At 40.2% G+C, this 72,089-nt stretch overlaps 1 protein-coding gene across 1 annotated transcript; it reads right to left on the bottom strand.

Moving 5' to 3' along the window:
• Positions 1-16,964: 16,964 nt before the first annotated feature.
• On the bottom strand, positions 16,965-58,937 carry LOC124718833 (putative GTP-binding protein 6). Its single transcript, XM_047244456.1, has 6 exons — positions 58,208-58,937; positions 50,841-51,002; positions 46,551-46,712; positions 30,296-30,391; positions 20,658-20,891; positions 16,965-18,121 (listed from the first exon to the last, which is right to left on the bottom strand). The coding sequence occupies exons 1-6, from the start codon at positions 58,931-58,933 to the stop codon at positions 17,819-17,821; spliced, it is 1,683 nt and encodes a 560-aa protein (XP_047100412.1). The 5' UTR covers positions 58,934-58,937; the 3' UTR covers positions 16,965-17,818.
• Between the last annotated feature and the right edge of the window lie 13,152 nt (positions 58,938-72,089).

Genomic DNA, 72,089 nt, shown 5'->3' with positions numbered 1-72,089 from the left:
ATTCCAAAACTGGTCTTATCCAATATTTTTTACAAAATGAGTGAAGCCTACTCCGATTTTCTTCAGAACCCGGTGCATTGACTGATTAGTCTATATTCACTCAAAAGTTGTTCTTTACTCAGGGTGTATACGTGGACAAGGAAAAAAAATTCCCGGATTTCCTGGTTAAAAATACACTTTCTCCCGGGTGAAAATACACTTTTTCCGTGTTAAGTGACAATATACTCTTTCTCGGCACTGTAAAACTCATCAATTCTTAGAATGTTTATGTTTTTACATACCGACGTTTTGAAAGACCTTTGATGTGCAGCAACGTGTACGCTGCAAACTACTGTATTACGAAGGCATAAAGTTGAATCCTACCAAACACCGCATGTCACTTTCCGAAGCATTGAACTCGAGATTGCGAGGCACTTTTGTAAGCCAGTCATAGCTCATTGTCACGTGATCTCGCCAGCTGATGACAGCATAGGACATGTGATGTAGTCGGCCAATAGTAAGATCACTCTTAAGTAGCGTGAACACACAAATAAGAAAAGTTAATGGTTTAAATTAATATACATAGCATTCACTTATAATATTGGTCTCTAAGAGTAATAAGCTGGAAGAGAAGCTAAGCTTCCACATATAATGTTGATCTTTTTGCATGTGTTACATTTTAAGATACATCACATAAATGTGCCAGTAAAATTTTTAATAACGACGTAAATGTTTGATCTTGTGGGCTCGAAAATCTTCTAAATGTTCGTCCTCAAAGAGCTGATTTTTAAATGAGAGTCAAACGTTTTGTGATTTAAGTAATTCATCGTACATTCTCGCACATAGTTCATATTGCGTAAAAGGAAATTTGGTTTGAATATGACGCAGGAAGCCCATATGTTCATACTTGTGAAACATTAATAGATCTTACATCAGAGGATACTTCAAGAGCATCGGAATTTCGTGAACCATGTTAAAATGCATAATTCGGCTTAAAATGCACATTCATATGTCCAGATTCGTATGAGAATTTTCTTGAAGTACCAGTACTGTATTATATCATGTTTGGTTCTTTATTACAGCATAATGCCATACGTGCACTTGAAACGCAGCGAACAGTTGAAACTAGCCAATAGTGTGAAATTAAACACTTCGTTTCAAATAAAACAGAAAAGATTAATGAAAGCCAAATCTCTTTAGCAAACAGACAAAATAACTTCATTGTTCTGCAAGGCGATTAATGCTTGACTGTCAGGAAGGTGGAAATAAAATCTAAAACTAAAAACATATTTTTGCCTTCCGTAATCATGCGAAACTATTTTAACTCATTTGATAACTCCCGGCCACAAAAATCCGTTTGTTATCTTTTAACGTGAGAGCAATAAACTAAGAGGAAACAACAAAATCACTGAACATAAACACAGGTCACGTGGAGATGATCCATCTCCCTACCACAACTCAGACGTTTCTGGACATCAGTGCCAGATTTACTATATTTCCGAACCGTGGCAATATTAAGTAGTGGCGCCCAGCAATACTTCTGTAACCAGAAGCGAAAGAAGGTACTACTCATATGCGACTCAACTATGTATGCGGAAGAGCCCGCCCGCCACTGCTGAAACGAATCTAATTTAAACAGTTGTCGCATCACAGTCATTGGAGGCAATTTGTTGTTAGGAAGCATTGCATAGTCTTCCTAAAGCCTTTGACACACTTTGCTGTTGGCAGACGCTTGTATGAACACTGTGTTTTGTTGTTCTGTACGGCGCATTTCCTTAGCAACTTAAGCAATAGCGGGATACAGTAATATCCTTTGTTGGAGTATTGGTTCTTACCAGTCAAAATCACAAAAGTTTAGCTGAAAACTAAAGCAATGAAAATTTCCCGGAATTGTAAAAAAATTCCCAGGTTTTTCCTGGATCTCCCGGTTGTCCCGGGTCGTATACACCCTGTTACTGTAGAAGTCATTAGCTAAAAATCGGTCATCATTCCACAACTTGCCTTATTTACTCCAAGTGTCGTTCCAATAGTCACCTTATCCTACCAGCCAATGAAATTCTTCATATTCCAGTCAAAAGAAATGCACAATATTTTTCCCACGTTTTTACAGCTGTCGTCAGTAAAGTCTGATGACGTGTGCAGTTTTGTGACAAAATAGGATTACGATGGGAGAATAAATTACCCCAGCTCCAAAAGGCAAAGCAAGATACCTAAAAGTGATCCTGCTTTATGGAAGAAAACCAAGGAAAAATATAAAAGGTAAGAAAGACGTCAAATTTGTGCAGTGTGTTTACACGACTGGTTTAGGCTCTGGTGTCAATGAACAGTAAACGTGTAAAGGTTAACAAAATGGCGGTGGTGGCTACTGAAAATAAATTTTAGGTGTTCACAAATTTTTAGTAATACAATAGATTGTTTGCGCAGATAATTTTTTTTTATTTATGGAGACGAGCAGATTCAAAACTCTCAGGGCTTTATCATCTGTAGTAGATCGCCCCAACATTTACTCCATACAAATTTTTTGATTCAGATAAACCTCAAAGTGTGAAATAGCATTTTCTGCAACAGTTATGACGACAGTCTGAACAAATTTATACAGCTACAACCACTGAGAATAATAATTGTAGTAATAATGGTAGTAAAAATAATTATTGGCATATTTGAGGAGTGTGCTACCAGCTAGCGGGATTTATGTCAATCAAATGGGGACTTACATCTTGCAAACGTCTGTTGTAATGTGCTGCCACCAAGTGGCATTGACGTAAAGTCTGTGTTACGTTTAACAGTATTCAAAGAATTTAATAACTACTACATCCACAAGGTGTCAAAACTTTGGGTGTTCACATGCTCTTGTGCTCTTACGCAGCAGCTGCCACTGCAAAACAGGACTGTAACAATATTCTATTCCTCTGATTTAATCAAACACCACGTTAGGCTTTTATTATTGGTGTCCTCTTCATGTCCCATTTACATCAGGAGCTATTTTCAGGCCATTATTTTTATCGTTACAGGCATGGGCCAATGGAACAACCACAATATCCACAATGCAGTCATAATGGACCAACGTACAAATGCAGGAAATTAAGGATGTTAGACATTCAACAGTTCCATAAGAACTTCTACAGCTCTCCCAATAAAATTGAGCACGACACTTTTATACTGAAATATCTGAGAGCAGACGTGCAAAAGAAGGTAGCAGTAGGAAGAGTGTTGCTATTGAGTATTTTGTTAAACTTGCTAATACCGATAAATTTCAATATTTTACATGACAGTAAAGATAGAATTCAGAGAATTGCCAGCAATCACTACCAAACTGGTGAAATTCCTAAAGAGAAAAGAGGGGGTGCTAGAGACAGGCCACAGTACGATGTAAAGACACAATCTGTAAAGTCTTTTATTGAACGTTTGAAGTGCTGTGAAAGTCACTATTGTCAAGGAAAATCGTTGCAAAGAAAATATCTTCCCGGAAACTTAAGCATTGCAAAGTTACACAGGATGTATAATCCAGAGGTTTGTCATGGTATGAGCGTGAAGCGATGGTTCTTTCGCATCATTTTCACAACATATTACAACATCGGTTTTGGTTCACCTGTAAAAGATGCATGTTCTACGTGCACTGAACGTAAGGGAAAAATTGAGCATGCAAAGGATACGTCAGAAAAGAATTTTATGATTATTCAGTTTAGGATTCATAAGTTAAAAAAATTGTCTACTACAGTCGTCAGATATACACCTATAATTTTACAGTTGTGATGGGCCATTCACATACTGAATTGACAGTACAAAATGTTTTCGCATATACGTGGATGGAACATGAATACAAAAAGGGATCATATGAGATATCCTCTGCAATATTTGACAGACTTTCTAAATGTGATTTATCGAACTACTCCAGTTTGCGACTTTGTGCTGATGGCTGTGGAGGACAGAATAGAAACTCTACAGTGATAATGATGTGCTGCTATTTTCTGTCAAAAGTGAGTCCCCCAAATGTGAGGCGTATTGAACTGATATTTCCCATTCCAGGACACTCCTTTCTGCCATCGGACAGAGTCTTTGGACAAATAGAGAAGGACATCAGGACCAGGCCAGTAATTTGCAACCCAAAAGAGTATGAAGATATTTTCGCATCGCATGCTCAGGTTTCTAAATTGGGTGTGGATTGCACAGTGAGAGACTGGAAGAAGGCTGCTGACAATATGATGAAAAAACCAAGTAGCTGGCATTTCAAATTTTCTTCAGCAAAGTGGTTCATTTTGTGTAAAACGTCTGAAGGAAACGTGACAGTACAAGGAGAACCGAATTACAATGTAGACTGTGGTTCAGGAAGGTCTGTGATGAAGAAAGGTAAATGTTTGATGAATATGGATGTTCCACAAGTTGTGTCCTCGGAAGTGCCCTTGAACCCAGCCAAGATTAAGTACATAGAGCATTTGCTACAAAAACATTTTGGATTGGAGTGGAAGGTGAATGAAGAACTGGCTCTCTACAAGAATTTGTTAGCGTCCAATACTGGAGAAACAAATTACTCCCCTGAAGAGACAATCAACGAATATTGTGAAACTCATGAGGATTTGACAGACTTAGTTATTTGAATTCTGTTCTATGAATAATTGTGTAGAATCATTATTGTTTACTATGAACTGTGTTTTTTAAGTTCTAATAAATGAGTATAAACTGAATGCATCAGCACTATCAGAAATGCACAAAAAAAAGTATATTCCTGAGTACATGAACTACGCACTTGCAATGTGCTACAACAAAACTTGTCTAGTCCTGGATATAAAGCAACATAACCAATTTCTCGATGGGAATAATTATATTCCCAATTAACAATGACTTTATTTATTAAAATTATGCTTTCCTACCAGGAAAAAAAAGAGTTCAGTTTCTGTCGGCATTAAGAAGTTTTTAGTTTTTTGTGTCTCCTGTAAAATTTCTCATCATGGATAAGGCAAGTTTTAGAACAGACCGCCTCATATGGACTATGCAAATGCCCGGGTTATTGGTGTAGGGCTGAAAGGAGCACAAAAAGATTTACTGATTGTCCAGGTGTATATGCCAACTTCAGAACATGATGACCAAATTGGGGAGGAAACGTGCAATGTAATAGAGAGAATAAAAATGCTGCAAAACAGTAATGGGAGACTGGAATGCCATTTTGGGAAGAGGGAAACATAGTAGGCAGTCATGGTCTTGAAAAGACAAATGATAAAGGTGAATGGTTAATTGACTTCTGCACTGAGAGGCTACTGATAGTGGCGAATACATGGTTCAAGAACAACAAGAGGAGGCTCTACTCTTGGAAATCACCAGGGAAAGACACACGAATGGAATCAAGAAGGTGCAGATATTAATAGCGACCACAACTGACTTGTGGCAGAAATAGAAAAAGAATGAAAAAACTGAAGAAGGTGACCATGGTGAAGAAGTGGGATCTGGAGAAGATAAGGTCCAACAAAGAACAAATTACAGAAATGCTGTCACTTGAGTTTCTAAACACATTACGAGACAAAGAACCACCCGATAATGTCAACGAGTACTGGAATATGCTGAAAGAAGGAATCATTATAGCAGGACAGCGAAATATAGGATATGTAAAAGGGGAAAGGGCAAAAAAACCATGGGTCACACAAGAAATGATTTCCAAGATGGAGAAAAGAAAATTTAAAAACAAGAACACTGAAGATGGAAGAAAGATGTACCAAAGGTTAAATAATGAACCGCGAAGAGAAACAGAGCAGGCTAGGAATAAATGGCTAAAAGAGGAATGTGAACAGGAAGTGCTAATATGGAAATTTTGAGTAAAGACGAAGAGGAAGTGTACAAAGATCGTGACAATGTCCTCCAGAGATGGGAAGAATATCTAAAAGAGCTACGTGACACAGAACGCAAACCAGAAACTCTGGAACTCTAATCACTCACCAGCGTAAGTGATGACAAGAAAGGACCAACTGTCATAATCGAAGTAGTAAAGTCTGCCATAGCTGCAGTGAAAAATGGCAAAGCAGTGGGTACAGATACGATACCGGGACAAATATTAAAACGCTTGAACCAAGATGGAATAAGAGAAATATTGAGGTTATGTAATAAAATATACGACAGTGGTGAATAGCCTGAGGACTTTCTGAGAACAGTAAGTATTCCATTACCGGAAAAACAAGGAACCAAGAAATGCAGTGAGCACAGGACAATTAGCCTCATTTCACATGCAGCCAAAGTGATGTTAAGAATTATTAATAAGAGACTTGAAAAAGTAATGGAGGAGAATCTCAGCAAGGAGCAGTTTAGCTTTAGACAGAATATGGGCACCAGAGATGCAATAGGGCTCCTACGAATCTTGGGAGAAAGGTTTATTGAAAAAGGAAGAGACCTCTATATGTGCTTCATCGATCTAGAAAAGGCATTTGACAATGTGGCTTTGGACAAGCTGGAGACTATAATGAGGGGAAAGAGAGTGGACTGGAAAACCAGAAGACTTGTAAACTCATTATATCTGAATCAAAAAGCCTCAGTTAACATGAGAGGAGAAAGTACAAACTGGATCAAGGAGTAAGACAAGGATGCTGTCTATCACCTACCCTTTTCAACCTCTACTTGGAAAATATGATTGACCAATGATCATTATACGACAAAGGAGTAGAAATTGGAGGAAGAAGAGTAGAGTGTTTAAGTTTGCTGATGACGTGGTCCTTCTAGCCACAGGGGGAAAAAGAATTACAGGATTTAGTGGACACCATTTAAGCTAACAGAAAAAAATTATGGAAAGAAAATTAACACAAAGAAAACAAAAGTATTGGCACTAGGAGGAAATAAAGAAAAAAATTATGCAGAATGGAGAGATAGTAGAACAGGTGCAAAATTTTAAGTATCTCTGAAGCAGGGTAGACACTGACTGGAAGTGCAGCACAGAAATTAAAACAAGGATAACAATGGCAAAAGAGGCATTTTATACGAACAGGATAATTTTCAGCAGTCTGGACAGAGTAGCGAGGAAAATACTTATAAAATGTTATGCATGGAGTGTTCTTCTGTATGGCACTGAAACGTGGACTTTGAGGAAGAAAGACAGAAAAAGGCAGGAGACTTTTGAGACGTAGACATGGCGAACGATGGAAAGAATAAGTTGGATGGACAGAGTAAAAAATGAAGAGTTACTGAGGAGAGTGGGAGAGAAAAGCAAGTTACTAGATGTAATAAAAAGAAGAAAAAGAAATTGGATTGGGCATATATTAAGAAAGAATGATGGACTGATAAAAACAGTTTTTGAAGGTTATGTAGAAGAGAAAAGGGAGCGAGGAAGGAAGAGATTTCAGATACTTGATGATGTGATGGACGGTACAACATACAGCAGCCTGAAGAAGGAAGCAACGGATCACAGAAAATGGAGAGGCAGAGGACCTGTTAATATAGCAGAAAACTGACGACGAACATGAGACACTTATGGAATGTGGGCTTCATTCCTTTGCAAATCGTTCTCCCTTCCACAACAATGGGCACGAAGGTGGAAAAAAAGCCACTCCTGTGAGACTTGTTAGCTCCCTTTAATGGCTTCTTTGAAGCACTGTTCGCAAGTCAGCTGTGAGGCGTATCCCAATTTCAGTGGAATTAACTTCTCCGTTGGAGTTGTCTTAACGTAAGATATGAGGCTAAACACAGTGCTTCCTGTTGCACTGTTTAGCTTCACAGAAAACCACGCGCAGTACGGTGTTAACTTTGGGTAATGTACGTTTTCAGCTGGAACAGTACAGAATTTTCCCGTTTTGTTCCAGGTATGGTGAAAACCTTTAACCAAACACCAAATGTTCCAATTTTGAACATGGTGCATAATGACTTATATTGTTCAATCTTCCAGTACCAAATTCTACGATGCAGATTATGTTTTACATGCTAGAGCACACATCTGATGGCACTTGAGACAGTGTGAGATGGATGAGATGTCAGATGCAGAAGTGCATTGTGTGCAGTCTATTAACAAAGAATCAATGAGGCCTGCCTAGTTCTGCTCGGCTGAAGTCAGTCAACTTTGGTTTGCTCAGGTTTTGTGTCTGTCGCTGTCAACCTCAGTGATCCAACACTGTGCTGCTTTCCAAATATGTCCAAGGCAACATGCAAGGCCGCCTACAATAAATCACATCTTAAGGCAGATATCGACAGTTGACAATATGGCGGGTATCGTGGTGGAAAACAAACCAGTGTGCTTGTGTTTTCGTAATGTGTGTGTAACATTGTATACGTGACATTCAAGAGATTATTAGCTAAAGCATTTATTACTACCTATTATTTCTGCTATATGCTGTGAATGTCGTCACAAGTGCTACACTAGTATTTATTTTCTAGATTCTCTAGTAAGTTCATCATAATTTTAAGTGTAAACTGTTCTTGCAATGGGTCGTAGCTGTTGTGTGCCAGGATGTAAATCCAATTACGGCAAAACATACGATACTTCAACATTTAAGTTTCTCAAAGAAACAGCATTGAGGAACAAATGGATGAAACGAATTCATAGAGATAATTTTGATGCTATTTTGTCTAAAACTGACACGGCGAGACCATGGCTATGTACAATTAATGTAGGTTAATTCTTACAAAGAAGAAGACAGCGACCTAGCTGGGAAGTTAGAAGACATTTACATTAACCACCTAGAACACACATTTTCCAAAACAAACACTCAAATCAACAGCAAAATCATCTACTATAGAAGGTATGTAGATGATACAATTATTCTTTTTGATGGCACTAATGAAGAAATTGGCACATTAGCAACCAAGCTGAGCAGCATGCACAATAACATCAAATTCACTGTTGAACATGAATCCAATAACAACATCAATCTCTTAGATTTAAAAATTTCCAGCAAAAACCAGAAACATCACTTTGAAATTTACAGAAAGCAAACAGCCACAGATGGGTGCATCAACAGCTCACCTTGGCATCCAAACCAACATAAGATGGCATACTTCAGGTCCATGCTTAATCGCCTGCATAAAATTCCACTGGAACCAGTTGAACAACAAAGAAACCAATATCATCAAAGCCATACCTCTAAACAATGGATATAACCCACACATGATTGATAAATTATCACAAAAAATCCAAAAAACATCAAACAACAAAGCCCCACACCAGACACCTATGCAGTCAACACAAAAGTCTGCAGAAAGCAACAGAAAATATGTCTCACTGCCTTTTCTAGGGAGCATATCCCATAAAATAAGTAATCTTTTCAAAAATACAAACATAAATATAAGCTTCCACACAAACCATAAACTTCAGCAGCTAACCATTCATAACATACAGAATAACAACCCCTCATACAAAAGATCAGGTATATATAAACTCAGATGCCAAAATTCCCCCCCCCCCCCCTCCTATATTGGACAGACTGGGAGAAACTTTGAGATTCGATTTAAAGAACATTTAGATGCCATACGTCTGAACAATCCTTCAAAATCTGCATTTGCAATGCACACAACTCTCAGTAAACATGAAGTAAAAAAAAAAAAAATTTGAACACCACATCCAAATATTGCATCATGTTGAGAAAGGTAGCCTCATGAATGTGCTTGAAGAGATAGGAATATATACACATAAAAGCAAATCACCACATCATATTCTCAATGAAGAGACAGAGCTAGCCAATGCAACCTTTCTGCAAAACTTCACTCACCCATTATCCAGTTTAGAACATAAATAAACACTACTCCTTTTAACAACAACATGCAATCAATAATCCAAATAAAGTATTACATCATAATATGGCTGCCTGCTCACTCACACGTTACTGCAACTGTAAATCTGATTTAAAAATAAAAGTGGCGTGCCATACTACATTAATATAATAACTACTGTCACATTATTCATGCATCTCATGTGTATGTTGTCACCTGTTTATTGCATTGTATTTACACAATACCATATAAGTAACATTCATACAACTGGCCACCACATTTTCCCAATTTATTTGTAATTAATATTCACTGAATATGGTATGCTCACAATGTAACGTTTATTCTTTGTAATATAAATACTTTTAATGCTACCTTGATTCCTCAGGAAAAAAAAACTTTACTACAACTATACTGGATTCAAAATTTCAGTGCGCCATAGATGTTAATATAATTGTTACAGTCATATTATTCATTTTATCTCACCTCTCTGTTGCTCCTTGTATATAGCACAGTATTTACATAATACCACATAAGTAGCATTCACACAAGCTGGTTACTACATCTGTCAACTTCATCTGTAATATTATATGCTCATAATGTAAGGTTTATCTTTGTGTTTTAATTTTCATCATGTTATGTCATTCTTTAAAAACAGTCATACTGTGAAATCAAAGCAATCTGTATATTGTAATGTCTCTGAAAGAGAACATCTCTGACACTGCTGTATTTGTAAATCTGCAATCTTTGTTATAACTTCACATGTGGCAAATTCTTTTTGGTGTGTGTGTGTGTGTGTGTGTGTGTGTGTGTGTGTGTGTGTGTGTGTGTGTGTGTGTGGTGCTTTGCACAATACGGTAATGTACAAATTACATAAGTGCTGGATACAATCCTGCAACTTCGCAACAAAATCGCACAGAATTTTCGACGTAAGTACCATAACCCCTTAATCTCACATATTTATTTATTCTGTATTTCATCATTTGGAGGTTAGTTATTTTCACATAGAGCACTTCTAACAATGTTTTCTACTGTAGGGCACCAACACACCAAGAATATTTCGCCACAGTGGAAGAATATCAATCGAAAACTGACGATTATGTGAAGTGTATCTTGCAAATCGTGTGAACAGCCGTCTGATGATGAACTTGCCAGTTCGAAACCGGTTAAGGCGCTATTTACCTAAATAGATAGCAGTATTAATAGTGGCTGGTTGCTATCTTCTTCTTTGTAAGAATTAACCTACATTAGGTAATTTTGAAGTGAACAATAAAACTGTGGTACGCATTAAACATTTTGAACCAAGTTTGTGGTTAGGGTAGATATTTTTCCTGTGGGAAAGCAGTGAACCTATACGTGTGCCACGAGAAATAGCAATACTAACAAATGACGCAATTCCAACTATCATTCCTAATCAACCTTCTTAACACACAGTTCCAGCTCCTAAGGAAAGGAAGAATACTGAAGAACATGTTTAACAGCTACTGGAACATGATGAATGTAGTTTCAGTAATTGGTGAGAAAACGATAATATACCTGACTTTCAGCATTTTAAAAGCGAAGTCCAGAAAAGGAATGTTTATCCATTTACACTTTTAGTAAACGATGACTATGTGTCTTATTAAATTAAAGGATGATTCATTCAGTGATGTGCCATTAGTTTCAGTGTGCTGCGAGATATCAAGTACCTTGGAAGTAAAAGTGTTTCACAAAAATGTGTGTTTGCCATAAGAAACCGTGAAATGGATATTAAAGTCTGAGAAGCAAGAGAACTTAAAATGTGACAAATGGACAAAATTTGACAATCTGGTGAGTCACCTAAATGGTTTCACAGATAGCTCTATTGGTACCATAGCGGCATATCGGTTGCAGTCAGACTTAGTGGCATATCGGTTGCAGCCAGACTTAGCTTTTCGAAGCGAGATTCTGCTGTGACCAGGCCACTGCTGTGAGGCTCCTTCTTCGGGTTGTAGCTACAGGGAGAGTGATGTGCAATACATGGGCCTACCCTTCTTAGCCTCTCCTACCCTCTCCTCTCCTGCGGTATTCCCCCCTTCACGGGATCCCGCTGATTTCACCGAGTGGAAGACCGCACCGGGGCCTAGGGCAGGGGGGGGGGGGGGGGGGGTTACCAGCCCCCCTTGCACTATCCCCTTGGTTTCAGTTGGGGGCAGCATTCAAGAAAGCATGAGTGGTGGCCTTTTCGCTGACGGTACCACTCAAACTTCCCCAGCACCTGCCCTGCCAAACAGCAGTGTCTAAGATTCTGTTCCTGTTGCAGAACTCTTTGGCTGCAGTGAGTGCCACTGCAGTTTCACCACGAAAAACGGCCTCGAGGTCCACCGCCACCGCCAACAACACCCAGTGGCCGCCAATGCCGAGATTGTCATAGAGAGGCACCGTGCGAGGTGGACAGAAGAACAGGTCCTGTCACTCCCCAAAGCAGAGGCTGAACTGTTCCTCGAGAGGGAGCGGAGAGGTCACTGCCGTCAGTGGGGCTGACCGATGCCGCCATCTGGAAGCACCTGGCGGGGCTACCTGCCTCTGCCCGGCGATTCTTGCCCCTTGATCGTATCGTCGGTCTGGGGCCGGGGACGCAGCCCGACATCATCTCGGCACGCTCCCGGATGCCCTTCCGTCGGTCGGGTCCAGAGAGGAGAAGGAGAAGAAGCAGAAACCACGCAAGGCACCTCAGCGGCCACCTGCAGGGATGCCACAGCAGAGATGCAAACAGTGCCAATGGGAATAGGCAAAGACACAGGATGCCTTCCAACGGTCGCGCACACGCCGCATGCGTGGCCTCATGGATGGCACCTTGCTGCAGCTGCCACCCGACATCCGCTGTCTGCTGGACTTCTGGGCGGACCTCTTCACAGAAAAGCCCACCGCCACCGCGGGCTTCATTCGTGACCGCCTACTGCCGCACTCCGAGCCTGTCGCTTTCGAGCACCTGTGGGGGGCAGTCACCAGTGAGGAGGTTGCGGCTGCCTCGCCGCACAGAGGCTCGCCAGCGGGTCCTGACGGCCTCACTCCCATCGAGCTGCGGCACCTGCCTTCTGGCGAGGGCCCTTCCCGAGTGCCTCCTTCGTGCGCGCACGTCCCTCCTCCCCGAAACGGATGCACCGACATCCCCCGATGACTTTCGCCCCGTCACCGTTTGCTCAGTGTTGGCGCGAACGTCTCACACTGTTCTCGCCTCGCGCCTGTTGCGTGTGTGTGCTGTGGACGAATGTTGGTGGGCATTCGTCCCTCAGGACGGGATGTCGGAGATCACCTTCCTCTTCTCCTGCCACTCTGTCTTTGTCGCATCGATCGACGTTTCTAAAGTGTTCGACTCGGTGGATCGTGTCGCCCTCCACCCTGTGCTGCTGAGGATGGTCTACCGGATGGGTGCAACATCAACGCCTGGAAGTGTTTCACCCTCGCCTTGGTCGCATATGGCCAGGAGAAGAAGGTGAAGGTGGACAGCGACATCACCTTCGAGGCTGGCAACACTATCGTGTTGGCCCTACGATTGGGTGAGACCTTCCGGTACCTAGGGCTGCAGTTCTCCACCTCGGGTCGCTGCATCTTCAACCCTCGAGGCAACTGCAGGAACCGATGGCTGTCATCTCCCGAGCTCCACTCCCTTATACTCTCTTATAAGGCAGGAAAGATACTTGGTGGTGCTGAGAATACTCCAGATAATACAAGACCAGGAACAATGCAGGTTTTCATGGCATCATCTTTACATTCTGATTATAAGGAAGAAACGTCACTCTTTCCTGTAAAAAATGTTCATTCTGATATACTACTGAAAATGACAATCGACATATTAAAGATAATGCATGAGCTTGGATATGATGTAATATATCTGGTAACAGAGAATCATAGCACCAATAGGAAAATGTATGTGCTTATGTGTGGTGGCTTTACAGCCATGTATTACAAATCCAACTGCTCCAACCAAATCTCTCTTCTGTCTGACAGTGTGCACTTGCTAAAGTGTATCAGAAATAACAGGTTGAATGGAAAAATGAATCATTCATAATGCCAAATATTGAGGACACATCTGCTTTCATTATTGCCTTTCTACACATTGATGAAGGGAATGCTGCATGTGAATATAATATCAGTGAAGCAAAATTTTCAGATTTGAGGAACCTGTTTCATTCTGAGAAAAATGAACTGTTGAAATTTGCCTCAAAGCTACTGAGAAAAGGCAGTATATCCAACTTCTATTACGAGACACAGTGTTTCACTTGCACTCAGTGTTTTTGATTCTAAAAATGTGGCAGCACTAGAAATTTTGGAAAGTCAAGGGATTGATATTTCTGATGGCACTATTCAGTTTTTAAAAGTATTCATTAAACTGTGGACAGTTTCTAATGTGCAGCATCGCATCCCATGAAAGGTAAATACACATCAGATGCTAATGCTAGCCCAATCACTGGACCCACTTACTTTACACTTCTGTTTCTCGGAAATTTGAAAACATATGTTGATATCTGGCATGCATTTCATACTCACAGAAAACCAATCAATCAAACATATACTGCTTTCTCTCGTACACTTGCAACAACAGTTCGATTATGCAGATATATTTCTAACACATACAACTGGTCCTACATTCTTACAGGAAAATTACACACTGATGCTTTAGAAGCAAGATTTGGAGCTTATAAGTGGCTGCACATGTAATGTTTCAGTCGAGCAAATCTTGGAATCTGAGAGGAAACTCAAAGTAATAAATCTACTGAAACTCAGATCTACTAAACATGGTGAATTTAGTTTAAATGATTGTGCAGCAATAGTAAATTACAGCACAAAACATGAAACATATGAAAATTTAGATAAATTAGAACTTGCTCTAGAGCAACTACCAAACATTCCCGTGATGGATGAAGATTTGAAAGTCTTGGTTTGTATTGCTAGCTGCACTAGCAAAACAGTACTTGAAAAGCTGAGAAAAGGTGGGAAATGTTCAGACTGTGAAGAAATGTTACAGACCGAGGATGAAATTTTGTTGCAGTGTGAAACCAAAGAACTCCTTTCCTGAAACTTCCTGGCAGATTAAAACTGTGTGCCCGACCGAGACTCGAACTCGGGACCTTTGCCTTTCACGGGCAAGTGCTCTACCATCTGAGCTACCGAAGCACGACTCACGCCCGGTACTCACAGCTTTACTTCTGCCGGTACCTCGTCTCCTACCTTCCAAACTTTACAGAAGCTCTCCTGCGAACCTTGCAGAACTAGCACTCCAGAAAGAAAGGATATTGCGGAGACATGGCTTAGCCACAGCCTGGGGGATGTTTCCAGAATGAGATTTTCACTCTGCAGCGGAGCGTGCGCTGATATGAAACTTCCTGGCAGATTAAAACTGTGTGCCCGACCAAGACTCGAACTCGGGACCTTTGCCTTTCGCGGGCAAGTGCTCTACCATCTGAGCTACCGAAGCACGACTCACGCCCGGAAGTTTCATATCAGCGCACACTCCGCTGCAGAGTGAAAATCTCATTCTGGAACTCCTTTCCTATTTCAACCAACTGAATCGTGGAGATTAAAATGTGCTTTTCCCATTATGATTTCCTTATCTTGTAATATATATAAACGTTTTCAAGTTCTGGTTAGCAGCACATATGAATCAGAATTTCTCAAACTTGAAAATCGAAGAGATGCAGTACCCGCCTTAGGAACTGAATTGTGTGAAAATGCCATTAGTAACCTAGTGATGTGTGCAAATGTCTTATTCCTTTAAAGACAATGAGCTGTGAAAATGAGCTTACAATCGTCGCAGATGAAAATTTCCCTGCTTGCTTCCAAGACCTCCAGAAATGGTGGCACAGCCAAGGGGACTACTTCAACATGAGCTGGGATCATTGCCTGGTAAGTCGAATTTTCTGTTTAAAAAAAAAATTGGTCCTGAACTTTCCAGACAAAGGGAATATAATGCCCAAAGAGCACATAAAATCTGCCTTTAAAAATTCATCATTTAACCAAAGCAATGTGTAACATCTGCCTTAAAATTCACCATAAAAACAAGAGAGAGAGACCAGGAAGTCACGGACTATGTTTAATAAGAGTCTGAAAACCTTGCTTGACCAAGTCTTTCACACTATACCTGAATTTTTGTTCCATATGTGTGGCAAGAAACACGAAATTGATTGCAGAAACGGCTTTTGTAATAGCAATAAACAGTATTTGCTTTCCTTCTCAAAGGCTATGCTAAACTGTCGTCTCTGCAAATGAGAGCATATGTAGACAGTGAACCATCGATAGCAAAGTCGGCTGTACAACTGGGGCGAGTGCTAGGGAGTCTCTCTAGACTAGACCTGCCGTGTGGCGACACTCGGTCTGCAATCACTGATAGTGGCGACACGCGGGTCCGACGTATACTAACGGTCCGCAGCCGATTTAAAGGCTACCACCTAGCAAGCGTGGTGTCTGGCGGTGACAGCACAGAAGCCAAAGATAAAAACTGGCATAAAGATTACTTACGGAAGGAAGGGTTATCTGCTGAAGTACTTGCAAATAAAGGTTCCATCTCCTCTACTGAACTGAAATCAGCATCCCTGGAGGGAAGGCAACATTCTTTTCTTGAAATACCACTGAGAAAATGGGGAAAAATCTTGTGTGTTTATATCACCTGCAACTATGGAAATTCTGTGCTTTAGTCAGAGAGAGAGGGAGGGAGAGAGAGAGAAGAGAGAGAGAGAGAGAGAGAGAGAGAGAGAGAGAGAGAGAGAGAGAGAGAGAGAGAGAGAGAGTGTGTGTGTGTGTGTGTGTGTGTGTGTGTCTTTTGTATTGGGCTTTTTAAAAGCATTATATAAAATTACTGAAAGTCCAATACAAATTAAACTATGTGATTGAAAATAATGACATATCACCAGACAGATAACTTGCTCAAGATGCATTATGGATGTCGTTCCACCTAGACAAACACTTGAATATGGCAGTTCTGCTCAAACGAGCTTATTCTGAATCAATGTCATCAACCCAAGACAAATAAAACAATTTGCAGCTAAGCTTGTGTCAGTTGAAAGAAAATGTCATTTTTTTCATTCGTGCTCTAATCATAGGTGACTGTACACAATACTCTACTAACAAGGGTGTAATAAATATTAATTTTTGTGGGTCCTAACAGGTTAAATCTGAAACAATTCTGAATAGTGTTTACACAAACTATGGAAACTGAAATTTAGAGTCGGGGGGAAGGACAGAGAGCAGTCATTTGGGTGTCTAAAAGAAATCAAAGTGAAGCAAAGCCCTTAATGCAACATGCACTGATGCTCGAGACCACTGGTTCAATGTGGTGAGAAAAAAGGGGTACACTGCTGTGTCACACGTGGCGCAAAACATTAATGTGCACTTTGGGGACAAAAAGTATTTTCTGAATCTCCAACACTTTTTGCCAAATACAAATTGCATTTATTCAAGTCACACAGAGATGTATTCTCAACATCAATACATCATTACTAGCAACTGAAGATTGATAATTCAACAACATTAATAGTGTGGCATACCTGAAGGTATTTCAAATATTCAAAAGTACCTGCAAACAAACCTAGTGTGTCTACAACAGCAACATTTACTGAAGTTACACTACAACAGTTACAATCATTGCAACATGGTGTTTCAGTGCAAAATCAGGAAACTGAACGTGATACTAACCACATAACAAATGCTACAAATTGCATCTCAACAAAAATACGAAAGAGCACGACAAGAGTATGGAAGACTGCCAAAAACGTCAGCTTCATAGTCAAAATGACACACTCAAAAAGTAATTCTCATCGCAATTGTCACATTTGTGTGTTACCAGTGTCAAACTACGTGCTCTGAACTCGTTGCCAAGTTGCCTATTGTAAGAGTAAAGCTTGTTATAAACATACCTTAATACAATTCAAGCAATGTTTGACAAATATTAGTGTCACGACAGAAACAATCCAAATCATTTTCGCACCCAGTACAAAATATAACTTTTCAAAGTGTACAATACATGCAACAATTTTAACTTAGTAACAGCTACTTATCTATTTTGCAACATTGCACGTGACGGGTACAATTTCAAAAAAACAACCCACCATATAGTACATTTATAATAAATACAAAAGATACTACGGCAAATGTCAGGTGTCACATTTTGGTACCTGCAGCACAGCAGTCTCTCACACACCGGTCGCTCGAAGCACTACGACCTCCCGCGCAGGAACCTCCGCTTGAACTGGCCGAGCTGCTTGTCGGAGATGACGACCTTGACGTAGACGTACTGCTCGTCCTGCGGGTCGACACTCACACCGACGACGGCTGCCTCCTTGTACAGCCAGCGAGACTCCTCCCCTCCTGAGGGCACGCGGACGGCCATCGACGTCCTGCCCGTCGCGCGCAGAACCGCTCCCTCTATCTTCTCGCGGAGGGCGTCCAGCCCGATACTGCGTGTGGCGGAAACTGGCAACCAGTCACTCTGGTGCGCACTGGCCACTTCTGCGGGCAACTGGTGACAGGACGAACCGGGTAACTAATCGTATATTGGTAAGATACTGAAATGGCAGTGGAAAATCCTGGTAGGACACAAGCAATTTAAAAAGGGAGGAAAACACCTCACCAAATCAAAAAAGCACAGAGCCACCAAAATCCATGTGAAGAACACCAATAACTATGGTTTGATTAAAATTATTTGACAACTGACACATAACATGTCGGACATGCCTTCCTCCCATCACAGCACACAATTCACGCCCAAACTGTTCACTGTTACCATAGTGCCATAGCAAATTGTCAGTTCATTTCTAATTCCTCATCTGGCTTCCTTCCTTAATGTGTTTCGAGTCCTGAATCCTAGGTCTGGGTCTTATTTCAAGTTTCAGCAGACACGCTACTCACACCAAAAATAACACACACATAATGATGGCAACTAAATATACAGGTATCATACACAGTACTAGCCAAACACTACTGGATCCCTTAGTACAAAATGTGGTTCAGCTTCACATTTTCAGTTACCACCAACACAGAGGTTAGCCTACAGTAGATAAGCTTCATAAGAAATTGAACCAGCCTGAGCTTTTTGAAGGAAACAAATCATCGTTATGACTGGTAGTATACACCGTAATAGGAAGTGATGCTGCACATTAGGTAAGGTAGATACCTGACATGTAAAAAGTTGTGGGTATGAGTCTTGTCAAGCGATATAATTTTTTTATTTATCTATCTTCATCGAAATTGCTGATCTCGTCATCTTCAACTGACTAGTTTAAATGTATTCATTTTTTTTATTTTTAACCTTTTGTTATTTCATTTTCATCATCATAATGACTTTTTTATTTGCTCTCTTTTTTTCTTCTTGTTTCATCTATAACCTGTGACCAAGTGCCAACGAAGACTGCCCATCGATTCGTATCGTGTCAGCTCGCATAGTCACTGTGAAGCTAGATCAGACAACTAATGAAAAAAGGATAAGTCGCAGTTTGCTTTTAGTGCTGTAACTGAAATTTTTGTGTCTTGAATTTGCTCGTAGAGTTCAACTGTAATTGCCACGAACAAAGTGAGTGTGATTAATAGTTCTTTTAGAAGCTGCTGACCGCTGTTTTCTCGGATACACTGTACATCATAAGGTTGTGGTTAAGTTAGGACCATAGTGTAAATTCAGGGCTACACAATGTATGGCCTGCCACAGTTCACTGTTCATATGAAATTAGATGTGGACAGAGCATCTTGCGTTCCCGCCATATCAGACAACAGCCATTTCCAACACTGCTCCACATCACATGAAGAGTGACCCGGTGTGTGTGCATGTCACCTTTAACTGAGTGGCAGCGACTGTGGCAACACTGTAGAGGCAACTAACTGAAGTCATTTTAATCAGACTATACCACCAAAGGACGGTCAGCACAGAATATAACTGTAAACACCATGTCAAGAAATCTCTCATCATTCCTGAATACTAAAACTACCGTCTCCTCCATACATCCCCCCCCCCATCTCCCACTGCACCTAGCAACCAGCTATCCTCCCCCACACCATGACACCATGTGACTGCACTGTCACACAGCTACTGATGTTTCAAACAATGGAAAATCTAGAGTGGAACAACAACGTTATGGAAAGGACAGATTGGGACTCGGCACATAAAGAAGACATTGACTCACAGATAGGCACAATGGAAAGAATATAGAAATATTTAAGCTTTTGCACTGAGTTTCCACAAGAAACAGGACTCTCACAAATTCACACACCAACAACAACAGCCCCGGCCACTACGGCCCTTGTTGGTCGGAGACAGTAGCTGTGTGTGAGTGTGAGTGTGTATGTGTGGTGTGTGTGTGTGTGGGGGGGGGGGGGGGGGGGGTGGGAGGCGGATGGTGGGTTGTTCTGCCATCATCGTGCAAATGTGTGTGCGAGTTCTATTTCTGATAAACGGCTTTGTCTGAAAGCTTAAATTTTTCTAGTGTTCTTTTCATTTTGTGTGTCTGAAATTCAGTGCCTCCTCCATGTGCTGAGCTGTTGTTCTTTGATTCTTAAAACCACATTTCATTAACTTTTTGGTTTCATTAACAAATGTTTGCAGAAAAGGGAATGTTCAGATAGTTATCTCTGTTGAGCAGAATATAATACTGCTTAAGAAAATTATGTCGAAATATCAGCAAAAGTAAAGAGGGGAGCATTTTACATTGCATTGATAAAAAAGGCAAAATTAAATTTTTTTAAATTAGCTGCATTTTTTTAAAATAATGATCAATGAAACTGTAATTTTAAAAAATTGAGAAAGAACTAACAAGATGAAGTAAATTTAGAGATCTGTCACATATCCCCTTTACAGCTACAATTTAGCTACTCCACAATGCATTGCCAGAGAATTCAATACTGCATATCAATGTTGCGTTTCTCTGAATGCTTTACTATAAAGCAAAGTGGTTAGTCTACTTTGATCCTAATGTCAGGAAATAACACAAATTAATGATGTCTCACAGAAGGAGCTTGGTAAGTATTCATACAACTTAACCACAGCAGCAGACAGAGGATTTGCTTACCAAGTCAATCTTATTCCCCACTACTATGACATTTTCGAGCAGCTCTGGACTGAGATCAAACGACTTTAGTGTCTGGTCCACATTGACAGCCTGTGCTTCCGAGTCCGGATGGCTGACATCTCTGACGTGGACGACGACATCTGCCAACATCGCATCCTCCAGTGTCGCTCGGAACGACTCCAGCAGCTGTGTCGGGATGTCCGAAATGAAGCCTACTGTATCAACGTACAGCACCTGCAACAAGTCATGCGACATGTGCTTCACAACATTCCCTCAAAACTCAACATTTCAAGGAAAATCAAATATGGAAATATTAGAGTGACAAAGGAAAGAGGATTCCGAGTCAGGAAGTAGTGTCAGAAACTTAAGGGGCAGGGATGCAAGTAGAGGGGGGGGGGGGGGGGTCCAGGGGGGGCGGGGGGGGGGGACTAATTCTGAAGGACATTTTGTCTTTGCAAGCTAATGAATTTACTGTACATCAGCAATTCTCTATTTTATTACAGTGTTCGATCTAGACCATGAATATTTTTGGATTCTACTCTTCACAAAAATTTTTGTGATCTAGACTGACAAATTATGGTTGCTACATCTTACACAGATACAGAATTATTTTTTGTGAAAACCCTCCTGCAAGTTGTAAGTGCATTATAACTCAAAAAAAGATTAGAATCACTGGAAACATAACTCGTAAAATCTCAAGCAGGCCACTATTTAACCACCACCACCACCTCACCGCATTACATTGACTTGCCTATGTGTTAAATATCATATCTTTTTCATGAAAATTACAGAGTATGGACTCCAGTTTGACCAGGATGTTCATACATACAATACCAAAAATAAAAACTGCAACTGTATACAGAATATTCATACACATAAACAAAGAAGAATTTACCACATCAAGCTCTAATAAAGCTTCACACATTATCTGGCCACTGAGACAATATAAAACATTACACACTTCACTTCAAAACACGAGGGGCGTTTGGAAATGATTATAATAGCATTATAGCACTTTTTATCTTATTTATCAATGAACATGAGTCATCATACATTGAATCTCTCAATATATTCCCCACAGATATGAATATACTACCACCACCTACCTACAAACTTCATTACAGCACCACGGAATCATTGTTTTGGGATACTATGCACTCACTAGTCGAAAGCTGCCTAAAATTCTTTGCTGTTGCCCAATCTTTTACCCCACATTGCACCGTTCATGTTACTGAATAAAGCATAATCAAATAGAATAAGATCAGATGAATATAATGGTATACTATAATTATTCTGTATAGATAATGATGTGACTAACTTAAAAAAGATAATGATGTGACAAACTTAAAAAAGTTAGGATTCTTGAGTCAATTTTGGTACCCATGTATTCCATTAAAAAGGCATAAAGTTTCTTGTATTCTCATATCAAGGTCTTACATAGTGATTTTACTTTCACGCACAAAGAAAATTCGACCGACATCCTTTTATAGCCACAATGTTGTATCTCTTCTTCCTTGACTGTGTAGCCTAGAATTTGAAATACTGAACTTTCATTCTAAGCACTGGTTAATGAGAAGGAGCAAAACTAACTTTGTTTCATTTTCCACCATATTCTTGCTATAAGTATAGATGCAATATATTACAGTCTCCTATACCATTTCCATCATACAATAACTTTTGTTGATCATTCAGAAATGACTTTTGGTGTAGCAACTACACTAATGCTCACAAAAACAGCTCAAATACTCTAATATAGAACTCTTAAGACTTCATCTAAGAACATGTCTTTTTAAAGTCTAAGTCTCTACAATGTAATATACAGTAATGCATTATCTCCACAACGATTCTTAGGCATGGAACATTTATGTGCAGGGCACAGAAAATTTTATATTCTATAAAAGTAAAAGTTGAAATAGTCTTATTTGGTTTTGTTTCTCATTTGGGATTTTCAGCATCTTTTAGGACGAATTCCAGCAGGTGTTGTATTTTTAAATGATACATTATAGTGAGTGAGGCACAACAATGAAGCCCAGTGACGTCAACTTTATTTATCATTCCACTGTTGATGGCAAAGCTCTGTCCCATAAACAGGAGATTCTTGAACAGACATCAAAGTTAAACTTTTAGGAATATCTGTTGTTTTGAATCCTTCCTTTCACAAAACTCATGCAGTCTGTCTCTGTCCCATGGTAGTTGCCTTCCATCTTGTCCTCAGCTTTCCCTTCTTAACAGCAAACAAGTGCTGTCCTTCCATTATACACAGTGTTCACAATTGTCACATAGCATCTGCACAGCCTGCTACAATCAGTTCATCGTCCCACAGATTCATAAAACAGTGCAATTGTAAATCATTTCCAAACACCTCTCATAACTCAAACTGTGGCTTCCAAACAAGTATCACCACATTGTAGGTGAATTTTTTAATGACAAGGTATTGTGTGTTGGTGAACTTGATGCTGATACTTTAGATACATTGTAAATATTTGTTTTATTTCAGAATGAATTTTCACTCTGCAGTGGAGAGTGAGCCAACATGAAGCTTCTTTACAGATTAAAACTGTGCGCTGGACCAGGACTCTGTCCAAAAGTTTCATTTGTTTTGTTGTTAGCCAAAGTACATTGTTTGTCCTGTGGTGTGTAAACTGAGAAGTGGAAACATTTTTGTGCCTATGCAATTAACAAAATTTACTGTTAGTACTAAAACTGTTAACATACTATATTGTATAATATTTGTAAAGATGTCTGACTCTCACTATTCACTACTGTAAAAGTGTGTCCACAAGTTGTCAGGAAATTTGCTTGTGCTTATCACATCATACTGTAGCATCACAGCCAGACTTTAATGAACTTTTCCCAATACCAAGAGAAACAATTATTAAATGACAATGCCTGGTATGCTTATCTGAAACAATATTTATTTTTTTATTTAAACATCTATGTAATGCAGTGATACATAAACTTTGTAAATAGTACTGAGATAAAAATTACGTTAAGATAACACTTTTAGAAAATTATAAAAGGACATGTATAAATGTGAAAAGTCCTCTCATTCTTTATCTGCCCTCTCATTCTTTTTTCCTTTGCACTCTTGTTATCAGATCTTTGATGGAATTAGGTCTTTGTTGCTGAGCTGTACTAATAACAGTGAGTTTTATTTATATGTGTAGATTACATGTTCATTAAAGCATAGAAAGTAAATTCCTTATTATGACCATGTTATTCGAAGATCCTCTTTCAGTTTGGATAAAAAGAGAAAATAGATTTCATTCATGGAAAGTAAGGAAATTAAATATGGAAGCTTTTTGTTTTGTTTACGATTTCTTCAAAAGCCATTTTGTGTAACTACTATTTGCATATTACATTCATTAGAACCTGCAGTCATTTATTTTCCTCCAAGTCCAATAATTTTTCTGAATGCAATTATTATGAAAGTAAACTTCATTTCTTTTACTGCTCAATAAAATACCAAACCAGCTGTTTCCAAGCTAACTTTGGGTTGGAGCTATTCTGCCGTTTTAAAGTAAATGATAATTAATAGTATAATTATCACTGTTGATTTTCACAAAAGAAGTGAGATTAAAACAAAAATAAAAATAGGCCCCAGTTTTCTTATAATGTTACCCCCAAAGACAGTTCCAATAAATAATTTCAAAAAACATTTAACGCTCCCGATTATCAGATTCAGAATATAAAGCAAATTTCATGTAATTACAGGCAGTAATGTTATGATATCACTTGACTTGTCCTGTACCTGTGGAGATAAAAAGATGAAACAGGATGAAGAAACTATTAAGCTATGCTATACAATCTGTGTCTTCTTTTCATAAAATCTCTAATTGCTAGACAACACTTTTTTGGTGAGATTTAGACAAAAATGTGATACATAACTGGAAACCCTGCAGTCTTGCATTCATGTAATTTGTAGGAGTGAGGATGATTTTAACTGTGACTGGTTTTGGATAAACGTACTACAACAACGCATTCTGTGTGCACTCTGTTCACCATATCCTCTCTGAACCTTTCAGTTTTTGAAGACGACCAACAAATTGCTGAAACTGGACGAAGGTTTCTTTTACACAGAGAGAACATCATTCTTTCCAAAAATTTGCGAAAGTGGCTAATAAGCCATGTTTTAATGTAGCTTTAAAATTTCTTGTGAATTCCAAATACTATCTCATGTCTTGTTAGAAAAATTTTAGCATTGCAATGAAGAAATCCACTTTGTACCAGAAACAAGCACGCAGAGTCCAAATGGAAATAATTTCTCTGCTCCTGATTTTCTAATTATACATATCAAGGTTCATACAGATCAGATGTATGATCTGACATTGAAAAATCATTGTACCAATATAGACTATCAGCAACAGCAACTGGAGCACCTGCCATATTTGGGTGCTATCGTGGAATTATAGGGGATTTAAAACCGTGTACCTTGGGTGTTTGCAATACACTGCATCATCGATGAATAATATTTATTTGTTAAAAATTTGAGTGATAGATATGTCATTAACACAGTAAACAAAATCCAAAGCAACATGATTAACTCTGCTTTATTTGCACAGTTACACAAAGAAAACAACTAAGAGTTTGATTGGTTACTCCTCCTCACCGATGTAGGCTGGATGTCAAAAGACTTGGGTTTACCATAATTTTGTGACTGTTTTAGAATTTCAGGATGTTAAAGATCCAATGTTAAAAGAAAATTTAATGATGTAGAAACCAGACACTGTTTATTTAACACACCTGTTTACCAAATTTAATGAGGTTAACTTGCAGTTATAAGTTAACAATCTAAATTTAAGAAAAACAAAATCCATCTTTCACCTTTTCTCGCCAGGATTATACCAATGAAGAAGCAAAACGTTGGTTGGCATAAATTTTTTTTCAGTTTCCCAGTCTGTAACAGACATACTGCCTGAGTGATGTCATATTGACCTACGCTCAACATTTAATTCTCCTTCACACAAGTTTTGAAACTAAGCTTGAGGATATTTTTACTATGAAAATACATGACTAAATATTCTGGGTTCAGAGAGACATAGCTGTTACTTATCCTGTATTGTAGACTATCATGAGAAAGTCTGATAGCTTTTCCACTTTCAAACCTTACAGAAAGGGGTTTCAGTGCACATGCCTATCTCCTTAAACAGCAAAATATAAACAAACAAATTGGGACTCACTGACGTAGGAGATTTTGGGTTAAACCAAACTAAACTGAAGATAAAAATTGAAAATTTGCTAATAAAGCTCCTGACTCATCTCTTCCACTAAAGGCATTTATGCATTAATTTTACTAGATTTGCATTTTGTGTCATTTCATAAATGTGTGAAACTCAACATTTTTTATTATTTTTCTTTATTCTACACTTCTATAGTTAAACCTATCATAGTAAGTAGCACTTAGCCTCAAAATCACTTTTGAAATTGATGAATTCGTGAAGACCCAATTTATGAAAGGCAGTGGTCTGCCCAAAGCAAGAATTTTGCTCATGGTCTACAAGTCAAAAAGTTTGTGGCAATAAGGATTGTCCGCACAAAATGTCATCACTTAATCAGGACACACCATTGCGGCATCATTAAAAAATTCAAATGTTGTCTCGGGACACAAAACATTTAACTTTGCTTCATAGTAAAAACACCAGTTGATGATTGTTGTGTACAAATTATGACACATAGCTACCCTGAAGAAAGTGTAACATCTAGAACAAATTTGCACACTTCAACAGAGTGTGCAGTGGTTTGAAACTTCCTGGCAGATTAAAACTGTCTACCAGACAGGGGATTGAACCTGGGACCTTTGCCTTCACAGAAGTGTTTGTCCTCCCCCTGAGGACGGATCATGAGTTGTGCTTGGGAAGCTTAGTCAATAGAGCACTTTCCCGCAAAAGGCAAAAGTCCCAGGGCATGAGTCCTGTTCTGCCACACAGTTTAAAGTCTACCACACAGTTTCAGGATGCAATACAACTGTAGACTGTGTTTGGAGGCAACTATAACTGCTGTGTCAACCCAGACAATTTGCAAGCATTTCCCCGTGATCAACTTTTTGTCTCTAGGCCAGGGGTGGGCAATAGTTTTGGCTCAGAGACCACTTTGCAAAAGCAGAAGTTAGGGAAGGGCCACAGCTTCTAAAATGACTGCACAAGTGCTCTACCAACTGAGCTATACCAGCACGCTCCACGACCGATCGTCACAGCTTTGCTTTTGCCAGCACCTAATCTTGTACCTTCCAAACATCACAAAAATTCTTCTGTTGCTAGCAATCCTGCAATAAAGGATACTGCAGAGACATAGCTTATCCACAGCCTGGGGAAGCTTCCACCATGAAATTTTCACTCTGCAGCAGAGTGAGCACTTATATGAAACTTCCTGACAGATCACAACTGTGTACCAGACTGAGACTCAAACTCAGGAAATTTGCCTTTCACACTTCTGTTAACTCAGAAGGAAGGAGATGAGGTACTGGTGGTAGTAAAACTGTGAGGACCGATTGTGGATTGTGCTTAGATAGCTCAGTTGGTACAGCACTTTCCTCAGCAAAGGCAAAGGTCCCAAGTTCATGAGTCTGTCCGGCACACAGAGATTCTTATCAGCTCACACTTCACTATAGAATGAAAAATTCACTCTAGAAACATACCCCAAGCTGTGGCTAAGCCACGTCTCCACAATATCATCTCTTCCAGGAGTGCTAGTCCTGAAAGTTTCGCAGGAGAGCTTCCGTCAAGTTCAGAAGGTATGAGGTGAGGTACTGGTGGAAGTAAAGCAGAGAGGATGGGTTGTGAGTCGTGCTCGGGTAGCTCAGTCGGTAGAGCACTTGCCTGCTAAAGGCAATAGTCCTGAGTTCGAATCTCAGTCCAGCGTACACTTTAATCTGCCACGAAGTTTCATATCACTGTGCACTCCACTGCAGAGTGAAAAAAATCATTCTGAATACATACTCTGGCAATATAAGCACCCCTAAACCAAAAGACTTGTCTGAACACTGCAATGCTTCACCAGGTCATACTGGAGGTGCCACACTCACTTTACTCTGGCACCTGAACAGACTTCCCCTGGGTGACCTAATATTTAATCTGGACTCCAAAACATCTACATCTATACTATACAAACCACCATAACGAGCATAGTAGAGGGTACATTCCACTGTAGCAGTTATTATGGTTTCTTTTCTGTCCCATTCACATATGGAGCACAGGAAGAACGATTGAGTGCCTCTGTGCATTCAATTATTCTAATCTTATCCTCACGATCCCTATGTGAGTGATACATTGGCGGTTGGAGTATACGCCTAGAGTAATCATTTAAAGCTTGTTCTTGAAACATTGTTAATAGACTATCTCGGGATAGTTTACACCTGTCTTCATGATTCTGCTAGTTCATTTTCTTCAGTATCTCTGTGGCACTCCCCCATGGATTAAACAGACCTTATCATTCATGCTACCCTTCTCCGTTAGTCCTATGTGGTATAGATTGCACAAACTTGAGCAATATTCTAGAACCGTTCCAACAAGTGATTTGTAAGCAATCTCTTCTGTAGACTGATTGCACTACCCCAACATTCTACCAATAAACCCAAGTCTACCATCTGCTTTACCCATTCCTAAACCTATGTGATCATTCCATTTCATATCCCTTTAAAATGTTACACTCAGGTATTTGTACGAGTTGGTCGATTCCAACAGTAACTCATTGATATAATATTTATAGTATACTACAGGGTGTCCAGAAAAGGGCTCCCTGATTTCAAAATTAAATACCTCGAAAACAAAGATCGACAGAGGAATGCAGTAAACGGTATGTTTATTGTGAAAGCTGTAAGAAGTTTATAGAGCAGTTTGAAGTAATAGTTACAAAAGCTGCTAACAGATGGAGCTGTACGCTGTACAGCTCATATCATCATACATAAGTGAAATAATCGTATGAAAACAATCTTTGCAAACAATCACATCACAATGTTTTCAAAATGTTCACCATTGGCACTACAGAGGTGGCGCAAACAAAGAATGAAATTCGCCATCACATTTCGTAGTGTCTCAACCGAAATGGATTCACATGCCACAGAGATTGCCGATTCAAGCTCGTCCAGCATGGTGGGATGCTTCGGGTAGACCGTGTCTTTCACTGTGCCCCACAAAAAAAAGTCACAGGGAGTCAAATCTGGCGAATATGGAGGCCAATCCATGCCTGCACCAGTAAATTTGGGATATTCCAAAGCAATGACTCGATTCCCGAAGTATTCCTCAAGAAAGCGAAACACTTGTTCAGTCCGATGTGATCAGGCTCCATCTTGCATAAACCATTCAGTACCTGGTCGATCCTCCAACGCTAGCTGTGTGGCAACAAATTGTTCCAAAATTGCAACGTAATGTGCACCAGTGACCGTTTCTCGAATGGAAAAAGGGCCAATAATGCCTCTGCTGCATACTGCAGCTCACACAGTAACTTTAGGAGAATACAGGGGTTTTGCTTCACACCAATATGGCTTTTCGGAACAAGAAAATCGCCAGTTCTGCTTATTCACATATCCATTCAGGTGGAAGTGTGCTTCATCTGTAAACCAGATACAGCCAACATCAAATCCTTCACTATGAATCATTGTGAGCAACTGATTAGCAAAGCAACCCTTTGTTGCACAGATCGTACGGGTATGGCCTGGTGCGTTTGAATTTTGAATGGAAACATGTGTAGGCTCTTTCTCAGTATTTTCTGTGTGCTGGAATGCTTCAAACCAGTCTCAGATGCAATACTACGGACGGATAACATTGGATTTCGCTGAATAATTCCAGAAACTGTGGCAATATTTTCAGGCGTAACTGCGGTTTGCTTGCGGCCAACATGCCCCACTAGATCATCAGTTACGATGCCTGTTTGGGTCCTTTTCGAACATTAAATCGTGCTTGAAAACTTCGCCTTGTTGCCGTAGGATTCTCTTCTAACCTGTGGTACTCTAGCACCAGAAAAACGCATTGTTCAATGGAGTACATGGTTTTAATCTCTTCCTTGGTACGCTACACTCCTTTCACGTTTCAATAGTAGAACTGATCGCTCTGGGCTTTTTATACTAGGCGTTACGTATGGCGATTACAGTGCCATCTGTTACCAGCTTTTATAACTATTATTTCAAACGGCTGTATAAACTTCTTACAGCTTTCACAATAAACATACCGTTTACTGCATTCCTCTATCGATCTTTGTTTTCGAGATATTTAATTTTGAAATCAGGGAGTTCTTTTCTGGACACACTGTAAGTTTTTTTTTTTTTTTTTTTTTTGTAAAGTGCAAAATTTTACATTTCTGACCATTTAGAGGAAGTTGCCAATCTCTGCACCATGTTGAAATCTTATAGAGATCTGACTGTACATTTATGCATCTTCTTTCAGATAGTACTTCATTATAGATAACTGCATCATCTGCAAAAAGCCTGATTATACTATTAATATTGCCTGGACTGGTGCAACACTGCATTTTTCTCATACACAGATTATTGCCAGAGGTGAAGAAGCAACAAGGGACAGAACAAATTCGAGACTGGACAAGGACTGAACCCCACACGTAACAAATTTTAGACTGAGAGGTAACAGCTGTGAAACACAGTTGAAACTGACAGATTCCCCAACACAGGAGGTAAGCAGCTGACAGACCTGGAGACGGCACGGTAAGAACCCAGCATGCACCGTCACATCCAGTGTGGCGAACAGCTCGTCACGAGCCTCCAGCCGGTCATCGCCTGTCAGGGCCTGCAACGAGGGTGAGAAAACAGGTTGATTAGTTAATTACATGTTCTCCAAATCATCTTAATGATTTCTTTACCAAAATTATGCACAACAAATCAGTTTGCAGAGTATGTATAATATTTATGAACACATTATTTTTTCAGTGCTAGTCTCACAACTACACAAACGTACGTTTTCTTTTTTTTATAGGTTACCAGTTTTTAAATAAAAATTCACCTATTGAATACAAGGAGTTACGCAAAAGAAATAGTTTTAGATTATATTGGATGTCCAAGTTAAACATATAACATAAATTGTGATAGCTTGAGATGGAATTGAGATATTTATTGTCAGTTTGCTTGTAAAAGTATGGCACCACAAAATATTTTCTGTGTTTTCTTGTAGCAGTTGGTAGTACATACACACATGCATAACTGCTTTGTACACATAGATGCACGTCAGTAGCCATGTGGACTCCACAGCGTAACATGTTGTGCATGTTTTCTTTTGTGGAGCCAAAGTCTGTTGCACTGGTACGTTGTTTTCAGCACGAGTATGGACTGTGACCAACTAACGATGTTTCCAGTTACATAACAATCATGAAATCGGACAAATGGCTTAGGGAAAATGGGAATTTGATTTTGATGTCAGGCCATAGGTCACCACAACAAGTGTGCAGTTCCAGTGGCTATTGTTGTCCTTCCAGCAGAGCCCCCATAAGTCTATAGAACAGGCAAATGGACAGTTACGGTTCCTCATTCAACAGTACACGATACAGTCCATAAAAGGTTGCGCCTACGGCTGTACAAACCACAGTTTGATCACAAAAGCCAGCCTGGGGACAGGCCATGATGGAAGGCACTCTCAAAGACAATTCAGACAAAAAAGGATGAAAACGAAGCATTCCTCTATTTTATCTGCTTCTCAGATGAGGCTAAATTTCACACTTCCAGCATGATAAACAGACAGAATTGCTGCATATGTAGAATTGAAATCCTCCCCCCCCCCCCTACACACACACACACACACACACACACACACACAGTGAACCTGAAAAAAGTGAACGTGTGGGGTGGATTCTTGAGGAACAGGGTTATAGGCCCATTCTTCTTCACAGAGCATGCAGTTAATTTAATAACATATGTAGACATATTGGAGCTGTATGCTGTGCCACAATTTCCTCATGATGTGATCTTTCAACAAGATGGCGCATCATGACATTTTGCGAACGCTGTGAAGAATTTCTTGGATGACAAGTTTCCAGATCACTGGATTTGGAGAGGCAGTCTGTCGATTGCTTGGCCCGCGAGAAGCTCAGACATTACACTTTTATTTTTTTCTGTACGGGTTTATCAAGAACCAAGTGCATCGGATACCAGTTTGTGATCTACCAAATTTCCGCCATCTCATTTGTGCAGCTATTGTAAATGTTATGCCTGCAATTCTGCAAAACACTTTAAGAAAAGTGAAATACATACAGCTGTCTGTTGTGCCACTAATGGTGCCCATTTCGGCGTGTATTAGGTATGTAAAAAAACATTTTGAGTTACCATACTTTTAGAAACATACTATCAATGTATATCTCAATTACTTCTCAAGTTATTGCATTTTATATCACTGTATGTTTACCCTGTATTTAAAACTTGTTTTGCAGCCTCTCTGACATTTCATATTACTGGCCAATGATTAAAAATTTTTGCTGGTGCATACTCAACTCCTTTCTGAACCACTGACAGTTTTACTAATAGGCAATGAAAGTCATTTTTCTTCTAGTGTTGTGGGTTCAGGCATCACTATCCTTCTCAAATTGTGAGAAATTAATAATGACAAATTTCATTAGTGCATATATAAATTGTGAATGTTCAGTTGTAATATGCAACTCCTCTACAAGAAACCATACCTACAAGATGACTGCAAATGAACACCACATGTTATTCTTACTGCTAGTTTTTGTGCAGGATCAATTACGTGCTTACTTAACCAAACTGTATACTCTGGCACTCAGTTTGCTTAAACCATATTGGAGAAATTCTCAACACCTTCTCGCTACTCACAGACAGGAGGCAGATAAACACATACCGAGTATCATCATAAAGCATTCTCCTTATCTATAACTTTTTGTTTTGATATAGCCTTTCCGTTGGTTTTTAATATCTGTCGAACAGAGATGAGAAACAAATGCAATAGAAGCGCACATTGTGTCCCGGTCAGTGTGATCGGAGCGCACACAGTGAGCAACACATTACCGAAATGATAGGAAAGTTGTCAAAATATCGTGTAAACACAAAATTGTGACTCAACTGCAAACATGGAAACTTATAAACCAAACTCCTCATCAATCAATAGACACTCACTGATTGCCATAAGAAAGATGTTCTTCAGATAACAGCAAGTTCCTTTTATTGTAACCGTCACATTAGGCCAATAAGCATTTACTGAACACAAAATTAGAATAATGTAACAACAGGTTAAATAGTCTATCAGTCTACAAAAACAAATAACAACAGTTCCCAACTGAAATTAATGTAAGTCCAAGTGTGACTTCCTCAGTGTGTATGCATAGTGGTATTACAACAGGTCTATTAAGCACAGTTCCAAAGAAATATTACCCTTGTGAATACTACCCACTCATCAAACAGAAACACTACCAGTAAACCTCTGATTCTTTAAAGAATCAAATTCCCATGTATAAAACATCCTCAAACATCTCATTACTTTCTAAAATGAGTTAATGTGTTAAATATTTGCTTTTAAGCATGCAAGGGAGAAAAAGTTTAGGTAAGATTTGAAATTACACTTAAAGTTTGTTCGAAATTGCAAAGCACTCTCACTGTGAAACACTGGATGAATACAAATTGAATATTTCCAGCAAAGGCAAGTTTTTCACAGGTCTGAATGTTCACGATGCCATATCTCCTGAACTGTGTTTTGTACAATGATATAATTTTGCAGGTGCATTAAGTGGTATATGTGGATACAGCCTGCAAACCGTGTTATGAATACAGTTGTTAGTAAAGGAGTAATAAATTAAAACACTATGTCCGAGGCTGAAGTTTGACTGTGCAAACAGAGTGACATAATAGCAGCTAGGTGAAGGAAAAACTGTACGTGAGCCAGGCACAGTAGAACCTTAAACCGTCCCACTACAAAATTTTGTGACTGACCTTCGAAATCAGCAGTTTCACCAGAAATGGACAATGTTATCGCATATTGCCTGTATCTTCCATTCTCATTTCAGGCCACTAAATCCCAATTCCACTTTCACCAATTGAAAGCACCGTGTTTTTATGTCATATGTTAACTAATAGTAAGTGACTCATCTGTGTGTAGTGCCTGCTTTTCCCACAATAATTTGCTATTCTCATAGACAAACATTTTTTTGTAATGCTGTAGTGTTATGCCACGTCGGACTTTCCCCTTTTCCTAAACCTCACCAGTCCTTTTCTTGATTCCTCCCCTTTCCCCTTCAACCCTTCCACCAGGAGGAGGAGCCGCTGGCTCCAAATCTTACACTTTTTTTTTAGCTTAGTATATGTTTACGCCTGTCACCACTTGGTGAGCAGATTTTTTAACTACCCAATTATATTATACAATAAATTTTATAGATACATCAGACAAATTACATTAGTACAGCTTTAGACCTTTTTCCACATAAGACACTGCTTATTACTCGCTAATTCCAAAATGTAAGTAACATAGCTGTCCATTGAAATTGTTACTGCCTATTCCTTGATAATGTACTAGCTTCACAACCCAAATTCACATATTGTACGTTGGACTACTGCAGGGCTGAACAACAGACATGTGTCAATACCAGAGAAACAAAGTTGCTACTCACCATATAGCGGAGATGCTGAGTCGCGATAGTCACAATAAAAAGATTCACACACGCAGCTTTTGGCTGTTAAGCCTTTGTCAGCAGTAGACATGCATGCACACACACACACACACACACACACACGCACACTCATGCAAACGCAACTTGCACACACATCTGCAGTCTCAGGGAGCTGAAACTACACTGCAAGCAGCAGCACCAGTGCATAACGGGAGTGGTGACTGGGTGGGGGTCCATCCTTACACAACCCCTGCTCCCAATCCCTTACCGCATGGCTCATACCCATGTAATAGACCTAGGTGCAAGACCTGTCCCACACATCCTCCTACCACCACCTACTCCAGTCTGGCCACCAACAAACTGTGGCCAAAAAACAAGTGGACCACCCTGTTGCTGAACACACTGCCAAACATGATACCCCTCATTTCAATGACTGCTACACAGCCTGAGCCATACGGATCCCTCCCACCAACACCAGCTTTTATGAATGGCGCAGGTGGGAACTTTCCCTGCAATATATCCTACGTTCCCATAACCCTCCTGGCCTCAACCTTCGTTAGTCACTGTCCTCACCCCAGCCAGCCCCCTCCCTGTTCCCATTCCAGCACTACACAGCCGTCATTTCACCGCCACACCCCATCTTCTAATTTATTTTTATTTTTATTTCTCTCCTTTCTGCTGCTTACCACCTCCCCCCTCCACACCTTCTCACCTGCCCTCCGTCTAAACTGCAACATTTCACTCCCACCATACTATCCCACCCCCTCCCCACCTCAGGCTCATCCTTACCCCCACCCAGTCGCCACTCCCATCATGCCCTGGAGTTGCTGCTCACAGTGTAGTTTCAGCTCTCTGAGACTGCAGACGTGTGTGCAAGTTGCGTTTGCGTAAGTGTGTGTGTGTGTGTGTGTGTGTGTGTGTGTGCGCGCACACGTGTGTGTGTGTGTGTGTGTGTGTGTGTGTGTGTGTGTGTGTGTGTGTGTGTATATATATATGTGTGTCTACTGCTGACAAGGCTTCATAGCCGAAAGCTATGAGTGTGTGAATCTTTTTATTGTTTATTGTGCCTATCGCGACTCAGCATCTTCGCTATATGGCGAGTAGTAACTTTCCTTCTCTGGTATTGTTACATTCCACCCTGGATTTTCCATTGTTCAACAGACATGTGTGAATTTCAAGAGCACAGTCTCATCGTATATCAAATTTTTATTTATTTACACACAAAAAAAAGCATATAATTTTTAAAAAGGAAAACAACAAAAAAGACATGTCATAAATAATAGCCACCACTTAAGTGAATAAGTTTTGTTGTTTGCATGTTTGATTATAATGGTCTCTTGCTGCATCGTACGATGACTGTGTTTCCAGTTAATTCTATTGTAATTTAGGTTCTTCACTTCACTGAGTTAATGGTCAAAGATTTTTATGGCTGAACATTTAACACCTTTCTGTATCACATACTTTCAATTGTGCACTGTCAGGGTAAGTGCTGATGACCAATTCTGCTCCCTGTAATTTTAGTTGCCTCATTTCTATGCCAAGCTATGTCCCAGTGATAGTCCAAGTAATTTCTTACTCCAGTATTATATGATGACAAGTTTAAAACTAAGGACAATTATTTTAAAATGTTTTATTCTGAAAACAGCACTGCAAGAAATATTTCTCTACACAGCCTCCATCATTCTCTGTGCACTTGATCTGTATCTTGATAAGATTCTTACTTTAGTCTTGAACTTGGGTACATCTATTCTTGAACATCCTAGACCCCCCTCATCATCTGACGAATAGCTTTGATTCACACAGATGCTCCTTCATTGGACCAAAAATGATGAGTGTTCCAGCTGCTTAGAACCCAGATTCTGAATGAGCCAGACTGTTTTCCCAGCTGTATGAGGGTAGCTACTATACTGAAGCAAAAATGCACCATTTGAAAGCTACCCTTTCCTCTATGTTTTTATTTTGGGTTCAAACTTCCACATCAGCTGTTGCTACTCACACTATTTGACCTTTACAAGTGTACCGACTCACTAGTGGGCCTTTCTTACCTCAAAACAATGTTATCATCAGTTTCTCTGGGGAAGCATGGCTTTTGAAATTTATTATTATTATTTTTCCTTCACTTTCTCAGACGTTAGGTCCGGTTAAAAATGGAGTGACGCGGACCTTGATCAAGCGTCACTTTCTTTTAACTGTACGGTATGTGTTATATTGCATTTAAGAACTTTCGGGTAATTGAACATGTATCAATAATTACGGATTTCTGTAGTTGTATATATATGTTTGGGTGTAGCTGTATTGCGTTGATGTACTGGTGGATATTGTGTGGTATGACTCCTGTAGTTGATAGTATAATTGGTATGATGTCAACTTTATCCTGATGCCACATGTCTTTGACTTCCTCAGCCAGTTGGATGTATTTTTCAATTTTTTCTCCTGTTTTCTTTTGTATATTTGTTGTATTGGGTATGGATATTTCGATTAGTTGTGTTAATTTCTTCTTTTTATTGGTGAGTATGATGTCAGGTTTGTTATGTGGCGTTGTTTTATCTGTTATAATGGTTCTGTTCCAGTATAATTTGTATTCATCATTCTTCAGTACATTTTGTGGTGTATACTTGTATGTAGGAACGTGTTGTTTTAAAAGTTTATGTTGTAAGGCAAGCTGTTGATGTATTATTTTTGCGACATTGTCATGTCTTCTGGGGTATTCTGTATTTGCTAGTATTGTACATCCGCTTGTGACGTGATCTACTGTTTCTATTTGTTGTTTACAAAGTCTGCATTTATCCGTTGTGGTATTCGGATCTTTAATAATATGCTTGCTGTAATATCTGGTGTTTATTGTTTGATCCTGTATTGCAATCATGAATCCTTCTGTCTCACTGTATATATTGCCTTTTCTTAGCCATGTGTTGGATGCGTCTTGATCGATGTGTGGCTGTGTTAGATGATACGGGTGCTTGCCATGAAGTGTTTTCTTTTTCCAATTTACTTTCTTCGTATCTGTTGATGTTATGTGATCTAAAGGGTTGTAGAAGTGGTTATGAAATTGCAGTGGTGTAGCCGATGTATTTATATGAGTGATTGCCTTGTGTATTTTGCTAGTTTCTGCTCGTTCTAGAAAGAATTTTCTTAAATTGTCTACGTGTCCATAATGTAGGTTTTTTATGTCGATGAATCCCCTTCCTCCTTCCTTTCTGCTTAATGTGAATCTTTCTGTTGCTGAATGTATGTGATGTATTCTATATTTGTGGCATTGTGAACGTGTAAGTGTATTGAGTTTACTCCATTTCACTACTCCAAATGAGTAGGTCAATATTGGTATAGCATAAGTATTTATAGCTTTTGTCTTGTTTATTGCTGTCAATTCTGTTTTCAGTATTTTTGTTAGCCTTTGTCTATATTTTTCTTTTAGTTCTTCTTTAATATTTGTATTATCTGTTCCTATTTTTTGTCTGTATCCTAGATATTTATAGGCATCTGTTTTTTCCATCGCTTCTATGCAGTCGCTGTGGTTATCCAATATGTAATCTTCTTGTTTAGTGTGTTTTCCCTTGACTATGCTATTTTTCTTACATTTGTCTGTTCCAAAAGCCATATTTATATCATTGCTGAATACTTCTGTTATCTTTAGTAATTGGTTGAGTTGTTGATTGGTTGCTGCCAGTAGTTTTAGATCATCCATGTATAGCAAATGTGTGATTTTGTGTGGGTATGTTCCAGTAATATTATATCCATAATTTGTATTATTTAGCATGTTGGATAGTGGGTTCAGAGCAAGACAGAACCAGAAAGGACTTAATGAGTCTCCTTGGTATATTCCACGCTTAATCTGTATTGGCTGTGATGTGATGTTATCTGAATTTGTTTGGATATTAAGTGTGGTTTTCCAGTTTTTCATTACTATGTTTAGAAACTGTATCAATTTAGGATCTACTTTGCATATTTCCAATATCTGTAGTAACCATGAGTGGGGTACACTATCAAAGGCTTTTTGGTAATCAATGTATGCGTAGTGTAGCGACCTTTGTTTAGTTTTAGCTTGATATGTCACCTCTGTATCTATTATCAGTTGCTCTTTACATCCTCGTGCTCCTTTGCAGCAGGCTTTTTGTTCTTCATTTATAATTTTGTTCTGTGTTGTATGTGCCATTAATTTCTGTGTAATGACTGAAGTTAATATTTTGTAGATTGTTGGTAGGCATGTTATGGGGCGATATTTAGCTGGGTTTGCTGTGTCTGCTTGATCTTTAGGTTTCAGATAGGTTATTCCATGTGCAAGTGTATCAGGGAATCTGTATGGGTCTGCAATGTAACTGTTAAATAATTTAGTTAGATGTGAATGTGTTGAGGTGAGCTTCTTTAGCCAGTAATTTGCTATTTTATCATTTCCAGGGGCTTTCCAATTGTGTGTAGAATTAATTGCTCGGGTGACTTCATGTTGCAAAATTATCACTTCAGGCATTTGTGGTATCATCTTGTATGTGTCTGTTTCTGCTTGTATCCACCGTGCATGCCTGTTATGTTGTACCGGGTTTGACCATATGTTGCTCCAGAAGTGTTCCATGTCTGTTATGTTTGGTGGATTGTCTTTTTTTATGTGTGTGTTATCTATTGTTTGGTAAAATCTCTTTTGGTTTGTGTTGAATGTTTGGTTTTGTTTCCTTCTATTTTCACTTTTTTTGTATCTTCTAAGTCGTTTGGCCAATGCTTGTAATTTCTGCTTCTTTTCATCTAATTGCTCTATTGCTTCTTGTTGTGCGATTTTACCTAACCTTTTTCGTTTTTTGTCTGATATTTTATTTCTTATAAATTGTGTTAGCTGTCCGATGTCTTTTCTCAGTTTTTCTATTCTTATCTGTAGCATGTGTTGCCATGCTGGTTTTGTGGGTTTCTTCTGTGTGTTGGTTTGTTCTGATCTCTGCCTAGTGTGTATATTTAGTGTAGTGAGTGCTCCTATATAAACCAGTAGTTGTAACTCTTCCTTAGTTGTATTTTCGTTTATTTTGTTGTGTATGATTGTGTTGATAGTTTTTATTGTTGTTTCGACTTGTGGGTTATTTGGCGGTCTGTGCAAGAATGGTCTGATGTCTGTATTTGTGTCTTTGTATTCTATATATGTCAGCTGAAATTTCTCTTCTATATCTAACACGTGTGTCTCTTCGTGTTCTATTTGTGCTTGTTCTGGTGGCTGTCTTGAGATTTCGTTTTCCTCTGATTGTTTAATTGATGCGTGTTGGTCTTTGTTTGTTTGCTCTGGGATGTTTGAGTCCATTACTGTATTTTCTTCTTCTTCTGATTGCACATTATTTTGTTCCAGTATTTGTTGTACTTGTTGTTTGATGTTTTCTAATTCTGACTGGGGTATCCTGTTATTTTTTATTATTACACGGATCTGATCAGCTAGTCGTTGTTCTGTTAAAAATTTTAATTCCGGGTATCTGGTAATAAATGTTGTGTATACTTGTGATCTGTATCCAGTTGTGTTGGTTCCTAGGTTTGTTGCTTGGTAATAACAGAACATGAGGTGTCGATTAACTTCATCTGACCATCTCATCCTCTGTCTTTGTTTTCCTTCTAGGGTGGTTGCAGGAAGCATATCCTGCAAAACACCTCTATTTGGATTTAAATCATTTTCCAGTTGGCTTGCAGTGTCGTTACCATTGTGGGCGGGCATAGGGTTCAAGCGTTGTCCCCGACCATGACGGCGCTTGTCCGAGGCTTCTTTAGTTCTGGCCTGAACCAACTAATCACACTAAAAGGGGAGTTAGCCCTATTAGTGGTTTGTTCTTTTCGTCGCCTCTTACGACTGGCAGAACATACCGGAGGCCTATTCTTTTCCCGGGCCTCCACGGGAATTATTATTATTATTATTAATTATTATTTTCCTGTAAGCAAAGACTAGCATTTCCATATGATGCTCTGGCACTGGTTTACAGTAATGGACCCACGTCTGAACAGTTACTATATCAGGGTGTATACACAGACAAGGAAAAAAATTCCCTGGATTTTTTCCGGGTGAAAATACACTTTCTTCGTGTAGAATGGCAGTATAATTTTCATAGGAACTGTAAAACTTATCAATCTTTTGACTGGTAAAGATTTTATACACAGGCATAGAATTTCCTGGCACTTCAGGAAACAAAACTCAGCAAAAAGATAATGTGCTTTGGAATGATCTTCGATGCACAGCATCACATATGCTGCGTATTTTCATATTATGAAACTCCACCAAACACAGCACTTTTGACAATCATAGCTCACATCACATTATGTTATCTCACCAGCAAATGACAGCATATCCACGCCACAAGCTGAAATGGTGCACTTGAAATTCACAAACAGCTGACACCAGCTAATTGTGTGGAATGAAACACTTTGTTTCAAATAAATTGACTGCCTATGCAGAAAAGATCAACAAAAGCCAAATTTCTTTAGTAAACCAACAAAAATAGCTTTATTGTTCTGCAAAGTGATTAATGCTCGATTGCCAATAGCAAGGAAATAAAATATCATCAGAAAACAAACTACTAACATATTTTAGTCTTCCTTAATTATGTGAGTGTATTTTAATTTATTTGATAGCTCCCAGTCACAGAAAACCATCTTCTTTTCATTTAACGTGACAGTTGTAAACAAAGAGAGAACATCAAAATCATGAAACATAAACGAGGGTCATGTGGAGACTACTCCCACTGCAACCTGTCTGCTCTGCGAATGCACAAATCTGACAGCATGGGTGCACCAGAAAAATTTTTCCAGGTAGCATCTAGTTGCTTGCACCTACTCCATATACATCTAACAGCCACACTGCCTAGTAGTGAGAAGCAGGAGAAAGTGATACTCACATGCGGCTTCAGCTCCGTGCATACATGAGCCCACTGGCAACTGCTCAAATGAACCTAATTCAAACAGTTGTGATGCCACACTCATCAACATCAGTTTGTTGTTACACAGTATTGCTTAGTCTTAATTCTAAAGCCTTTGCGACATTTTTCTGTCACTGGCTGCTTGTGTATGCACTGTGTCTCACTGCTGTAAATGGCACATTTTCTTTGCGACCTAAGTTTTATATTGGTGTTTTTCTCTCAATTATGATTTATTGCTGCAGTATTATTCTGCAGTAACAGGCTATAGTAAAATTATTACCAGTCAAAATTACAATATTCAACTCAAAATTAAAACAATGATAAATTCCCAGAAGTCTAAAAAATTTCTGTGGTTTTTCCCAGATGAAAAAATTCCCAGGTTTTTCTAGCATTTCCCAGTTGTCCCAGAGCATATACACCCTGTATTCACTAAGAAAGTCTTCTCTTTCCTGTTCAAAATTCCTTAAATGTGATTTCCAAATTTCCAAATATTCCAGTCTGTGTTAGTCTGTCGGTTGACATGGTAGCCTATGAGCACAAATTCAATAGTTCAATGATTTGTGGACAATTACAAAAGCTGTGCCACAGCTTATGTTCCACTCTCGTGCAGTATCTTCAATTCTGATACTATGATCATCATGGGATTTCAGTCAGCATTCCCTGTCTCTATTGTTTCTGAACTGAACGCCCTACGCCGCACACAAATGTGCTTGCTTTTTAAAAATTACGTACTCCTAAGTTTTTCACTGTCTAAGACAGCTGCATTCTGCAAATAATTTCCACAGATTTAGTCTACATCTACATCTACATCCATACTCCGCAAGCCACCTGACGGTGTGTGGCGGAGGGTACTTTGAGTACCTCTATCGGTTCTCCCTTCTATTCCAGTCTCTTATTGTTCGCGGAAAGAAGGATTGTCGGTATGCCTCTGTGTGGGCTCTAATCTCTCTGATTTTATCCTCATGGTCTCTCAGAGAGATATACATAGGAGGGAGCAATATACTGCTTGAGTCCTCGGTGAAGGTATGTTCTCGAAACTTCAACAAAAGCCCGTACCGAGCTACTGAGCATCTCTCCCGCACAGTCTTCCACTGGAGTTTATCTATCATCTCCGTAACGCTTTCGCGATTACTAAATGATCCTGCGCTGCTCTCCGTTGGATCTTCTCTCTCTCTTCTATCAACCCCATCTGGTACGGATCCCACACTGCTGAGCAGTATTCAAGCACTGGGCAAACAACCGTACTGTAACCTACTTCCTTTGTTTTCGGATTGCATTTCCTTAGGATTCTTTCAATGAATCTCAGTCTGGCATCTGCTTTACCGACGATCAACTTTATATGCTCATTCCATTTTAAATCACTCCTAATGCCTACTCCCAGATAATTTATGGAATTAACTGCTTCCAGTTGGTGACCTGCTATATTGTAGCTAAATGATAAAGGATCTTTCTTTCTATGTATTCGCAGCACATTACACTTGTCTACATTGAGATTCAATTGCCATTCCCTGCATCATGCGTCAATTTGCTGCAGATCCTCCTGCATTTCAGTACAATTTTCCATTGGTACAACCCCTCGATATACCACAGCATCATCCGCAAAAAGCCTCAGTGAACTTCCGATGTCATCCACAAGGTCATTTATGTATATTGTGAATAGCAACGGTCCTACGACACTCCCCTGTGGCACACCTGTAATCACTCTTACTTCAGAAGACTTCTTTCCATTGAGAATGACATGCTGCGCCACTTCAAAGTACAGAAAATGAATTACTCCCTCCATTTCCTCCCCAGTTCACTCAGAGAATGGGGCACTAAAAATACACTCCTGGAAATTGAAATAAGAACACAGTGAATTCATTGTCCCAGGAAGGGGAAACTTTATTGACACATTCCTGGGGTCAGATACATCACATGATCACACTGACAGAACCACAGGCACATAGACACAGGCAACAGAGCATGCACAATGTCGGCACTAGTACAGTGTATATCCACCTTTCGCAGCAATGCAGGCTGCTATTCTCCCATGGAGACGATCGTAGAGATGCTGGATGTAGTCCTGTGGAACGGCTTGCCATGCCATTTCCACCTGGCGCCTCAGTTGGACCAGCGTTCGTGCTGGACGTGCTGACCGCGTGAGACGACGCTTCATCCAGTCCCAAACATGCTCAATGGGGGACAGATCCGGAGATCTTGCTGGCCAGGGTAGTTGACTTACACCTTCTAGAGCACGTTGGGTGGCACGGGATACATGCGGACGTGCATTGTCCTGTTGGAACAGCAAGTTCCCTTGCCGGTCTAGGAATGGTAGAACGATGGGTTTGGATGTACCGTGCACTATTCAGTGTCCCCTCGACGATCACCAGTGGTGTACAGCCAGTGTAGGAGATCGTTCCCCACACCATGATGCCGGGTGTTGGCCCTGTGTGCCTCGGTCGTATGCAGTCCTGATTGTGGCGCTCACCTGCACGGCGCCAAACACGCATACGACCATCATTGGCACCAAGGCAGAAGCGACTCTCATCGCTGAAGACGACACGTCTCCATTCGTCCCTCCATTCACGCCTGTCGCGACACCACTGGAGGCGGGCTGCACGATGTTGGGGCGTGAGCAGAAGACGGCCTAATGGTGTGCGGGACCATAGCCCAGCTTCATGGAGACGGTTGCGAATGGTCCTCGCCGATACCCCAGGAGCAACAGTGTCCCTAATTTGCTGGGAAGTGGCGATGCGGTCCCCTACGGCACTGCGTAGGATCCTACGGTCTTGGCGTGCATCCGTGCGTCGCTGCGGTCCGGTCCCAGGTCGACGGGCACGTGCACCTTCCGCCGACCACTGGCGACAACATCGATGTACTGTGGAGACCTCACGCCCCACGTGTTGAGCAATTCGGCGGTACGTCCACCCGGCCTCCCGCATGCCCACTATACGCCCTAGCTCAAAGTCCGTCAACTGCACATACGGTTCACGTCCACGCTGTTGCGGCATGCTACCAGTGTTAAAGACTGCGATGGAGCTCCGTATGCCACGGCAAACTGGCTGACACTGACGGCGGCGGTGCACAAATGCTGCGCAGCTAGCGCCATTCGACGGCCAACACCGCGGTTCCTGGTGTGTCCGCTGTGCCGTGCGTGTGATCATTGCTTGTACAGCCCTCTCGCAGTGTCCAGAGCAAGTATGGTGGGTCTGACACACCGGTGTCAATGTGTTCTTTTTTCTATTTCCAGGAGTGTAAAATGCTCTAAAGTCAACACGAATAGGGCTAATTACTGAACTCTCACAGAGTGTGAAAACAACAATAAGCTTAAGAAGTGTCATTACTGAGTCAGTGTTTTTGCCTTTACTTATTGAGTTGCCCTCATATTTTTCAATATTACAGTTGATGAAAACTGCTGCTCAAGTAATAAGCCACAGCAATTCGTTATTATACCTTAATGAAAATTGTGAATGTTTTGCCACACTCTTATTTTTATTGCCACAAAATGTTGGAGTTACTGCTGCTGCAATCTGCACAAACAGGATAGATAGTACTCCACCATTCTTCTGCAACATCGATTGTTGTGTCTGTAATACCGTACCTCCCCTGGATGTCAGATAATGCAGTTTGTTTAGTTTAATGGTTTTAAAAATAGAATTTTATATGCAAAGGGTGTCCCTGGAGGAATGGTCACTATTGAGGGATATGACAGGAACAGTCATCAGAGACAAAAAAATCTAGTAAACATGGGCTCTAAAATGCATACCTTATGAGCTATTAGCACTTCCTCACCTTCAACACTATGAAACAAATCTCTTCTACCACAGATTCTCTGATTTCAATATTTTGGGAGGGGTAGTGTGAGCCAAAACAAGGAAAAAAAAGTCTGGTAAACATGGGATCTAAAATGAACACCTCAAGAACTATGAGCACTTGTTCAGTAGAGAGATAGTTTTCACACACGCGAAGAGGAACAAGTGATCGAGGCTCTTAACGCATTTAGAGCCCATTTTCACTTTTAACAAATGAAAGAAGAGAAACAGAAAATGACTGACTGCAGTCTTATCGAGGTGGATGTGAATTGAGAAGTACACTCACGATTTTTACAAGTTTTTTATTCACTGCTTGGTGTGTTCTTAAAATGGTTATGTTGCCTACATTATTTTGAGATACCATATAGCACTCTCTCAGTCCAACACAATTTGCCCATAGCCAGTACAGTGGCAGAAAAGAAAAGAAGAAGATTCAAAAGAGGTTATAATATTAGATTGGAAAATGTTTAAAGGATGTTCCGAGCTTTGCAACTTCACATAGATTGACAAAATATTAGCAACTAAAATTAAATTTTGAATATAATGACAGTGAATTTATGGGGAATTAAGTTTGTTACTCAGTACCTCCTCTATGTAGTAACAATCTATCCTATTTCATACTGATATTCCAATCCACATATTCCACTACTGGATCAACAAAAAATTTTATTTCATGAAGCTAATAGCCAAAAATACTACACATAAATAAATAAAGTTGCTACTCACCACATAACTGAGATGCTTAGTCGCAACTAGGCACATCTGCCTATCTGCGACTCAGCATTTCCGCTATATGGTGGGTAGCAGCTTTCCTTTTCATAATATTGTTACATTCCATTCTAGAGTTTCCATTGTTTAACACATAAATAAGTAATAAAAAGGCCGAGAAATAAATAAGAAAGTCACAACAAAGATATGTCCAATGGGGAGAATAAAAATACACAACTTACATATTTTAATTTACTTTAGAATCAAACTGAATATAACTGTAGAAGTAATTGCAGTGGGAATTTGTACTCTTCAATGACTGAAATGGTGTAGCCAAACAATGTATTTCAGATAATGTTGGGCACAGAACTGAGGAAGATATTGTGAGCGAATGCAACAGCAGAAATTACTGAATTGCAGTTCTGCTAATATCAGTTAATGTATTAATTTGTAGAATTGTAATAATATAATAAACAGCGAAACTGAATTATTTTGTGTGTGAGGTGAGTAACAAACATATGGTTTTGACATAAAAAAATAAGTAAGATGATCGAACAGGTAAATAAAATAATTGGACTGTAGCAATAATGACCATGGTCAGTTGACAAGAGACGTTACCAGCTAAGGTCAACAGTACGACGATTTCCCATAAAGAATTAACACTCTCACGAAAAGAATCAGCCTTGAAGGTATACGGTATGTTGGTAGAAAATGTTCACAATAAGTGATAGTACAAGATCCAATTAAAAAATCAGGGAACGCAAACTAGGTTTAGAGAAAAATTTGGCGGTGACAACTTAACCTTTTGGCACATGGGTGGAGTACAGTAACCGTTTGCAAAAATCTGTCTCTACAAGTTTTGTGAATGGCAAGAAGAGCAAGGCAAAAAATTCTCCATGTGGAGTACGGTGCAAAACTGAGAATAAAATGAGATGTAATACCAGATGTCATGAATGTGTAACCTGCAGCTAGCCTACCTTTATGAGAGATGTTTTGCCAGCATTCGTGTAGCCCACAACGGCGACCACGGGTATGCCGTGCTTCTGCCGGTTGCTGCGCAGCAGCTGCCTCTGCGAGCGGAGGCTCTCCAGGGCGCGCTGAAGCTTACGTTCCCGACCAGACAGGACCCGCCGTCTCAGCTGTAACGACCAGTACAAAGTGTTCACTAATTCTCCATACACGTTTTGAAAATTTTGCTTGTCTGTAACATGTAACATTTTGGAATGCTTCCATTTCAGAAGCAACACTCCACCTATAGCAATATGATTTCTTTAAAAACATGCATGATGAATTATGTGCGAGAGCTATCTAGAAAGTAATAGACATTTTGGTCTAGTGTGGCAGTGGATGGAGCAACAGCCACCATTTTGGTGCTATAACGTGCCTACACTCAGTATGCAACCAGTGGTGTTTCTGCTACTTTGTTTTGTTTGATGTATTAATATTATACCGCAATAGACAATCCCAGCACTTGTGAGGTGTGTTCTGTGATTAGGTTTCTGTTGGCAAAAAACTGCAAACCAATTGAAATTTATCAAACACTGACAAAGTTAAGGCAGGTGATACAAAACAAGCATCGCAGAAAACTTATCGTAAAAGTTTTATTTTTTTTTTTCCATGACAATGCCCATGCACCCACGGCCATTTGTATCCAAGAGCTCCTATGCGGTTTTGGATGGGAGGTGTTTGATCATACACTATACAATGAGTGACTACCACCTCTTCCCACCACTAAAGACAGGGCTCACTACACAACACTTTGATACTGATGTCAACCCGCTTGCTGGTATAAACCAGTGGTTGCAATTACAGATGGCAGATTTCTATAAAGATGGTATTGAAAAGCTTGTGCCAAAGTATGAAAAGTGCCTCAAAATGTCTGTTACTTTCTGGCTAGCCCTTGTATTTGAGAGCCCTAGTTAACTGTTTATTTTATAACACTGTAGATATTGGTACCATGGCCAATGGCAAGCATACCCGGGTTCAGAGACAATTCCAACTGGAGATGTGAACCTTTTCCACTCCAATGGAAAGTGGCAGTCGACTCTGATGCCGAGCCTCATTTGACATGATTTTTCATAGCTCTCACATGCTCCATTCTCAAATATGACTTTACTAGGCACCAATGCTGCATAGCAATGCCATGTGGTGTTGAACAGTAGCAGTGGTGTTGAGAGAAAAGTTGTAATAATGGCATTCAAGTTCATAGGCGAAAAATGGCTAGTTCTTCACGCACAGTTTATTCTAAGGAAGAGACTGAAGAGGTTTTAGAGCAATGTCTAACTGAAAATGAGAGTGACCCTGAGTTTAATGATGACAGTGATTCACTTTTAAACAATTTGAATGACATGACAATGCAAACAGTCCACCCTGAAGAGTCTCAAAAAAATATCACCCAATGAAAATTTTTGTATTGTAAGACTAGTAGGCGCGAGTCCGGGATAAGCCATTTTGACGAAAAATAAATTTCCAAATTTTTAAAAACTAAGATTGGCGTGTACCCTTTTTTTTAGTGTTTTTTGAAGATGAACAACTTTTTTGCATTGCAAATAGTATTTACTATTATTTTATAGCATTGTAAACATTGCTTGTCCTATAGCTCAATGTATAAGAACTTTAATTTTTGCTGCCTTAATCTCAGACTGCTGATGTCATCAACCGCTAAATGTACACTTAGAACCATGGGCTCAAAGATGCAACAAATGGATAAAAATTTATAAAAATTCGAGAACATAGTGCCGCACTACCCGCTGAGTACCTAGCGAGTCGGTGATGCAACCCGCCCGACTTGGCTTGGCGCCAGGCCGGCGCACCAGCAGACGCGCGCTTCTAGTAAGACTACAGTGCGCGTCCGGGATAAACCACTCCTGCTGGTGCCTGCAAAATCTATGTCCGTTATCAGCACGTTACATCATCAAGGTCACTCGTCTTCTATATAAGCGGGCAGTGCACACCTGCGGAACCATTCCGCTGTGAGCTCTATCTGCAACAGCATTGAAGCACTATGCCTCGTCGACGTCTGTATCATCAACACCGCCACCACATGCCTGTCTACAAACATATTATTAGCCTCGAAAATAAACTAGATGGAAATGGAACTGCAGAAGCGATCGCGCAGTTCCAGACTGAAGCGCTAGAACCACTCGGCCACAATGTCAGCATGGGCTCTTGGGCAATAAAGTTTTGTGACCATTGCTATTGCGCATATGAAGGTGTATCACCATGTAGCACAGAAGCTGAGCCATAGAAAGGGACAACAAAAAGACTGTCAGAAAAGTTAGCTTTTGGCCAACAAGGTCTTTGTCAAAAATAGACAATGTGTGTATACACACACACACACACACACACACACACACACACACACACACACACACACAAATGACCAAAGTCTCTGGCAACATTATCCCCACAGGTCTAGCATAAGACCTAATAGAAAATCAGATGCTGTTAAGTTGGCTTTATTGACGTTAGCTAATCTATTCACTAGTCAGGTTAAAGACTGTGTTGTTACATGTTAAAAAGGAAAGCATAACATGTAGAGGAACATTAGTTACAAACTTTGGTAGCTGCGATGACATTTGCTTTTTGACCAATTCTGAACTACTGGCTGAGGCACAATGAGCCACGAGTTAAGTTTTCAATGGGAACACAGCTAACATAATTGGTGGACACAGCTTGTGAAGCCTGTCTTTAACAACTGATTCCAAACCACATGACTTTACTCGTGATGACACACCAAGTCTTTGGTTTATTCTGGTGCATCTCGACTCTTGACAGAAACCACTGCACATCCGCTGGAGCTTTCAGTCTCGGCTTGGCAGGTAGCTGCAAAAGAGCTCCTGTCAGCTACTACCAACAAGTGGGAAGTTCATGCAGTTATGTGGTTTTTGAGTGCAAAAGGCGTTAAACTGATCAACAGTTTACGGAAGTGTACAGAGAGTTGTGTATGTATGTCAACAATGTCCACAAGTGGTGTAGGGAGTTTGCACATGGTTGTACTGAAATTCATGACGAGGGAAGATGCAGGAGACTGCCAATTCACGAAGAGACAATCGCAAGAGTTGAACAAATCGTGCTCCGAGATCAGTGCATCACTATCAACGAGCTAGCTCCACAATTTTGTTCTTGAGGTTTCTCAATGTACCTCTCCCTGGACTTTGACTGAAGTTCTGAAATTTCAGAAGATGTGTGCACGATGGGTCCCAAGAATGCTGACAGAAGACCACACACGACAACGTGTTGAAACTTCCCACCAATTTCTTCAACTCTGAGACAACGCTTTCGATTCAATAGTCACGGGTTATGAAACCTGGGCTTTCACCTTCACACTTGAGACCAAACAACAGTCTCGTGAATGGTTGCAGGTCAAGTCGTGGCAACTCTGTTTTGGTATCAAAAGGCATTATTGTTGGTCAGCTTATTGGTTCCTAGGACAACAATAAATTCAGACAGGTATTATCAGATGACAATGCTCCCCCCACATCACCCGTGAAACTGTGGGCTTCTGCAACAGCTTGGACCGATCATCATCAGGCATCCACCCTGGAGTCTGGACTTAGCATCCAGTGACTACCATTTGTTTCCCAAGTGGAAAGAATACGTGGCTGGAAGCCACTTCAGTGACGATGAGGAGGTGAAATATGAGGTGCAATGCTACTTCAACAGCAAGACGGCAGGCTGGTATGACATGGGCATACAGAAACTGCTACAGGAACTGCTACAGGAACGCATCAATCAAAATGGTGATTATGCGGACAAACAGAAAAAATTGTCAAGCTTCAAAATTATGTGCAATTTATTGCAAATAAACATTTCTTTATATTTTTTAAAAAACTTGGATCACTCTCTTACTATCCTCATGGAGGAATCAGCTGGAGAAGTCTCTCTCAAACCTTGTACACCAATAATCTCAATCAATTTACCATTAATTTTAAGTGACTTCAGTTCCCAATCACAATTTTGTTTGCAATAACAATGAACAACCCTTAATGTCAGGGAGAGGGATAAGTGGACTGAGAGCAGTGGGGATGAGATAGACAGAGAGGGGAAATGATGTGAGGCACAGAGAGGGCGAGGAGGATGAGAGGGACAAAGAGAGGGGGACAAGGAGGTAGGTGAGAGTGGGAGGGACAGGGGAGGGGGAAGGGAAAGAGTTTAGGGTATATATCCAATTCCCAGAAATATTTAGCAGTTGTGAAGCATTGATGGGTTTGCTACTTAACCTACAAAGAGCATGCACGAACTATTATTGTGGCCACTTTGCTTACTTCTAGGTAAGTTTCGCCTGGTCCACCAACAGATGCTGACGCCCCTTGGGGCCGAGAGGCAGCCGTCTCGTGGATGCCTCTCAGGCGTGACCACAGGTACGGGACCTCCGCCATTGCAACCTGCAGCTTTGCCTCCTTCGTACGAGCGTGTTCACGGAATATCTGAAACATTTTCAAAATTACAGTATTATGTACAGCCTCTATAAAATATGTTGCAGCTAATAAGGGCAATTTTATATGAAGTTATTACTTTACTACTCTTCATAAGAGGTATCAGGTAGCAACAATATTATTTGGTTCTGCAGTTTCTCTCTGTGTATTAGTTGATCAAACAGTCCACGAGTATACTGTCAGTCCACAATCGCCAGCATGCCTAACACTTTGACAATTAGGCACGTCACCATCATCAGCTGCATTTGCAAACTGACCTCCTGTGGGCACATATCCAATGTATACCCCCTATCTTCATGGTCTGCTCCACATAATGTACGGACCCAAAAATGTGTGTCAGAGGCCAAAGAGGTGATGCACCAGAGACACCCGACAGGATACCTTGCCTGTGGGAGTATGGATGTAAGCAATCTGTGCACTTTGTCACTGTTTGCTGTCTTCTCTTTAACAGAGCTCATGCTGATCCCCAACTATTTCTGGGCCTATAGCTGCATTCCTGGTCAATAAGACTGTCTTTGATGCACATTTTCTTGGCCCTTCTAACAATGTTGTCCCACTGCCTGCAACCACCGACTTGTTACGACATATTAGTCAAATGTGTTGCTGGTGTTCTCAGCAGTGATCTTCGATGGTCGCATTGTTTGTCCACTATGTGGTGCCACAGTTGCATGAAATCTGGTACACCCCAGCCTTCCATTAACCAAAATAATCTTTTACACTGCCCAATAATGCAAATGTTTTATTGGGCAGACACAACGTCCAGTGCGGCCCCCCGGGAAGAGGGTTGCAGTTGGGGGAAGCAGGGGATACATGTCAGCCACTTGGCCCCAGGAAGTCTGTTCACCAGAGCACCTGATGGTGGTAATATGCTTGATCACCAAAATATTGTGCTCACTGAATATTATTAATCTGCAGCACACCCGTAGACTGCCCAATCAACATCATTATTACCTCCAGAATGAGATTTTCACTCTGCAGTGGAGTGTGTGCTGATATGAAACTTCCTGACAGATTAAAACTGTGTTAAGTTTGGAAGGTAGGAGACGAGGTACTGGCAGAAGTAAAGCTGTGAGGACAGGGCGTGAGTCATGCTTGGGTAGCTCAGTTGGTAGAGCACTTGCCGGCGAAAGGCAAAGGTCCTGAGTTCGAGTCTCGGTCTGGCACACAGTTTTAATCTGCCAGGAAGTTTCATCATTATTACCTCTTTACTTGATATCAAAATCTACTGGTTTCCTTGTTGACCAATGTTAATCATAATGGGACATCTCTGTGGAAGGCAACAACAAGGAAGAAAGATTAGAGACACTCTTTGGGGAAGATCCATAATCGTTGCTAAAATTTTTCATGCTGAATAAATTTGCTCCAGTTGTAGTTGACAATTCCTTTATTTGAGTAAAATCATTCACATGACCCGGATATCAAGATGGAAATACCATGTTCAGGTACTGAAAAAAAATAAGGGAAACTAAGAGGAATACCATAGATAATTAATTCACATTAAGAGGATAAATACAAATGTGAATATCATGTCATATCTTTATCGTGTGCGGAAAATTGTACCAGTCATATAAAAAATCTAGGAAATTTATAAAATAGCATGTGAGATCCCAGGTGGGTAAAGCGTGAAAAAGTTCTCTGAGTCAACCAGTACCACATCAGGTAAATTGGGCCTAAAAACAAACTGTATATATCAGCAAATAAATACTGACTGCCAGCCTAATGTAACTTAGGAACCAACTGTGGATGACCAGACATGTGGCATAGGCTGAAGACAGTAAAATGAAGGCATAAATGCCATTGAATGCCAATTTGTGGATCTCAAAATTGGCTAACCATATGATTGCCCAGCCTGCAAAACATTGTGTACATCCAGCATGACTGGGGAACAGACTGCCACGCAGTAAGACACCTCAGTACACACCTCAGAGTGGCCACTGCCAGAACTAAGGCTGAGGTCATGAGGGACATCCAAAGAAACCAAAGCTAACAACATTGCTGCAGCCCCACATTTTCTCCCAAATGTCATCCCATATTAATAATGCTAAAACCATATTAATATGTGAATGGCATTAACTGAGATAGGACTCATATAGGGCTAACAATAAAAGAAAGTAACACTGAAGCAGATTTATTCACCATGAAAAACCCATATTAGAGATTAATGTCTCGTCGACAATGAGGTCATTAGGGATGGAACTATGGACCCTGCCATTGGTGGGGAGGCTTGCGTGCCTCAGCGATACAGATAGCCGTACCTTAGGTGCAACCACAACGGAGGGGTATCTGTTGAGAGGCCAGACAAACGTGTGGTTCATGAAGAGGGGCAGCAGCCTTTTCAGTAGTTGCAGGGGCAACAGTCTGGATGATTGACTGATCTGGCCCTGTAACACTAACCAAAACGGCCTTGCTGTGCTGATACTGCGAAAAAATGATGATGGCAACCTCTTGGGTAAAATATTCCGGAGGTAAAATAGTCCCCCATTCGGATCTCCGGGCGGGGGACTACTCAAGAGGATGTCGTTATCAGGAGAAAGAAAACTGGCAATCTACGGATTGGAGCGTGGAATGTCAGATCCCTTAATCGGGCAGGTAGGTTGGAAAATTTAAAAAGGGAAATGGATAGGTTAAAGTTAGATATAGTGGGAATTAGTGAAGTTCATTGGCAGGAGGAACAAGACTTTTGGTCAGGCGAATACAGGGTTATAAATACAAAGTCAAATAGGGGTAATGCAGGAGTAGGTTTAATAATGAATAAAAAAATAGGAATGCGGGTAAGCTACTACAAACACCATAGTGAATGCATTATTGTGGCCAAGATAGACACGAAGCCCACACTTACTACAGTAGTACAAGTTTATATGCCAACTAGCTCTGCAGATGACAACGAAATTGAAGAAATGTATGATGAAATAAAAGAAATTATTCAGATAGTGAAGGGAGACGAAAATTTAATAGTCACGGGTGACTGGAATTCGGCAGTAGGAAAAGGGAGAGAAGGAAATGTAGTAGGTGAATATGGATTGGGGGTAAGAAATGAAAGAGGAAGCCGCCTGGTAGAATTTTGCACAGAGCACAACTTAATCATAGCCAACACTTGGTTCAAGAATCATAAAAGAAGGTTGTATACATGGAAGAATCCCTGAGATACTGACAGGTTTCAGATAGATTATATAATGGTAAGACAGAGATTTAGGAACCAGGTTTTAAATTGTAAGACATTTCCAGGGGCAGATGTGGACTCTGACCACAATCTATTGGTTATGAACTGTAGATTAAAACTGAAGAAACTGCAAAAAGGTGGGAATTTAAGGAGATGGGACCTGGATAACCTGGCTAAACCAGAGGTTGTACAGAGTTTCAGGGAGAGCATAAGGCAACAATTGACAGGAATGCGAGAAAGAAATACAGCAGAAGAAGAATGGGTAGCTTTGAGGGATGAAGTAGTGAAGGCAGCAGAGGATCAAGAAGGTAAAAAGATGAGGGTTAGTAGAAATCCTTAGGTAACAGAAGAAATATTGAATTTAATTGATGAAAGGAGAAAATATAAAAATGCAGCAAATGAAGCAGGCAAAAAGGAATACAGACGTCTCAAAAATGAGATTGACAGGAAGTGCAAAATGGCTAAGCCGGGATGGCTAGAGGACAAATGTAAGGATGTAGAGTCTTATCTCACTAGGGGTAAGGTAGATACTGCCTACAGGAAAATTAAAGAGACCTTTGGAGAAAAGAGAACCACTTGTATGAATATCAAGAGCTCAGCTGGAAACCCAGTTCTAAGCAAAGAAAGGAAAGCAGTAAAGTGGAAGGAGTATATAGAGGGTCTATACAAGGGCGATGTATTTGAGGACAATATTATGGAAATGGAAGAGGATGAAGATGAAATGGGAGATATGATACTGCGTGAAGAGTTTGACAGAGCACTGAAAGACCTGAGCCGAAACAAGGCCCCGGGAGTAGATAACATCCCATTAGAACTACTGAAAGCCTTGGGAGAGCGAGTCCTAACAACACTCGACCATCTGGTGAGCAAGATGTATGAGACAGGCGAAATACCCTCAGACTTCAAGAAGAATATAATAATTCCAATCCCAAAGAAAGCAGGTGTCGACAGATGTGAAAATTACCGAACTATCAGTTTAATAAGTCACAGCTGCAAAATACTAACGCGAATTCTTTACAGACGAATGGAAAAACTAGTAGAAGCCGACTTCGGTGAAGATCAGTTTGGATTCCGTAGAAATATTGGAACACGTGAGGCAATACTGACCCTACAACTTATTTTGGAAGCTAGATTAAGGAAAGGCAAACCTACGTTTCTAGCATTTGTAGACATAGAGAAAGCTTTTGACAATGCTGACTGGAATAATCTCTTTCAGATTCTGAAGGTGGCAAGGGTAAAATACAGGGAACGAAAGGCTATTTACAATTTGTACGGAAACCAAACGGCAGTTATAAGAGTTGAGGGGCATGAAAGGGAACCAGTGGTTGGCAAGGGAGTGAGACAGGGTTGTAGCCTCTCCCCGATGTTATTCAATCCGTATATTGAGCAAGCAGTGAAGGAAACAAAATTAAAATTCGGAGTAGGTATTAAAATCCATAGAGAAGAAATAAAAACCTTGAGGTTCGCCGATGACATTGTAATTCTGTCAGAGACAGCAAAGGACTTGGAAGAGCAGTTGAACGGAATGGATAGCGTCTTGAAAGGAGGATATAAGATGAACGTCATCAGAAGCAAAACGAGGATAATGGAATGTAGTCGAATTAAGTCGGGAGATGCTGAGGGTATTAGATTAGGAACTGAGACACTTAAAGTAGTAAAGGAGTTTTGGTATTTGGGGAGCAAAATAACTGATGATGGTCAAAGTAGAGAGGATATAAAATGTAGACTGGCAATGGCAAGGAAAGCGTTTCTGAAAAAGATAAATTTGTTAACATCGAGTATCAATTTAAGTGTCAGGAAGTCATTTCTGAAAGTATTTGTATGGAGTGTAGCCATGTATGGAAGTGAAACATGGACAATAAATAGTTTGGACGTATGGAGTGTAGCCATGTATGGAAGTGAAACATGGACAATAAATAGTTTGGACAAGAAGAGAATAGAAGCTTTCGAAATGTGGTGCTACAGAAGAATGCTGAAGATTAGATGGGTAGATCACATAACTAATGAGGAGGCATTGAATAGGATTGGGGAGAATAGAAGTCTGTGGCACAACTTGACTAGAAGAAGGGATCGATTGGTAGGACATGTTCTGAGGCATCAAGGGATCACCAATTTAGTATTGGAGGGCAGCGTGGAGCGTAAAAATCGTAGAGGGAGACCAAGAGATGAATACACCAAGCAGATTCAGAAGGATGTAGGTTGCAGTAGGTAATGGGAGATGAAGAAGCTTGCACAGGATAGAGTAGCATGGAGAGCTGCATCAAACCAGTCTCAGAACTGAAGACCACAACAACAACAGGGATGGAGAGCAAGCTCAGGGCTGGAAATGAAATTGGTTGTTGCCTTAGTAATGGTCATAAGAGATGGATCACCAACGCAGATTAAGGACACAAATTGCTATTGTCCTTTGGAAAGGAATCACCCTCATATTTGCATTACGCGATTTAGAGAACCAAGGAGAACCTAAATCTTGACAGCTAGGCAGTATTAGCCTGCAAAAGAAGTGCACAACTGCATCTACATAGTAATACATAATGTTGACTTCTTTCACATCCTTTAAGTCCTTTCCTGGTATGTTTCAATATTATCACAAACTGTAACAGAAGCAAGGAAAACCAACTTTAGGCCTAAAGTCCACTCTAATTTTGGTGGACAATAACCTGACAAGATTTTTCTCATTTCTTCTGTACCAAAATAAAGTGACTAGGACCCGTATGTTACGAAATCAGTAAATCACTACTCACTACAAGTACTGATAAATGAAAGTCCAGTATGCCAGTACATTAATTTTGAACAAAACCAGAGGCCCTGTATGCAGCCAAAACATTCTCCATCACCAACCATGGCCCAATTGGTAGAATTGAAAGGCCAGAGATCAAAGAAAATAAGATACCAAGAAAAATCCACAACAACAAACTAATTCACTTAAAAAATGAAGGCCTACAGAAAAACTCTCAGACCTAATGATGAAAAAAAAGAATTCTTTTTTTAAAGACACATCATCAGAATGAACTCAAACAGGTTAACAATAAAAGCTATTTCCACATGAAAAAACCAACAGATCAGTTTAAGGAAAAAGAGAAGCACTTAACTCCAAATCACAGAAAATATACGATTTAAAACAATTAAAAACAAGAAAGAGGGTTCCCAGTCAAAATTAAAACCAAACAACAGTCCAAATCTCCAAAGAAGAAAGAAAAGCAAGATCAGGATGAATGAAATAATATACTGCGCTCATAGAAAGGCATGTAACATTTAAAAATTGATTGATCTAAAGTACCCCAAAGCACGATGAAACAAAAAAATGAAGAAAAATAATACATACACTCAAATTCCTGTAATGAAACCACAGACGTCATACACAGCAAAACATGCTCAACATAGAAAAGTACCAACATCAAAATAAAATAAAATAAACTTTTTGAGGCTACTTCAGAAAAGAATTTTACATCAATGCCAAGCTACAGTACTTTCCCCCGTCAGGACAAATATATTGTTTACAAATTCTTAAATTGTTTACATCATATAACTGACTTTAGGTTGTATAGTGTTTCTGCAACACACGCTGTACAATAAAATCGTTTGGCATTACAGATTTGACAATGTCTCATATATTTATGGTAGGCAATGAAAACTTCGTAACTCCTTTTTGTTAAATTGTACAGGATAAGCAAAAATGGTTTCTTAAAAACAATATAAAGTGATACAGATAAAGTTCCTACATATGTAACTGTATAGTAGAGGCCTAGTTATTGACAGATTGGATAAATCCATCACTTTCAAATCTCTCTCTCATAATGGAGTAACTGGTTAATGGCATTAGAAGGTTCTGCCTAACATCATTACACATGTAACAGAATTTTAAAATTTCAAGACACCACAGGGAAAGCATTGAGACTAAAGAGTTATTTAATGTTCAGTTAGGAAATATCCATGTAACGCTGTTCAAAACACAGCAATGATGTAAAGATACTTTCAGACCCTGTTTCTTGAAATCTGATTGGTAATATATGCCCAAGTGCATTCTCATACTAACCTGGATAACAACTGTGTACCTATCAAAAACTGGAACGCCGAAGTGGTCTTCAAGTTCTTTGTGCTGAATGCCTTTCAATATGTTTGTACTGATGAAGACACCTGTTACCTTCTTATCCTTCCGAATTCGTTGTTGCAGCCTCTCCAAATTGCCTTTTCCAAAAAAGGTTTTCTTATCGAAATTTTTCAACGAAATAATCTCTGTGTCCACAACTGTCCATCTGCGTAGGGTTCTGACCAGTGCTACAGCCTCTTCCAACTGCAGTTCTGGAGTCGTAATTAATTTCTTCGATGGACCCCATTTAATATATGGTTGAATAACAAGTAGCTGGTGCCCCATTTCTGCTGTGCGCATAAATCTATTATATAATTCCTGATATTCTTCTTCCCTGGCATCATCCTCGAAATCTGAATCGAATGTGAATCTGTCACCCAATCTATTCTTTGAAGAAAAATGCATCCCAGCAAATCTATTACACGACGGTAATGCGACACCTCCGAAAATCGCAAACCTCGATACGCAAAAGGCCTTACTACATTTATCATCCACACACCGTAAAGCTTCATTATGTTTGTTAAAATAACATAAGGCACTATTCGAGTGATAAACGTTTCTAGTGAGCAACCTTAAGCTGAAATTATCGACAAGAAGGCGACTACCACAACCTGAGGCTGCACCCAGTGTTCGCTGCACCCAAGACACTGCCATTTTTCTTTTGATCTTCATCCAATGTTTCAGAAACGATTTACAGTTCTGCAGCTTTCAGATACGTGTGTTTATCTTCGGCGGCCATCCAGGCCGCCTGGCAAGCTTTGGTCCTATCACTCGTGACTTTATAGGAGACGCCGGTAGCCAGTACGCTGGATACAAGTATGACAGCGTTTCTGCTATAGGGCAAACGTTTCTGTAGAAGCGTCTGGCCGATATACGAAGCCGAGAATGTCAATGCAAATCCAGCCAGCCCTGTTAGCAGCGCTCGTGACATACAGTCCATATAGGACGAGAAACCCGGATGTTTTTCCTTCTGCTGCTCTTTCAATTTCTTGATATCGTTCATTATGATGGTACACACTCCACAAGTAACTCACAGATACAAGTTGACATACTGAACCATAGCCGCCAACAGTGCAACGCTGATATTTTGACTGATAAATATATAAACTTACACGCAGCTCCAAGATCAAATTAATTAAGCCACTACAATTTAACTCTCCTTAAGTCACTTGAAAAAGTCAATGAGAATGAAAATGAACCTTTAAACATAACTATAAATGCATCGTCACTTTGCCAACGTTGGTAACAACGTCAGAGATCTAACACCGACGCCTTGCAAAACAGAGGGTAATTTACAAACCAGCGACTTCCGCACTGCGTCAAAACAGACGGGTAAAAACAGATCCCGTACTGTTTTTCCCAATTCTAATTGTGTGTCGCTAGGCCAAACGAGTAACCATATTTACAAAAAATTTCCCTTTTAATTTTGATGAATAACACTACACACGTTGTAACAAAAATGTGCGGCATAAATTGCACGATACATTCCTTACACATTGTCGAAGAAATGTGTAATATGAAAATGGGTGTGGAAATGCTTTGTTTCCATGTTACAACTCATTTCCTCCAACTCAATAATAATGGGAAACACACACGAACAGAGCGCACCAGCATACCACGTACAACTTTTTCTCACAGGAGATGTTCAATTGCTCTCCGTGGGCATTGAAGCATGCATCGACCCGACATCGTACTGAATCTAGAATGCGCTGACGTATCCCTGGAGTACTGCGTATGGTTTCACACTTCACTGCCTTCCATAATACGGGTACGGAGACAATGTGCATCTTGTACTGAGGTTCCATCCACAAGAACTTTCAAATGCCCCCACAAATAAAATCCAGTGGGTTTAGGTCCGAAGAGCGTGGAGGCCAGGCAGTTGGTCCATCTCCGCCCATATAGACTATTTAAAATATGAACGGAACATCCTGGCATTTGCTATGTCAATCTTGGCCAGTGTCACTGCCACAGACATGAAAAAGGCAGTGTACCATATATTGCTTTGAGGCAATAGTGAGATACGGTATTGTCTTTTGGGGAAATGTTAGCAATTTGACAAGAATATTAACTTCACAGAAAAAATAATCTAATCTAATCTGTCACAGAACCTGTTATTTAGAAGCCGACGGACATTAACACTGAAACGAGGTGCGCCATCGTGCATGGAGTGTAATACGTGTTCTGTCGCACGCCTAAAGGCACATCTGCTAACCAATCACGTTGAACTTTCTCTGCAAATTTACGATAACTTTGGCTGTTGAGCCTTGGTCGAAGAACGTGAGGCCCTACCAGACAGTCGCCAAAAATGCCGGCCCAAACATTGATGGAAAATCTTTGTTGTGACTTGCTCCAATACTTGGCTATCTGATGCCAAATTAGAACTTTTTAAACCTCTGAACATGGTACTGGCTAATAAGTTCTGCAGATCTACTATCAGAGGTGGGGGTGTGTCAATGTATGTAAAAAGCACATTTGATTTTAATTCTGTAAATGTAAGTAAATATTCATTAGAAGGAACAATTGAATTATGTGCAGCACATATAAAGATACCAAATGATGAAATTTATGTTATATGTTTATATATACTGCCAGGTGGAAACTTCGAAGTTTTCTTAACAAAGTTTTGTGACATGATAGAGAATGTTTTTATATCACACCTGAACAAGATAGTAATTATAGGAGATTTCAATATAAATGTATTAGCAGATAAGTTACACACTAGACTATTCAAGAATACTCTGCTTGAATATAATGATACTTGATAAACACTGCAACCAGGGAGACTGAAACATGCCAGTCTGCAATAGATAACATAATCACTGGTATTCGTCTTTACGATCTTACATCTTGTGTTATTATAAGTGCTTTGTCAGACCACCATGCAGTAGAACTAAGTGTGCACATACACAGTTGCTATAGATATATTAGGATGAATACAGACCAAAATATAACTCATTTAAATAATATGTTAAGGAATGTGGATTGGAACAGTGTTCTAACGACACTCAATAGTTATGGCAAATTCTCAGGTGAACTATCCTACATTCTTAACCAAGCCTGCCCATTAATAAAAAAGAGAATTCAGTCACATGCTGTAACCCGAAACTGGATATCGAGTTCAGTCACTGGGGCTAGAGAAAAACTAAGATGGTATGAGTATGCTATGTTAAATGACTTGAGCAATAAAAAATTAAAAGAAGAGTTCAAAACGTATCAGAAATACTATGTAGACCTCCTAATTTCGGAAAAACAGAAACATTTTGAAAGTGTCATTCAGAACTCAAATAAATCTCCAAAACATCATGGTCGCTAAAAATAGAGAAATAGGTAAATCTGGGAAACATACAACTGAAAATAACTTGCTGATAAACGGCACAATAGAAACTGATCAGAATAAGATAGCAGATCTATTTAACAATTACTTTGCTTCTGTTGGCTCCAGCATAAACAATCAGCTTAAAAATCATAAATACAAATTCAGAGGAACGCGAGTGTCAGGAGGTATATTTTTGATGCCAACAAGTAAAGAAGAAATAATTAACATAGTGAGTAGCTTAAAGAATTCCCATGCAGCAAGATATGATGGTCTTAGTCTGGACACTCTTAAGAAATGTATACATAAAATTGCATCACCTTTATCAACAGTTATCAACTCTCATATGGAAGATGGTCTATTTCCAGATGAGTTGAAAATTGCCCGAGTTGTGCCTATTTTTAAAAAAGGAAACAGGAATCTAGTAGAAAACTGTCGACCCATTTCTGTTCTTCCAATAATATCCAAAATCTTTGAGAAAGTAATATACATAAGAATCTGGAACTTACTGGTATGCAAAAAAGTGATTTCTAAGGGGCAGTATGGGTTTGTCAAGGGGTCGTCCACCATTACAGCAGCATCCAACTTAATCGAAGGTGTCACTCAAGCAATAGATAATAAAGAACATGTATGTGTCATCTTTCTGGACTTACAAAAAGCATTTGACTGTGTTGATACGACCGTATTGCTGGACAAACTGTGGAACTATGGCATTCGAGGCACAGCCCATAATCTGATGAGGTCTTACTTGACAAATAGGAAGCAATTTGTGTCTATTAGCACTACAGAGGGAGCATACAAATCAAACACCACTGACATAAATTTTGGTATTCCACAGGGGTCAATATTAGGACCACTTCTTTTTGTTATTTATGTTAATGATATTCAGTCCATAACAAACCATGCAACAACTATCTTATATGCAGATGATACCACATTAATATGCTGCAATCCAAGCTATTCGCAGCTCGAAGTGGAATCCAATACTGCAGCAGGCTTAATTCTGCAATATTTTAATGAAAACACACTAAAATTAAACACAAATAAATCTGTCTATATTGAATTTGATCTTGGGAGGCAAAAAACTCATGAAAACCAAATCTTAATGGGTGATGAATACATTAAAAAACAATACTCGACCAAATTTCTTGGCCTGACACTTGATGCGGAGTTAAATTGGTCTGATCATGTGAATGATATTTGCAAAAAGCTATGTACTACATATATGTCCTAAGAAAACTGACACCTTTTTGTAACATCACCACTCTGAGGCAAATATATTTTGCACTACTTGAATCCCATCTAAGCCATGGGATAGAGGTATGGGGATCCAGCAGTAAAGGTAATATGAAAAGTGTACTTATCTTACAACAGAAGGCACTTAGAATTATGGAAAAGAAATGTGCCAGGGAGTCCTGCAGAAATTTGTGTAAAGAATTTAAAATACTAACTGTTCATAACCTGTATGTGCTGAAGATAATCATTATGGCAGTAAACAGTAACAAAACACTTAATAAAGAAATACACAATCACAACACTAGAGGTAGAGAGAGACCCCACATCATCTCCCATAGAACAACACTTTATGAGAAAAGCCCTCACTATGCAGGCATAAAACTATTGAATTGCTTCCATCAAAATATCTCCAAATTGCCCATTACAAAACTAAAAACGAAATTAAAATTATGGCTCCTAAACAATCCTGTATATTCAATAGATGAGTTTCTAGATTTAGTACACTCATATGATGGAAGACCATCTATCTAAAAATATATGTAATCTCAGTTCTTAGACTGTGTCACAAACTGTAAATATTTGAATGTAAGATATGAATACTGTGTCACAAACTGTAGATTCCTTAATCTAAGTATGACAATAACAATTTTTTTATGTATAGTCCATATATGTAACTCTGGGACAAAATCCATGGAATTATGGATATGGTGAGAGCATTTACCTACATAGGGGCTAAGTAATTCAGCCAGATATGTTGCAAGCAAATAAGTAGGTGCCCTAATGTTGCTGACAATCGGGTGCATAGGTACCCCCTCTTTGTGGACCTTAGGCAGTCCACAGAGTCTTGGTGGTACAGGTCCTTGAGGTGATAATTTCTTGGCGTCCCCCTCTGGTAGTTCCGCATCCTTGAGCAGAGTCCTGGTCTTGTTCTCCACCTTCTTCGTGTGGTCAGCGTTGATCTTCCTACAGGAGTCGTTATCTAGCAGGTGCTGCATCTTCTCAATGTAGTCCTTACGGCAAAAAACAACAGTGGCATTGCCTTTGTCAGCAGGTAAGATAACAATCTCAGAGCACTCTCTTAGGTCCTGAATGGCTGCCCTCTCTCTACTGGTAATGTTAGTCTTCATAGGTTTAGTTCTGGTCAGAGCCCGGAAGGTTTCCCGACGCACTTCTTCTGCTGCTTCAGGCGGTAATCGCGCTGCAACCTGTTCCACTGCACTGACGATGTCCGCGACCGGCGTGAACCTAGGGGTGGGAGCAAAGTTGAGTCCCTTTTGCAGAACCGAAACCGCCTCATGAGACAGCTCCATGTCAGTGAAATTGATGATCGTCTTGCATGCGCCTCCAGTGATGGTTTATCCGAGAGAAGTGAGAATTTTGAGATCTGACGTCCAGTAGCCTTTTTATGTGCAGAATCGGCTGTCGTCCAGGTCACACCATCCACCCAGTCCCAGGTCCACGAATTAAATTGATTGGCCCGTTTAAGATGAAGTTTAAATAGTTCCTGGGAGTTGTATTCAAGGCTGCAGCGAGTAAAGTGCACCCTCTCGCGTACCAAGGCAAGGCTGGCCCATCTCTTAATTCTCTTGGCTGCTGCAGAATCGATGTGATGCGTGACCTTAGCAAAGTTCGGCACAAGCTGCTCAGTACGACATCTCTTCAGGAATGCAAGAGCACTCACCTGCTTACTTGCTGGCAAAATATCTGGCTGAATTACTTAGCCCCTATGTAGGTAAATACCCTCACTATATCCATAATTCCGTGGATCTCGTGAAACGTCTTGACAACTTCAGACTGCAAGACACTGATATCCTAGTGAGCTTTGACGTGGTTTCACTATTCACCAGGGTGCCTCTACGAGAGTCAGTCGAGCTTATTGGTCAGAAATTTGACGAGAAGACCACCGAACTCTTTAGGCATGTCTTGACCTCAACGTATTTTCTGTTTAATGGGAAATACTATGAGCAAACGGATGGAGTCGCAATGGGCAGCCCACTGTCACTGATTGTCTCGAATTTGTACATGGAGTACTTCGAGGAGGAAGCCTTGGCGTCATCCAATTGGAAACCTACTTGTTTCTTCTGTTATGTCGATGACACATTTATCATCTGGCCTCATGGTAGGGACAAGTTCCTGGATTTCCTCACACACCTAAACTCCATACATATAAACGTCAAATTCACAATGGAGACCGAAGCAGAAGGAAGATTACCATTCCTGGACGTCATGGTCAAGAGAAGAGCTGATGGTACCCTGAGCCACGGTGTGTACAGGAAGAAAATGCACACTGACCTGTACCTGCATACAGACAGCTGCCACCACCCTTCTCAGAGGAATGGAGTAACACTAGCACACAGGGTGCAGCATCTCAGACGCAGAGAATCTGCCCCAGGCATTGGAATGCCTCAAAACCATGTTCTGAAAAAACGAGTACTCGGAATGGCAGATTAGACGGGCTCTCCGTCCAACCACCACAGCACAACCTGTGGAGACAGACGAAGCCACGGAAGAAGAGGTAGCCACTGCCTTTATTCCATACAATGGTGCACTATTGGGGAAAATCGGCCGTATACTAAAGAAACTCTGAGTTAAAACTGTCTTTTGCCTGCCCAATAAAACACGGGCATTACTGGGAAGTGTGAAAGATGACCTCGGTTTGAGGAAGGCCGGCATATACCAAATTCCCTGTGAGTGTGGGATGACTTATATCGGACGAACAGTACACACCATCGAAGATCGTTGCCGAGAACATCAAAGGCACATTCGATTGAAATATCCAAATAAGTCGGCGGTGGCAGAGCACTGTTTGTCCGAGAAACACGAGATGGATTATGAGCATACCAAGATCCTAGCTCAGACCTCTAAATATTGGGCCAGCGTTATAAGGGAGGGTATCGAAATTCGTACCAGGGAAGATCTTATCAACCGAGTTTGCGGCTACAATCTCAGCAAGGCTTCGGACCCGGCATTGAATGTAATTAAGAAGACTCTCAGCAAGAAGTAAGAACTGGTGACCAGGGCAGACGTAGCAAGCACATTGACGTTACGACAGATTCCGACACCCACGTCTTTGCGACTGCCGGCGTGCAGACGCGGACGGCTAAGAGAGCGGCCCGCGGGGGGAGGGGATTTAAATCAGCCGCCCGCCCTCAGGAGTTCAGTTCATCAGCGGACCTGACGATGGTGACATGTCTGATCGCCGAAATATTGTGCCCGTTGGACACTATGAACCGCAGTATACCCGTGGACTGTTCGAGCAACAAATACGCCGGGAGAAACTGAAGAACCACTTGTCAAGCTTTTTTCAGTCTTGTAGATGAAGATGTTTTCAATTGTTATGATTCAATATTATGAGAAGGAAAGCTGCTACTCACCATATAGTGGAGATGCTGAGTCTCAGGTAGGCATAACAAAAAGGTTCTCGCAATTAAAGCTTTCAGCCATTGGCCTTTGTCAACAATAGTCAACACACACACACACACACACACACACACACACACACACACACACACACACACACACACACGCAAGCAAACGCAACTCACACACACGGCTGCAGTCTCAGGCAACTGAAAGCACACTGCGAGCAGCAGCACCAGTGTGTGATGGGAGTGTCGACTGGGCGGGGATAAGGAAGAGGCTGGGGCAGGGACGGAGAGAGACAGTATGGTGGGGTGGTGGACAGTGAAGTGCTGCAGGTTAGACAGAGGGCAGGGGAGAGGTGGGGAGGGTGGAGTGGTGGAAAAGGAGAGAAATGAAAAGACTGGGTGTGGTGGTGGAATGACAGCTGTGTAGAGCTGGAATGGGAACAGGGATGGGCAGGATGGGTGAGGACAGTGATAGTGACCTGACTTGACATACAGGGATCCAGAAGATAAAACGATGAAGATGGTGGAGAGTCAGTGAAGGAAATAGTTGATATCTTTGATGTGGGAAGCTGGATTTTGGGCAGTTGGTTGGACGTGTTGGTCAATGAGGGGTGAAATTCATCAATGGAGACACAATAACCAACTACAATGGGGCATCCAGGGTTATTGAGTTCCTGGATTTTGGGGAGGACATAGAAGCTCGTTGTGTGGGGTTAGGAGGGACATGGACCTGGGGGACCTATGGATTTCAGTATGGATTGTTGGTTATGTTGGACTTCTGGGATGGGATCAATATGGCAGATGTAAAAGGTGGAGGAGTCAGACAGTTGGCAGAGGACTACTGTCAGGTTGTCACTGTAACTTAACACTAGTGGTGGAGCCTTTGCTGCAGGGAGGATGGTTATGTCATGATCTGTTTTCAGGTTGCATATGGGTATCTTTTCTTCAGCTGAAAGGTTAGTGCTCTTAGGGAAGGACCTGGGGAAAGGATGGTAAGGTCAAGTTGGAGGTGACTATGGGGTAACTAGGTGGGGGAGTATCATCGTTGGGTGGTGGTATGAACTGGAAGAAGTAAGGTTCACTGTTAGGATTAGTTTGGCATTGGTTGGAGGTATTGGTGGTGAAGTGTTCCCACTAGAGCTATTGAGAGAAGGAGAGCAGGTTTTTGACATGGCCAGCATGGTTAAATTTAGGAGTGGGGCTGATGGAGAGGCATTTAGATAGGGCTGAGATTTTTGGTGGAAAGATTAACAACACTGTTAAAGCTATTTAGAATGGAGCTTCTCATAATGATGTGTAAGAATAAAATGTAACTGAGCTAATCAAACGTATTAGACTTACTGGCACCTTCTAGTGCACTGATAACCTCAGCATTGAGTGCCCGTAAGCTTCTCCACCTACTGGTAGACAGGTAGGACTCCAGACTTTACAGCAACCTATTATAATTTTCCTGAAAATAATTAACTTAAAAGATAACTGATGTTGAAGATGGGAACACCCTAAACTACTGTTGCCTTGCATGCGATTATTTCTGTTATATTCCCAAGTTTGACACTATACATATGTAGCTTTAGTTTTTCTGGATCCAATGACACCCCTCATTAATCAATCAAGTCATTAATTAAGAATTTGCCAAAATTAACATAAATGAGTTAAGTCTAAATATGGCTGTCATACTTGTAAAGGGGGAAATCACAATGTACACACACAAAATATGGGAGTCTGCTGAAAATCAATGCTTCTAAATTTTTTATTCTGTTCTCGCTAGTGGTTGAGGCGTTACATGTCATGTGTATTACTCAGCTGACTTTCCCACTTCACTGACGCAAGTTGCAGTCCCCTGCCACTAAAGGACTCTGAATTGCAGCATGTAACACGGTTGTGTGTAACGTCACTATGTCAGTGCATGAGAAACAGCACGTTGTAATTAAATTTCTAACCGTTGATACGTGGAGTATCACCTCCTTTGGAAGGGCAATACCTCCTTAAAGTTCTGACTTGGTACCATCTGATTTTCATCTGTTTCCAAAACTTAAAGAACACTTTGGAGGACTTCACTTTGATAGTAATGAAGCAGTGCAAGCACAGGTGCGGTTGTAGCTCCGCCACAAAGTCAAACGTTCTACAGTGATAGTATCAACAAACTGATCTCTTGTTTGTGTGTGTTTGTCACCTGAGTGATTATGTTGAGAGATAAATATGTAGAAATGGAGAATAAGCAAGCAACACATTAATAACGTTTGTTTTATATAAAAAGTTTTTAGAGTTTTTGCAACACTACTTCATAATTCTGCAACCTTTTGTACATTACTAACTGTTTATTTTGTAAATCAAATTATTACTCGAACATACAACTCAGTCAAATTAGTAAACTTTAACCTAGTTGTTTTTCAAACCATTATGTTGTTTCCAAAAAACTAAAATGTTCATACACCAGTCACTCTAGGGCCAACCCACTCCAAAATCTTCAATCTCAGGTGAGTTCTTACATGACATCTCCGCGAGATCTGCTGCTCACATTCATCCAGTCAACACCTTTGTAGTAACGTGCACTATGTGTTTTTAGCCCAGCTTTGAGTTAGCAGGAGAGTAAATTTGACTCTGGTTGCAAATTGTGTTAACACAATAGTTTACTTGTTTATTTACCAAAGAAAAACCACCAAACAGCCATATGTTTTCAGAATTTATTTTATTTACAGACAGTTTTGTCATCTCATTATGCCATCTTGAGGTCCCTATACACTCTATATACACGGAATCAGCTACATCAATGCAAGGAAAACCACAGCTGTAAGTACAGGAGTCCGTGAATTTTTTGTGGAATGTGTAGCTCGAAGACTTGACAGCAACTTGTTATAGTTATAGTTGTTGTCAAGCTTCCAAGTACACATTCACAAAAAAATTTGGGAATCCAGGTAGTGTTGGCTTCGGTTTTCCATGCATGGATGTATCTGATGCTGTATACATGGAGGACATAGGGACCAGAAGATGGCATTAACGAGATGCTGAAACTGTTGTGTAAATAAAATAACAACTTCTGAAAACATATGGCTGTTTGGCTAGTTTTCTTCGGTAAATATCTGACTGCCCGTGGTCCTGTATCTGTGACGGCTCAACAGAGATTAGTTTACTTGTGTCACTCATCAAGCGATATTGTGTGTCCGCTGCCTATTTAAACTGAAGGTGCTGTAATAATGTTGCAATTGTGTCATAATTCATTTATAAATGTGTATTGCAAATGTTTTGTCAATACTGTATTGATGAGTAATACAGTGAAGGTGTCTGCCTGTGAAAATTACTATTTGTGAGAACTGGAACTAGTCACTGTGTTGTATTCACTGACAATAAAAGCAGGAAAATCCACATTAATTAAAAAGTTGTCTGGCATTCATTACTGGAATATTCCCTGTAACACTATTTTGAGCAATACAATGAACTTCCGTCATTGAGACACGAAGTAGAGAATAAAAAATTGCAGGTAGGTAATCTCTGAAATATTAACATATTCTCCTTTTCAGAACAGATTTTCTTGCTGTTGCACCAGCATTTTATGTCCCATATATTTCTGCTCTCATCATCTACTTTGCTGCCCAAATAGCAAAACTCGTCTGCTGCTTTAAGTGTCTCATAGGTAGATTTAAATTCCTCAGCTTCACCCGACTTATTTCACCTACACTTAATTGGCCTTGGTTTACTTTTGCAGAAGTTCGATTTATAATCTGTTTTCAAGACATTTTCCATTCCATTTAACTAATCCTCCAAGTCCTTTGCCATTTCTACCATAATTAGAATATTATCAACAAAACTAAAAATTATTATTTTTCCCCATGAACTTTAATTTATTTTGCAAAAATATCCTTGATTTCATCTGTTGCTTGCTCTATATAAAGATTTAACCACTCGGAGATAGACTATAGACCTGTCTCACTCCCTTCAACTCGTATATCTGCTGTATTGTTTCAGTACTAACAGTAGATTAACTTTCACTTCTTACATTTTATTTCTGATAACTTCACAATTTTCATCATCCCTGTCTGCAACTCAATGTGTCATCCGTACAGTGAGCAGCAGTGTATCTTTTTCAAAATAAATGTAGGTTTGTCTTTTAAGATTAGTTATAAGGTCAGCACTACCTCGTGTATTCCTGCATTTCTCCAGCACCCAAATTGGTCTTCCCACACATTGGCTTTTACCAGTCATGGCATATGTATGTAAATAATTCTTGTATGTAATAGAGGGAAACATTCCACGTGGGAAAAATATATCTAAAAACAAAGATGATGTGACTTACCAAACGAAAGTGCTGGCAGGTCGATAGGCACACAAACAAACACAATCATACACACAAAATTCAAGCTTTTGCAACAAACGGTTGCTTCATCAGGAAAGAGGGAAGAAGAGCGAAAGACGAAAGGATGTGGGTTTTAAGGGAGAGGGTAAGGAGTCATTCCAATCCCGGGAGCGGAAAGACTTACCTTAGGGGGAAAAAAGGACAGGTATACACTCGCGCGCACACACACACACACACACACATATCCATCCGCACATACACAGACACAAGCAGACATTTGTAAAGGCAAAGAGTTTGGGCAGAGATGTCAGTCAAGGCGGAAGTACAGAGGCAAAGATGTTGTTGAAAGACAGGTGAGGTATGAGCGGCTGCAAATTGAAATTAGTGGAGACTGAGGCGTGGCGGATAACGAGAAGAGAGGATATACTGAAGGGCAAGTTCCCATCTCCGGAGTTCTGACAGGCACCAACTTGGTAATGAGGATCACCCTGTGGCTAAACATGCCTTGGTGCATGGCCAGCACATCTTGGCACAGTGTTACACCGTCCGGGTTATCTGGATACTTTCCACTAACACCAACCTGTCAGAACTCCGGAGATGGGAACTTGTCCTTCAGTATATCCTCTCTTCTCGTTATCCGCCAGGCCTCAATCTCCGCTAATTTCAATTTGCCGCCGCTCATACCTCACCTGTCTTTCAACAACATCTTTGCCTCTGTACTTCCGCCTCGACTGACATCTCTGCCCAAACTCTTTTCCTTTACAAATGTCTGCTTGTGTCTGTGTGTGTGCGGATGGATATGTGTGTGTGTGCGAGTGTATACCTGTCCTTTTTTCCCCCTAAGGTAAGTCTTTCCGCTCCCGGGATTGGAATGACTCCTTACCCTCTCCCTTAAAACCCACATCCTTTCGTCTCTCCCTCTCCTTCCCTCTTTCCTGATGAAGCAACCGTTTGTTGCGAAAGCTTGAATTTTGTGTGTATGATTGTGTTTCTTTGTGTGTCTATTGACCTGCCAGCACTTTCATTTGGTAAGTCACATCATCTTTGTTTTTAGATAAATAATTCTTGTCATTGTTTTGCAATCATGTCTTAAACTGATGGTTCAGTAATACTCACACCTGTCAATATCTGCCTTCTTTTCTATTGGAATTATTGTGTTGTTCTTGAAGACAGAGTATTCTTCCTTTTTGTAAATATCTTTCATACCAACAGGATTCCAAGAATCGAATGTTACCAACTCCAGATGTATCTTTGAGACTCGGATCTCTCAGTGTGCCGTCAGTTTCTTCTCACGACATCTTATGTCCTAGCTCATGTTCATCTTCTAGCTCTTTCCTTTCAGTAATTTCCTCTTCGTGTCCTTTAGATGTCCCTTCTACACATGTTCTTGTACGAGTTGCAGGCTGCATTAATGATGAGTAACTTATCATCCACAATTCAGCAATCATCATGGTTTAGACACCATTCACCTATCAATTATGTTGCCTTCATTCTTGTGTACTCGCAGTTTAAATGTTTACATGTTGTGTTTCTGAGCATTGCAGTGTGGACAGAATACTGTGATACCAAGGAATTTCAGGACACAGTGATGCACTTACCTTTCTGAAGGCACACGACTAA

Source organism: Schistocerca piceifrons, chromosome 10, assembly GCF_021461385.2.
Source record: "Schistocerca piceifrons isolate TAMUIC-IGC-003096 chromosome 10, iqSchPice1.1, whole genome shotgun sequence".
NCBI lineage: Eukaryota > Metazoa > Arthropoda > Insecta > Orthoptera > Acrididae > Schistocerca > Schistocerca piceifrons.
Note: the sequence above shows the minus strand (reverse complement) of the source record. Positions and strands in the feature narration are given on the sequence as shown.

Bases quoted from the DNA above. Each gene is read 5' to 3' on its own strand.
- LOC124718833 (XM_047244456.1), bottom strand. From the start codon at position 58,933: ATGAAGATCAAAAGAAAAATGGCAGTGTCTTGGGTGCAGCGAACACTG. The intron at 46,713-50,840 runs GTAAGCAAAGTG...TGGTCGTTACAG, and splicing joins CAGGCGAAACTTACCTAGAA to CTGAGACGGCGGGTCCTGTC. The intron at 20,892-30,295 runs GTCTGTCAGCTG...GACTTGTTGCAG, and splicing joins TCTTACCGTGCCGTCTCCAG to GTGCTGTACGTTGATACAGT.